General features: G+C 46.4%; 1 protein-coding gene across 1 annotated transcript; it reads left to right on the forward strand.

Moving 5' to 3' along the window:
* The first annotated feature begins 34,813 nt into the window (after positions 1 to 34,813).
* Positions 34,814 to 39,378, forward strand: LOC139256327 (probable G-protein coupled receptor 139). Its single transcript, XM_070874201.1, has 2 exons — positions 34,814 to 34,883; positions 38,474 to 39,378. Exons 1-2 carry the CDS (start codon positions 34,814 to 34,816, stop codon positions 39,376 to 39,378), a joined length of 975 nt encoding a protein of 324 aa, XP_070730302.1.
* The last annotated feature ends 32,711 nt before the right edge of the window (positions 39,379 to 72,089 follow it).

Here is a 72,089-nt window from a genome sequence, read left to right on the forward strand (position 1 = left end):
TATTATTGCACGACAAGGTCGAGGATATTTGCTTGTAGAATGATTCCTGCAACACGGTCTTGCTTAGTCTGCATTGGTGCAATGATCGGGATTTGACATCCGCGGCCGCACCCAACGGTGTCAGACAGCATCAGAAACAATACTCATCTCTCAGTCAAACTCTCACGTTCTCTTTTTTCAACTGCTGCCAGCGGACTGCAGCAAATCTAGGTACACTCTGTATAACTGCACCATTTCCATGTGTGAATCAAAGCAAACTATATTTACAATTATCACAGAGGCTGTAGCTAGTGTTGCATGGTAGTCTACGAGCTAGGGTTAGGTGCTTTCATTGTTGTGGCCCGTGTTGGATTCCCAGTCAGAAACGTAATTTTCATTGAGCAATTGACAAAAATAATTCAACACTGTGAATTACTTAATAATTGTTTCAATCATCATTAATCCACTCACAAAAGTGTTGCACACTGAAGGATAAACGAACGTGTTTGCCGCGAGATTGTCCAATTTTAATAGTTTTTCATTCGACCGTAGAATCAGCAGAAACACAGGGCATTCGTCCCATAGTACCTAACATATAGCACATACTATAAGAGAAAGGAAATCTTGCTACAAATTTAAAGGGCCACGGAGAAAACAACCTGGAATATTGTGCACAGTTTTGGTCTCCTTATCCACGAAATTATATGCTTGCCTACGATGGGATGCAAGGAACTTCACAAAATTGATTCCTGGGATGTGACAACTGTCTTATGATGAGAGTTTTGCAGAATGTGACTATACTCTCTGGATTTAGAAGAATGAAATCTGATCTCATTAATGAATATAAAGGGACTGCAGGAGGAGTCAAAACTAAAAATCATGGTTTAATAGCAAGTATTAAAACACTCTACATAAACGCACGCAGCATTGGAAACAAAGTAAATGAGTTGACTGCACAAATCATTACAAATGGGTATGCTTTGGTGGCCATTACAGAAACGTGGTTGCAGGGTGGCCAAGACTGGGAATTAAAAAGACAGGGGTATCTGACAATTCGGAAAGATAGACAAGAAGGGAAAGGAGGTGGGGTAGCTCTGTTAATAAAGGATGATATCAGAGTAGTTGTGAGAAACGATATCGGCTGTAATGAACAAAGAGTTTAATCATTGTGGGTGGAGATTGGAGATACTAAGCAGAAAAAGTCACTGGTGGGCGTAGTTTAAGGCCCCCAAATAATAATTTCACAGTGACGCTGACAATAATCAAGGGAATGGTGGAGGCATGTGAAAAAGGAACGGCAATAATCATGGGGGATTTTAACCTACAGATCGATTGGTCAAATCAAATCGCACGGGGTAGCCTTGAGGAGGAATTCATAAAATGCATACGGGATTGTTTCTTAGAAAAGTATGTTACAGAAATTACAAGGGAGCAAGCTATGTTAGATCTGCTCCTGTGTAATGAGAAAGGAATAATAAACGATCTCCTTGTAAAAGATCCTCTCGGAATGTGTGATCACAATGTGGTTGAATTTGTAATACAGATTTAGGATGAGGAAGTAGTGTCTCAAACGAGCATAATATTCTTAAACAAAGGGGACTACAGTGGGATGAGGGCAGCGTTGGCTAATGTAGACTGGGAAGACAGACTAAACGGTGGCACAATTGAGGAACAGTGGAGGACTTTTAAGGCGTTCTTTCATAGTTCGCAACAAAAATATATAACATTGAAAAAGAAGGGCGCTAAGAGAAGTGATAACCAGCCGCGGATAACTAAGGAGGTAAATGAAAGAATCAAATTAAAAACCAATGCCTATAAGGTGGCCAAGGTTAGTGGGAAACTAGAAGATTGGGAACATTTTAAACAACAGCAAAGAATTACTAAGAAAGCAATAAAGAAAGGAAAGATAGAATATGAAAATAAACTTGCGTAAAACATAAAAACATATAGTAAAAGCTTTTACCGATATATAAAACGGAAAAGAGTGACTAAAGTAAATGTTGGTCCCTTAGAAGATGAGAAAGGGGATTTAATAATGGGAAATGTGGAAATGTCTGAGACCTTAAACAATTATTTTGCTTCGGTCTTCACAGCGGAAGACACAAAAACCATGCCAAAAATTGCTGGTCACGGGAATGTGGGAAGGGAGGACCTTGAGATAATCACTATCACTAGGGGGGTAGTGCTGGACAGGCTAATGGGACTCAAGGCAAACAAGTCCCCTGGTCCTGATGAAATGCATCCCAGGGTATTAACAGAGATGGCGGAAGTTACAGCAGATGCATTCGTTTTAATCTACCAAAATTCTCTGTACTCTGGGGAGGTACCAGCGGATTGGAAAACAGCTAATGTAATGCCTCTGTTTAAAAAAGGGAGCAGACAAAAGGCAGGTACCCATAGGCCGGTTAGTTTAACATCTGTATTGGAGAAAATGTTTGAAGCTATCATTAAGGAAGAAATAGTGGGACATCTAGATAGGAATAATGCTATCAAGCAGACGCAACATGGATTCATGAAGGGGAAATCATGTTTAACTAATTTACTGGAATTCGTTGAGGATATAACGAGCATGGTGGATAGAGATGTACCGATGGATGTGTTGTATTTGGATTTACAAAAGGCATTCGATAAGGTGCCACACAAAAGGTTACTGCAGAAGATAAAGGCACGCGGAGTCAAAGGAAATGTATGAGCATGGATAGAGAATTGGCTTACTAACAGAAAGCAGAGAGTCTGGATAAATGGGTCTTTTTCAGGTTGGCAATCGGTGGTTAGTGTTGTGCCACAAGGATCGGTGATGGGACCACAACTGTTTGCAATATGCAAAGATGACCTGGAGGAGGGGGACAGAGTATTGTGTAACAAAATTTGCAGATGACACAAAGATTAGTGGGAAAGCGGGTTATGTAGAGGAAACAGAGAGGCTTCAAAGAGATTTAGATAGATTAAGCGAATTGGGCTAAGGTTTGGCAGATGGAATTCAACATCGGAAAATGTGAGGTGATCCACATTGGAAAAAAAAAACAATAAAAGGGAATATTATTTGAATGGAGAGAAATTACAACATGCTGCGGTGCAGAGGTTCCTGGGGGTCCTTATGCATGAAACTCTTTTGAGTTTTAAACTCTTTTGAGTCCTTATGCATGAATCCCAAAATGTTAGTTTGCAGGTGCAGCAGGTAATCAGGAATGAAAATGGAATGTTGGCCTTCATTGCGAGGGGGATGGAGACCAAAATCAGGGAGGTCCTGCTGCAACTGTACAGGGTATTGGTGAGGCCGCACCTGGAGTACTGCGTGCCGATTTGGTCACCTTACTAAAGGAAGGATATACTAGCTTTGGAGGCGGTACAGAGACGATTCACTCCGCTAATTCCGGAGATGAGGGGGTTTCTTATGATGATCGATTGAGTACACTGGGTCTTTACTCATTGGAGTTCAGAAGGATGAGAGGTGATCTAATAGAAACATTTAAAATAATGAAAGGTACAGACAAAATAGAGGCAGAGACGTTGTTTCCACTGGTCGGGGAGACTAGAACTAGGGGGCACAGCCTCAAAATACGGGAGAGCCAATTTAAAACAGAGATGAGCCGGAATTTCTTCTCCCAGGATGATGTGAATCTGTGGAATTCTCTGCCCAAGGATGCAGTTGAGGCTAGCTCATTAAATGTATTCAAATCTCAGATAGATAGATTTTTAAGCAATAAGGGAATTAAGGGTTATGAGGAGCGGACGGGTAAATGGAGCTGTGTTCACGGCCAGATCAGCCATGATCTTGTTCAGTGGCGGAGCAGGCTCGAGGGGCTAGATGGCCGATTCCTGTTCCGAATTCTTATGTTCTTATATTCTTATGAAACATACTATATTCTGGAGGGTATTCACAGGGTAGATGGTGAGATGTTGATTTCCGTGGCTGGTGTGTCTAGAACTGGGGATCAAAATCTCAGGGTAAGGAGAAGGCAAATTAAGTGAGAGATGAGGACAGATTTTTTCAGTCATTCGGTTATGAATTTTTGGAATTATTTGACCCAGAGAGATGTGGATGCCACATCTCTGAATATATTCAACTTTGAGATGGACAGTTTTTTGAATTAAGGGGAATCATCGGATAGGGAGATCAGTCGAAAAATTGTATTAAACATGTATGTTTCTTTATAGGAAAGAACAATTAATTAACTAATAATCATCGATTGCACAACGAAAGAAATGTTAAAGCAGGCAGAACCCATACTTGAATTATTTGTTCTGTGCTATGCATGTTTATAATATAGGCAAATTTGCTGATGTTACAAAGATAGCTGGGAAAGAACGTTGCAAAGAGGACGCAAACAACCGGCAAAGCAATATAGGTAGGCTATGTGAATAGGCAAAAATTTGGCAGATAGCGGATAATGTGAGAAAATGTGAGGTTGTGCAATTTGGAAGGAAATGTAAAAAAGCAAATTATTATTTAATTGGGGAAAGATTACAAAATATTGCAGTGCAGAGGGATCCGAGGGTCCTTACACATGAAATACAAATATTTAGCATGCAGATACATGAATTAATTAGGAAGACAAATGGAACGTTGGCCTTTATTTCAAGGGGGATGGAGTTTAAACGTACGGAATTCCTGCTACAACTGTACAGGGCGTAGGTGAGTTCACACCTGGAGTATTGCGTACCGTTTTGCTTTCCTTATTTAAGGAGAAATATACTTGCATTGGGGACATTTCAGAGAAGGTTCACAAGGATGTCTAATGAAGAATGGTCGAGCAGAATGGGACTCTACTTATTAGAGTTTAGAAGAGTGAGAGATGATAAGTCTGGAATATATAAGATACTAAGGGGTTTTCCATGGTAGATGAAGAGAGGATGTTTCCCCTCGTGGAGGAATCTGGATCTATGGGACATAGTTTCAGAATAAGGGTGTGCCCATTTAAAACGGGGATGAGGAAGAATTTCTTCTTTCAGAGGGTCGTGAATCTTTGAATTTGTACCTCAGAGAGCTGTGGAGACTGTGTCATTGAATACATTAAAGGTGGAGATAGAGAGATTTGTGAACTTTAGGGGAGTCCAGGATTATGAGGAATGGGCAGGAATGTAGCGTTGAGGCCATAATCAGATCAGCCATGATCTCGTGGAATGGCGAAACAGGCTCGAGGGCTAAATGGCATCCTCCTGCTCATCTATGTTCCACTGGTCATTGTATAGGAAACAAAGGGAGGTGATATGAAGAAACATAATCAAAATGGTTTTGTTTTGAAGGGTATTCAGAAAGAGAGGAACTGGAAGATTTACACAGAAATCGTTGAAGGTGGGTCTACAATTTGATAGTGCTATTAAAAAAGAAGACATGACCCTTGGCTTTATGAATAGATACACCAGCGAGGAAGTTACTCCATATCTTTATAAATCCCTGCTTCGGTCTCACTTGGAGTACTGCTTCCAGTTCTTGGCACCAAAATTTCGGAAGGATATCAAAGGCACTTGGAAGAACATAAGAAATATATAAGAAACATTGTCTGTTTTTATTGAAGACAGAAACACAGGCATTCGTTGAAAAACAAACTGCAGGTGGCTGCACAACAATTGAACAAAGCCAGAGAGACCGATACAATCGTGAAACATCGGGATATATACAATAGATATTGACAAGGACTAAAACCGCTTTAAGATAAAAGAATTGCCAGAAACCCTGTGGTTAATGAAAGGGGTTTGGATGGTTCATTTCCTTATAGATCTTCGAATTCAGGAGAAACTGGTTGGTGGTTTGCAGTTTAAGTTAAAGCGCCTGGCTGCAGTCAGTGACAGATTTTGCGTTATTAATTCAGGCCCATCTAGCTCAGTCAGTACGAGGCTCTTCATGCCAGGATCGGGAAAACATAATTAATTCACAGATAATCTTCTTTTGCACAATGGAAAAATATAAACTGAGGGACAGTTTATATTTTAATATTTTTTTCTGTGATTTGCTTAAGAACATAGGAACCAGGAGCAGCAGTAGTCCATTTGACCATTCGAGCAAGCCTTCTTTTACACGGAAACAAATTATAACCGTGTTTATAAATTGGTCGTGTGAGATTTTTAGATGGCACCTTTCAATGCTTGACAAACCCATTCCTTTCTTTACAGCCACCTGCGAACGATTTCTGATTTGGAAAGTAATTTTGATATCACCGTTTTTAATTGAAGTGATGTAATTTTACTGAGTTGGATGGATGTCCCAAAGCACCTGAGTGGGGTCAAAACAAATGAGTTCGTAATGAGAATAATAATGAACGTCAACAGTGAAATTTGAACTCACCCCTTCAGAACTTACTGCGATCGGAATGCACTAATTTTGACTTCTCAGCCATCCTGACTCTTAAATTCTCAGTGTGCACGTTTTAGTTTAGAACGTTTCAGTCCAGCTTGTTCAATGCCTGTTGAATGCTCAGTTACCAGTGAATCATCGCCCCATGGTTTCCATGAGCCTGTGCTCGGTCGATGAGGAGGTTTGGCCCTGCTCCTTGGTATCTTGCAGGGATGGAAAACAACCGTCTGCGCTCTGGAACTGGAGAAGGGCAAATAATTAATGACTTCTTTCTGGGTTTGAAATGCGGCTTAGATCTGCTGGTATTAACCGATGGACCTGTTTAACTGAATGAAAGAAATGCGAATATGGTCACTGAGGGAAGTCTAAACTTCAAGAACTGAACATTAATAATTTATGAAATTTTAATCTTTGAGGAAGTCTTATCCGCTATCTGACCTTACACACTCTGTATTTTAGGGGACTGGTTTAAAATGTTAATTGCTCGTGCGAAAAGGTACCGAGGGTTGTTTTTATTCAATTATATTGCAAGCAATTTTTTGTTCCAATGTAATGTTTCTGCCAGGGCTCGAAGCAGGGACTTATCGCATCTTATGTGATCACTACAAAAGGAAAGATTCGCATAAACAATGTGCTCATTCGACATTTGTTGAAAAATTAAACACAATGAGATAGGGATAACAGTTCCTCACATGATCACGGCAAAATAATTAATTCCTGTTCTACAAAATAAAGTTAAGGATTAATTAATAATGTTTAAATCAATTATTATTTTTATTACACGCACAAGATGCATATAGATGTGTAACATCGATGCACTTCGGCAGTGAGAATGCTGAATCCGAACCACGAAGGAAACCAACATTGCGGCATTGCGGCATCCTCAAGGTTAATGATATTGTTGTCCATTACAATCCACTTGTTTCACACCGAAACAAATTGTAACCTTCATCATAAATTAACGCCATTTTGAGATCACCTTTAAATGACTTGCTGAATCCACTCCTCATACCAATGCAAAACAGTTTCGATTCTTGGTCAGGGAAATAATATTGACAACACGGTTTTTAATTTAAAACCCGCACAACATTGAGGACGTGCAGCTAATGTTAAAAATAATAAATAATTTAATCACCATTAATTAACAGCTAACTTTATTTTTCAGAATGAAAGAAATGATAATATGATTACTGAGGGACGGTGAAATGTTTCACTCCTTTATTTTCTGTTTGCATATGATAAAGTGTTATCGCCATCTAATTTACTCATTGTATTTTATGAGAATGGTTTAAACTTTAATTTCATATGGCACCAGGAATCCGGTGCAAATTTTGTTAAAATTAACCGGATCCGCTTTTTCACAGCTAATATATTCTCCAATTTAATGCTTTTAGATCATGCAATGGCCGAGCATTTTATTTGAAAAATGGATGAACTTACCCTTCACCTTCACCACATTGAACGCCAACAATCATGCTAAAGGGGCAAATTAATAGTGGTTTCAAAAATTATAGTGAACATATTTCCACTGGCAGGAGTGTCGGTAACCAGAGGACAATGACAGAAGATAATTTGTAAAAGCGATATCCGGGGCGGAGATGTGTGGAGACGAGATGTATTTTTACTCAGCGAGGTATTACAATCTGTAATGCATTATTTTAAACTTTTTGGCCTCGGGTAAGAAGGCAGTGTTCAGAAATAGGGTGAAATGTGGAATCTTCTGCACTGATTCACTTTAGCACTCATTTCAACTTTGGAAACGGCAGAAGTCAGGTGGAGAAAAAATATCCAGTACAAAGTCTTTAAGCTGCCGATGAAAGTCCTGCGTTTCCTTCCAGAACCGGGAAATGTTAGAGATGCAACAAGTTTTAAGCAAGTGCAGAGGCACGGAAATGGAAGTGCAGGGTCGATGGCAGGAGAGATCAAATGGCAAAACGGTTCATGGTGCATTTCGCTTCAACAAATATTGGATACAGGTAAAATATCATTAAATTTATCCAGTGTTTTCTGAATTGCTTCCCCTAATACCATATGTAGAACAGCCAGAAATTAAATATAGTATCACAAGGTGCAATGGCGTGTTCCAATTCTACATATGTATCCATAGAATCAAGTTCCAGCAGTACCTTCAACCATAATGACTTAATTTATTTGCAATGGGTTTGCTACAGGAACATGATTCGTTTATTTTGTTGAATAATTTTACTTGAACTGTGTTCTCATAAACGTATATGAGTGGGAACTCACGGGATAACAGCACAACTGGCAATATATGCGGAATTTATTCGTGCAGCCAAAACGCACATGACAAGAATAAGATGGGATCTCATAGAAACGTATCACATTCTGACGGGTTTAGACAGGTTAGATGCAGGAAGAATGTTCCCAATGTTGGGGCCACAGTCTATGGATAAGGGGTAAGGCATTTATGACCGAGATGAGGAAAAACTTCTTCACCCAGAAAATGGTGAACCTGTGGAATTCTCTTCCAAAGAAAGTTCTTGAGGCCAATATATTCAAAAAGGAGTTAGATGTAGTCCTAACTATTAGAGGGATCAAGGGGTATGGCGAGAAAGCAGGAATGTGGTTCTGAAGTTGCATGTTCAGCCATGAACTCATTGAATGGCAGTGCAGGCTCGACGAGCCGAATGGCCTACTCCTGCACCTATTTTCTATGTTTCGATGACAACCTGGAACTGTGGGGCACTGCATCTTCAGAGGAAGAATTAATTGTTAAATGCTTCGCCACTTGGAGGATTCTAACTTCCAACATTTTGGTGAGCAGCCGAACGCACGAACAGATTGTGCAACAGAGTCTGATGCAGTCACATCTTACGAGACATCTTTAACAAAGCTGTGAGTGAAGTAAAGCTTCTGATTGCTCCGACCAGGAGGGGACGTATCCCCTCTCCGTTTTGCTTTACCAAAAAAAGCGTTGTTCATTGTTGATGCATGTCATCAGTCTGCTTCTGCATCTGCGCCAGATTGATGGTGTGAACTGCGATTTATTTTTTGAACCAGACACCTAAAATACAGTTTGTAAAATGGGATATGTTGTTTCAGTTAACATGCAAAGCATAGAACAAACTATTAAAGTATTTACTCCTCATCAGTGTGCATAACTTGTATTGTGCAAAATGAGCCGATCGGTAAATAAATGCTGTTTTGCGGTGACATAATGTTTATGTGAGTTGGTGCTCGAACCCATGACCTTGAGATTAAGAGTTTAATCAGCTTGTGTTTGGTGTATGAGCAAGTTTAGCCAGGCAGTGGCATGTTACCTCCCAACGAAAGGAAGTAACCCGCTGATTGAGGCTGCTTTCTCCGCTTACCGCTGGCAGCAGCTGATTGGAGAGTGCGGGGCTGGAATGTTGCTCCTGGTCACATCATTACTCTTTTGGAGGTATGGAAGAGCGATTTTTCGAACGATTTGTTTGTGGCTTTGGTCTGCTGTTGTGAAGCAAGATACTTTAATAGTCTTTCACAGTTCAACTGAAAGCAGCCGGACTGTACAGTTTCGAGAGGCGATTTCTGTACCGTCAGGCCTTGAATCGGGAGGGAGTGAGAGACACTGTGTGTGTGTGTATACAGAACTGTACCGATAAATCAGCAAATACAATAACGCTGTGATACACCACACTTTGTTAATATTGAACCACTTCTGTGAATTATTCCATTTTTTCCTCATATTAATTAATCAGGTTTTCAAAATGATCCCTCGCAGTTTCGAACCAGAGACTTTTCGCGTGTAAGATGAGCGTAATCACCGCTGCACTGCGGAAACGCCATTGAAGAGGACATAACGACAGGGTTAGCCTACACAGCTAGCCTATAACAACAGGATTTTGTTTTACGAGAATAGAGTGACGGTGCTATATTTATGAAGGCTGTGAGTGTGACAGAAATTGATCGAGTTTTTCTGAGACTTTACACATCGGAACAGGAGTTGGCCATTTAGCACTGAGTGATTAGAATCTGGAATGCATTGTTTGAAAGGGCGGTGGAGACAGTCTTAATCTCATCCTTCAAAAGAGAATTGGGTAAGAGTCTGAAGGAAAAACGATTGCACGGCTATGGGGATAGGGCGGGGGTGAATGTGACATGCAGAGAGTAGGCAGATGCTCGACGGACCGAATGGCCTACTTCTCTGCTGTTACCATTCCGTGATTTCATAATTCTATAAGTAAGTGCCACATTGAGTAGGGAGGATGGAAGGAGAACATTGCAAAGGAACACTGATTGAGTTGACAGGCCGAGAGTTATCTGATTCAGATGCTTCAGAGCACGCGCACATTCGGGAGTTTAATAACTTTGAAAGTAACATTTTATTTATGTGCCGTTTCGCTCAGATAAATATATGTGAAAGGAATTTTTCGCAGAAAAGCATTCAGCATTTAATCCTCTGCCTTAATACTTCTTTCTGTGCGTCAGGGGCACATTTCATTTAGATTTATTCATCGAGTTGTATATTTCGTTTGCTGTTTCACAATAATCAGTCCCTTGCTCTAAAGTCTATCTCACTGTTTCCCCCGTCTAATGTAGCTGTTATCAACTTGAACATTTTGAACCAGACCACTAGAATACTAAAGCTCAATGTGTAAAATGGTTTATGGCTGAGTTAATTTGCAGAGCACAGAACAAATTATTCAATTATGCACACTCCATCAGTTAGCATTTATTTAATTGTGTAAATGAAGTTCATCGGTTAATTAATTACGTTTTTCCCTTGAAAGCAGGATAACATTCATCGATCAGATAATTTCTAAATTTAGAACGAGACGGGTTAGTCACGAACAGTCAGCACGGATTTGTTCAGGAAAGGTCGTGTCTGAATAATTTAATTGAATTTTTTGAGGAGGTCACCAGGAGTTTCGATGAGTGCAGTGCATATGTTGTAGTGCATAAGGATTTTAGCAAAACTTTCATATGGTCCCACAGGACACACTGGTCATGAAGTAAAAGCCACAGGACAAAATGGCAAATTGGATCCAAAATTAGCTCAGCGAAAGGAAGCAAAGCTGCGGACTGCAGGAATATATAAGTCAACTTCTCTGGTGGGCATAACAGTGGCTAATGGAATTTATTCCAAAGAAGTGTGAGATACTACATTTGGGTCGGGCGAACACGTAACTGAATACATATTAAATAGTAGGACATTGAGAGGTAAAGAGGGACAAAAGGACCAGGGATTGCATATCCACAGATCCCTGAAAGTGGCAGGCCAGGTTAATAAGGCATACAGCCTGCTTGCCTTTATTTGCCGAGGCATGGAATAGAAAAGCAAGTGATTTATGCTTGAAGTGTATAAAACACTGGTTAGGCCACAGTTGGAGTACTGCATGCAGTTCTGCCCAGTACATTACAGGGAGGACATGATTGCACTGGATACGTTGCATTGGATATTTTACGAGGATGTTGCTGGCAATGAGTATCTTAGCTATGAGAACAGATTACATAGGCTGTTTTTTTCCCTTGGGACAGAGTTTGAAGGGGGACAAAATTTGGTGTATACAATTAAGAGAGCGTAGATATAGCCAATATAAATGGCCTATTTCCTTTTGCAGAGGGTTGAACAACAAGGGCGCATGAATTTATAGCAATTGGTAGAAGGTTTAGAGGGGATTTGAAGGGAAAGTTTTTCATGCAGAGGTTGGTGGTGGTCGGGAACTCACTATCTGAAAGACTGGTGAAGAAAGGGACCCGCACCGCATATCAAGAGTACTTGGATGTGCACTTCAGTGCCGTAACGTGCAGGGTTACAGACCTCGAGCTGGAAAGCGGGATTAAGCTTGTTGGCCGGCGTGGACACGATGGGCCGAAATGCTCTCCTTCTGTCCTGTAAAATTCTGATTCTATTGAAAATAATCGATCAACTTGCGGTTCGAAAGCAACATCCTGAGATTAAGAGTCTTATGTTCTACCGATGGAGCTAGCGTTCTTCTGCTAAAGCTACGTTTTTTCACTGATTGCGGCCAGGCGCCTATAGGCTCCGCCCCAGCTGTTTAAATTGCTGTCGAAGAACCTCCAGGACCTTAATGAGTGTTGGGGAGAATGGCCTACTCCTGCTCGTAAGTATTACTTTCTTTTGATCTTATGATCTTTCACAGGAGAACAAATTCACCCCTGAGCATGCATGAGGCTAAAGCTCCAGAAAATATTTCCGACCGGCGTGCTTTCGCCTGTGTGGCGAAAATATTAAAGGCGACACTGCGGAACATCTCCACTTTCAGCACCAGGTCAGATGAAAGTGTTAAGGGAGCAGGTGTACTGCTGAATCCTATTTTAAGGTGTATTCATGGCGCCAAACAGAGGAGTTTCACTTTATGATTAAAAATAGTAAGTGCCAGAAATGAAATTCGAACCCAGGCCTGCAGAGAACATCACAACCGAAATCGAAGACCTTAGACCGCTCGGCCATGCTGCCTACTCACTGACATTTGTGGCCGCCTGCATGTTGATTTTGAACTTTTGTGTCTTGTCAAATCAAACAAATTATTGCATCTGACGTCTCTCTGCCCGAAACAAGGAAAGCAGTGAGAAAGACATTGGAGCAAATGTCTGCTTCGTTCAAAACAGCAAATAAAATAGTCATTCTGGAATTATCCAAAAGACCAGTTACCCAGTCATGATTTGTTCACGCAAGGTTTTGATTTGGAGTCAAACACGCTACCGTTGCGCCTCGACGTCTACACATTAAAAATTAGATGTTTGTCAATATGAACGTTTCTCAATACAAGGGCTTTCAAATCCCCGCTCACTCCCAGCAGGTTTCAGAAGCCGCGCTCACCTGCCAGCCACGAATGTTTTTTTGTTAACCATTTGTGTTATTTAACGGGAAATCATACATAATTTACACCTCGCCTTCTTTTGCACAATAAAAAAAGGTAACTGAGGGAGAGTCGAAACTTCAATCATGTTTCAGTGCTCTGCATGTAAAATGCTAAACGATATCCCAATTTACACATTGTATTTTAGGTGACTGGTTCAAAATCATCATTCCTGATGACACCAGGAATCTGGGGCAACTTTGTCAAATTTATCAGGACCAATTATTCACATCGTGCACAGAAGACAGAATCAGTCGTGCATATAACATCCCCTGGTGCTCATTTTCAGAATCAACGCAGTATTATTTCAAATAGAGTGACAGCGTTTTACACGGAAAAGATTTGTAAGTGTTACTTGTATTTGTGTTTTTAAATAACTTTGCGGCGTTTGACTCGCGTCCGTGTCTCTGCTCAACAAGAAAGTAGGTGTTTGATGTTGAACAGAGTGCACTGCCTTTTTTCCCAGGTGGTTAAACTGGCCTCCGATTGTTCATATACACGCCCGTGGTCCAACTGCTGAACTTTCACTTCTAAACGAACGTGATACACGTTACACTATGGAATACACTGTCACAAGACGTACAACAAAGGTGATCTGACCAGTGTGCTCGCACTGTGCTGATCGGGACCGATTTTTGAAGGAGAAGCAAGTCAGCCTCGATTCCGAGGGATTGTCTCAGAAGAGAGGAGGACACGGAATGTCTTGACACGCCTTGGACAACTTTGGTCCGACAATTAAATCTCTCAGTTCTTTTCCTCCTCTGCCCTTTTCAGCAATGCAATGGGTTACCCCACACCGTGTTCGCTTCCACAAGCTCACCGTTGTGCCGCAGAGGCTGCTTCCATCTCCCCGCGATCAGTGAACTGATATAGGTTATAAAATTAAGCACGGAACATGTGACGGGGAAACGGCAGAAGAAGAAAGAACAGCTCTAAGCTGAGACTATAACAGAACGTCATTGTGTTATTCATGTTATTTACAGCACGTTTTAATCCTCTCACAGACCTCAATTATTTTATTGCAATGAATTGATAGAGAAGCCAAACAGGTTAGTGCGCCGGACTTAACAATATGACCACCAGGAAAAAGCAAGCAATTTGTAGATATATTTATATATATTTATATATGCACGTGTATATAAACGGCTAGCTGCCTATAGCGCAACGGTAGCGTGTCTAACTTTGAGTGAGAGCAAGTGTTCTACAATGATGCCCACTTCATCGTGTGTTCAGTTTTAAACAATAGAAACTGAGACAGTTGGAAGAGATAGTGAAATCAAAGCACAGGGATATAGACAAGAGGAAGAGAGAAGGGGAAATTTACTGTCCAAATCCAGAACTAATGCAGAAACTCCACTGCTGCGCTCGGGGTGCTCACCTGCAGCCTGGATACACTGAGCTCCCAAAAGCTCATTGGCAGTCGCAGTGAGACCGTGCAGCACTCCAGAAGACTGGGCGAAGAGGCAAAGTCATTTATTCAGTCTCAAATGCTCCATCGATCAAGAATAGCTAAACGGAAAATATGCTTTTACAATGGTTACACCTTATCTGCACATTTGTCAATGATTCGGCACGTTGGGGTCGAGGTATGATTCTCGCTGAGGAGTTGTTCATTGAATTTTGTGAGAAGTCCCGGGTTCATAGAGCCCGTGAATTTCGAACAGGTATAGAACTTTGGCGAAGAAGGACTTGCATATCTGCAGCGGCTGATTGGGGAGTGCGGGGCTGGAAATTTGCTGCTTGTTCCAGCCTCACACACTCTGGAGCTGGTGAAGAAGAATAATCCATGGGTTTGTTTTCGGGTTTGATCAGCTGTTGTGAAGTGAGGCGATGCTGCAGAATCACTTAATAATCTCTCACAACTCAACTAAAAGCCGATGGAATGTGTAGCTTTGTGAGCGCATTTCTGCTCCATCAGTGGTGGAAATGGGAGGAACTGATAGATAGTGTCCACGGAACTGTGCAGGGAAATCAGCAAATGTAAGAAGGTTGTGACATTCTGCATTTTGTTAATATTGAAACAGTAATGTGATTTGCTCAATTTTTTCTAATATTTAATTGAACAAGTTTTCAAAAGTTTCTGTCCCGGTCTTGAAACATGGAAGTTTCGCGCGTCAAGCAAACGTGATATCCAGTACATGGCAGAAACATTGTGGCAGCAGTGTTTGGAACATAACCAGAGCTTCACGCTACACAGCTGGCCTATCCTTCAAGCGCTTATTTTAAGAGAACCTTGGAGCGATGGTCTGGTTACTGTGCAACAGCATTAAAAAAATTAATTCCAGAATTATACAAAAGAGCAGTTTCTCCGACATCATTTGGTCAGGCAGCCTTTTCACGCGGAGTCATTCGCGCTACCGTTGCTGCAAGAGGTGCAAAAAGTGATCATGAAATGTTTGTCTATCTGAACGTTCCTCAGTACAAGGGCTTTGAAATCCCCGCCAACTCTCACCGGCTGTCAGAAGCAGCACTCACCTGCCAGTTTGTAAGTTAAACTTTTGTGTTGCTTTTAAGTGAAAACATCATTAATTAATCCATCGACATCTGTTGCACAATGAAAGCATTGCTAACTGAAGGAGAGTCGGTACTTTAATCATTTTTTTCTATGCTTTGCATGTTAACTGCTAAACCACATCGCATTTTACACACTGTATTTTAGGAGTATGGTTCAAAACCTTCATTGCTGATGACACCAGCAATCTTAGGCAATTTGGTCAAATTGAACAGGACCGGTTATTCCTACCGTGCACGTTCAGTATAATTAGTCGTTAAGATAAAGTGCCATGGTAATCACTTTCAGATTCAGCGCAATACGATTTCAAATGAAGTGAAAGCATTTTACAGTGAAAAGATTTAGAAGTAAGTGCTATCTGTATTTGTGTCATTAATTAAACATGTTGTTGTCTGACTCCCGTCCATGCCTCTGCTGAATAAGAAAGAATGGGTTTGAATTTGACCAGACTCCACTGCCCCTGTTATTTGTGAGCTCATCCTTTGTATTTAGTGGCCTCCCGCCCATTAATGGCCTGCAGTGCAACGGATATCACGTTGGCCTCACACGCAAAATCTGTTTCTCTCAAAGAAAGCTAACCAATTATTTAAGTGAATTTAAAAATATTAAGGAATAATGGATCCTTTTTCGCAGCATAATAAATAGCAAATATAATCAGCAGATGCTGGACAGCACAGCAGGTCGAGCAGCCTCTGCTTTTTTGCCAGGACTCTAATCTCGCCTCCGAATGTTCATCCACAGCAAGTTTCAACATAATGTTCCTACCCAAACGTGATAACCACTACACTACGGAAATCACAGACACAGTTGCCACACCAGAGGGGAAACAACCAGTGAGCTCCCACTGTGCAGATCGGGAATGATGTTTGATGTGAAAGCAACGTATCCTTGAATCCAGCGGATTGCCTGAGAAGAGAAGAGAATCGGGAATGTGTTGGCTCTCTTAAATAACTTCGGTCCCACACTGAAAGTTCTCAATACTTCTCCTCTGCTGTCCTTTACTGAAATGTCACTCGTTACCCCAGCCATCGTGTTCACTTCCACATCCTCACACTGGGGCCGCAGAGGCTCCTAACGTCTACTACATATTGTAAAATTGACCCCAGAACAGGTGTCTGGCAAAATGGTAGGAGCAGCAAGAGAATCTGTAATCTCCGCCTGTAACAGAAAATAAAGTGTTTATTCATGGTGATTACAGCAATTATTAATCGGCTAACAGAGCTCAATTATTTTGATGCGATGAATTGATCGAGAATCGAAACCAGGTTAGTGCACCGCACTTAACCATTCGACCACCAAGAAACAGATGTGACACTTGTCGATATGTTTACATATATATAGTTATATCCAAACCTTAATGTCAATGCCTGGCTGTCGAGATTTCATGTCACAACCGTAGTGCATCTAACTTTGAGTGAGATAAATTGTTCTACAGAAAAGCCCCATTGCAGATTTTGTTCCCTTTTCAACACTAGAAACTGAGAGGGGGGACTAAATATAGAAATCAAAGCAGAGGGATATAGACACGAGGAAGAGAGTAAGGGAAAAATATTGTCTCCGCCCAGAAGAAATGCAGAAACTACTCTGCTGCGCTTGGGGTGGCCAACCGCAGCCTGGATGTCAGAGAGGGACCGTGCGGCACTTCAGAAGATAGGTCGAAAAGGGAAAGTCACTGGTTCCGGTCTCAATTGCTCCTCCTCTCAACCATAGCTGCACAACATTTTTTTTTTATAATTGTTATACTTTATCTGAAAAATTATCAAGCAGTCGGCTCCTTGGTCGAGAGGTTGTTTATTTGAAATTTGCGAGTTACCTTATTCAAATCTCAGATGAGCCCATGAATTTTGAATTTGCACAGAATATTTTCAAAGAAGAGCACCTGCATTTCAACAGCGACTGTTTGAAGTGTGTGGGGCTGCAATCTGCTGTGTGTGCCGGCCCCACTCAGTCTAGACTTGGGAAATATTAGTCAATGGTTTGTTTGCGTTAAGCAAATAACCAGACTGTTGTGAGGTGAGGCAGCGCTGCAGGATCATTTAATAGTCGCCCACTACTCACCTGAAAGGAACAAGATTGTACAGCTTTGAGATGGGCATTCTGTACAATCAGGGCTGGAAATGGGAGGATTGAGGGACACAGTGGAGCATCTGAGTGTGTAGAGAACTGTACAGAGAAATGAACAAATGTAACAAGGATTTGAGACACTGCACTTTGTTAATATTGAACCACTAATGTGACTTATACCATTTTTTCTAATATATAATCGAACAAGTTTGCAAAATGCTTCTGCACGGTTTTGAACCAGGGCCCTCCCGCGTGTAGGCGAACGTAACAATCACGAAACTAGAGAAACGCTGCGGTAGAAATAACGTTCGGAAATAACCAGAGATTTAGCCTACAAGGCTAACCTATACTTCAGTAGCTTGTTTTACGAGAATAGCATCACCGTGCTTTATTTCGGAATGCTGTCCGATTAGCAGGAATTGATTTCTTATTGCATAAGAACATAAGAACATAAGAATTAGGAATAGGAGTCGGCCATCTAGCCCCTCGAGCCTGCTCCGCCATTCAACAAGATCATAGCTGATCTGGCCGTGGAGTCAGCTCCACTTACCCGTCCGCTCCCCATAACCCTTTATTCCCTTATTGGTTAAAATTCTATCTATCTGTGCTTTGAATACATTCAATGAGCTAGCCTCAACAGCTTCCTTGGGAAGAGAATTCCACAGATTCACAATCCTCTGGGAGAAGAAATTCCTTCTCAACTCGGTTTTAAATTGGCTCCCCCGTATTTTGAGGCTTTGCCCCCTAGTTCTCGTCTCCCCGACCAGTACAAACAACCTCTCTGCCTCTATCTTGTCTATCCCTTTCATTATTCTAAATGTTTCTATAAGATCACCCCTCATCCTTCTGAACTCCAACGAGTAAAAAGACCCAGTCTACTCTATCTATCTTCATAAAGTAAAGCCCTCATCTCCGGAATCAGCCCAGTGAATCGTCTCTGTACCCCCTTCAAAACTAGTATATCCTTACTAAAGTATGGTGACGAAAACTGCAAACAGTACTCCAGGTGCGGCCTCATCAATACCCTGTACAGTTGCAGCAGGACCTCCCTGCTTTTGTACTCCATCCTTCTCGCAATGAAGGCCAAAATCCATTCGCATTCGTGATTATATGCTGCTTCTGCGAAGTAACTTTTTGGGATTCATGCACAAGGACCTCAGGTCTCTCTGCACCGCAGCATGTTGTAATTTCTCCCCATTCAAATAATATTCCCTTTTATTGTTTTTTTTCCCAAGGTAGATGACCTCACATTTTCAGACATAGTATTCCATCTGCCAAACCTTAGCCCATTCGCTTTACCTATCTAATTCTCGTTGCAGCCTGTCTGGGTCCTCTACACAACCCGCTTTCCCACTAATCTTTGTGTTATCTGCAAATTATGTTACACTACACTTTGTCCCCTCTTCCAGGTCATCGATGTATATTGTAAATAGTTGTTGTCCCAGCACTGATCCCTGCGGCACAGCACTTACCAACGATTTCCAACCAGAAAAGGACACATTTATCCTGACTCTCTGCTTTCTTTTAGCCAGCCAATTCTCGATCCATTCTATTACATTTCCTCCGACTCCGCGTACCTTTATCTTCTGCATTAACCTTTTGTGTGGCACCTTATCGAATGCCTTTTGGAAATCTAAATACACCACATCCATTGGTACATCTCTATCCACCATGCTCGTTATATGCTCAAAGAATTCCAGTAAATTAGTTAAACATGATTTCACCTTCATGAATCCATGTTGCGACTGCTTGATTGCACTATTTTAATTTAGATGTCCCGTTATTTTCCCAGACTTTGCTCATGAGGTGACCATTTCGCAGCGAGTGGTTATAAACTGGAATGCACTGCTTGAAAGGGCTGTGGATGTAGCATCAATGCGATCTGTAAAAAGGGAGATGAATAAGAATCTGAAGGAAAAGCAATTGCACTACTGTTGGTAAATGACGGGGCAAGGTGACTATCTGATAGTTGGCATGGGGTCGACGAGCGGAATTTCCTTTTTCCTTGCGGTAACAATTCCATTATTCTGTGATAATATAAGTTAGTGACACATATAATAGTGTGGATGGAAGCAGAACAATGCAAAGGGAGATGGATTGAGTCGGCACAAGGAGAGGCATCTTGTTTGAAAATTCGAGGGACGCGGAAATTCGAGAGTTAAATGAATTTGCAACGAACATTTTTATTTTGTGCATTTTCGGTCAGAGAAATGTTTGTGAAAGGATTCATTTGCAGAAAGGGATTCAGCATTTAATGTTTTTTCTGAGTGTCGGGGTTACATCCCTTTTCGACCTGATACTTCCAGAATTTATATTTTCTCTGCTGCTTCACGATAACCAGACCCTTGCTCTAAAGTGTGCCTCACACTTTCCCCAGTCTCATGCAGATGTTACCAACAATGAACATTTTGAAAAAGACACCTAAACCACAATTGGTAAAGTGGTTTATGGTTTATCAGTTAAATTGCAGAGCACAGAACAAATTATTCAATTATAGATTCTCCTTTCGTTAGCATTTCTTTAATTGTTCAAATAATGTCCATCAGTTGGAGTGGGTGAGGAAGTTAAAGCACTTTCATGTCAGAAATGCATCACTGACGTGAGGCAGACTGGCCTGTAATTATTCGGTCTATACTTTCCTCGTTTTTTAAACACAGGAACAACATTAGCAGTCCTACAGTCCACTGGCACCACGCTTGTAGCCAGAGAGGGTTGGAAAATGATGATCACAGCCTCTGCTCTTTCATCATTTCCTTCTCGTAACAGCCTGGGATGCATTTCATTCGGGTCTGATGATTTATCCACTTTAATCTGGTAATTCCCTTAATACTTGCTGTTTCGTTCCGTTTTCCGTGTCCATTATTTCACACTCCTACACCATTATTACAAAGTCTGCATTGTTCCTCTCTTTTGTGAATACAGGCGAAGTATTGATGAAGAATCATCCCGAAATCTACCACCTCCACGCACAGATTTAACATATTAACGAAAACAATTCACCCAACGTGGGGCTCGAATCCACGATGCTGAAATTAATGCTACACTGACTGAGCTAGCCTGCTAAATTTGCATTTCCTTGTAATTGATTTATTGATTTCTGCCAGGCGCCTATTGGCTCCACCCCATGGGTTTACCTCCAAATAAATACAACGAACTACTTTCTCCAAATTCCAAGTGTAAGGAAAGCAACCATCGAAAGTCATTTCAATAACCACAGGGATTCAAGCAATTTTATGATAGAAAACCGCTTTAAATCCTTGTCATAGAAAGTTACTGCACAGAAGGAGGCCATTCGGACCAGCATGTGGTTCGCGACCGAAAAGAGTCATCCAGCCTAATACTACTAGGCAGCTCTTGCTCCCAACTCCTGTCGGTTAGTGCACCGCATGTGCATAACCTTGCACCTTTTAAATGTGAACAGGGTTTCTGCCTCGGCCACACTTTCAAGCAGTAATTTCAGCCACGCCCCACACGCTGTGTGAAGAATGTTCTCATTAGCCCCTCTCTAATCCTTCTACCAAATATTTTGAATCAGTTGACCTCTTTGATAGGTGAAATATCAACTTCCTATCCACATTATCTCGGTTCCTCATCCAGAAAACAATACCAGATTTAATCAGTAGTGTAAGATGATTTCAAATATCATTGCCCATACACGTAGATTATAAAAACATTTATTATGATTGTGATTTCCATCTCACACTTTTCATCAACCTCAGCGGATATTTACATTGCAAACTCATTCTTATCTTGAAGATTCCTGTGAACTGCCTTGGGACGCTTTGCAACGTTAAAGGCGCTGGATAATTACAAGTTGTTTTTGTTGTTGAAATCTTAGAAAGATGTTAAAACATGAGACGCCGCTATATCAGCCATTCGCACAACATCAGAAATGTTCAGGTGGCAAACGAGCATTTAGTTCTCTCCCTATTTATCCTATAAATCATCGGGTAAATGCTGCCCTTCCCAAACTCTCCATGACAGAAATGTTAACCTGCCGTTTAAGAATTAATGAAGCAAAATGAGAAATAAATCCTCCCCCCGTCGCCCTCAGGTCTTTTGTTAGTAAAATGCAGAAAATGCTGGGAACCCTCAACACGCCAGGCAACATCTGTGGAGAGAGAAGCCATGTACAGAAAATTGCAGACATGGAAATTTGGAGTTTAATGATTTTAAAGAAACATTTTTGTTCTGTGCCGTTTCGGTCAGAGACAATGTTGTGAAATAAAATTTTCTCAGAAAGGGGATTTAGTATTTCAACTTTCCGTGTAACAATTCTCTCCAGGCGCTGAGCAAAGCAGAGGTTTCTGTAATATCACGTTCACGGTTATCACGTTCGCCTTATATGCAAAAGGACCGTGGTTCGAGCTCGGGCAGAAAGAATATTTTTGAAAAAAAAACTTGCGTGCAATTATGTTGAACAAAAGCAGTCGAGGCTGCATTGTCACATGATAAATGAACCTTTAAAACGAGTCCCCTGCAATACAGAGTGTGTAAATTCAGATCGGTGATAAAACTTCCTCAATGATTAAGTTTTACAAATTATTAAAGTAAAGTTATTGAACTTTCGACTCGCTCTCAGAATCCATGGTAGCATTTATTTTATTCTGAAAAACAACACTATCGGCTAATACCAGCAGATCTAAATCGCATTTCAAACGCCGAAACAACTCGTAAAGGTGAGTAACTGGATTTGCTGCAGTCCGCTGGCAGCAGGTGATGAAAGTGCGCGTGTGATGGTGACTGACAGGTGAGTGCTGTCTCTGAAGCTTTCTGACCGTCGGTGGGAGATGGTGCGTATTTTAAAGCCCTTTCACTGCTGGATGCAGGATAAATCAAACTGTGTTTGAGGAACCTTTATATATGCACACATCCGCGACCTCATGGCGCAATGGTAACGCGCCTGATTACATATCAGAATGCTACATGGTCTCGTCTGGATCGCATTCCTTTTTGATATTGTTCTTCCAGAATTGGTAAGTTATTATGTGTTTCACAATAACCAGAACTTTACTCTACAGTCTGTCCCACTGTTTCCGCACTGGCATGTTCATGTTACAATCAACATGCTGAATCAGATTCCTCAATATTGTGTGTGCAATGGACAATGGTTTGACAGATAATATATTATAAGAACGTAAGAAATAGGAGCAGAAGTCGGCCAATTGGCCCCTGGAGCCTGATCCGTCATCCAAAAAAATTATGTCTGATGTTATCTTGACGGCTACTCCACTTCCCTGCAGGTTCCCCATAATGCTTCCCTCCGTTATTGTTCGAAGTTCTGTCCATCTCCACCTTAATTATATTCAATGACCCAGCCTCTGTGGTAAATAATTCCAAAGATTCATGACCCACTGAGAGGAAATTCCACCTCATTTCCCTATTGAATGCGTGTTCCCTTATTCTGAAACTATGCCCTCTAGTTATAGATTCCCCAACGAGCGGAAAGATCGTATCTGCATCTACCCTGTCAAAACCCCTCAGTATCTTATAAGTTTCAAAAATATCACCTCTCATTCTTCTAAATTCCAATATGTCGAGGAACAATCTGCTCAAACTTTTTGCATCAGCCAACACCGTGAACATTCATTGACATGCCTCCAATGCAAGCATATCCCTCATTTAATATGCCAGTGTGGATTGGAAAATGATGGTCAGAGCCTCTGCTATACCTCTTTCCTTTCTCTTAATAGCCTGGGTACACTTCATCCTTGTTTGAAGATTTATGCGCATTCAAAGCTGCTGAATCCCTTATTACTTGCTCATTCACGATGTTTATCTCGTCGAATATTTCACAGACCTCCTCCCTAAATGCCAAGTCTGCATCGACCCTTTATTTTATGAAAAAAGTCCAAAGTATCCATTAAGAATCATACCCACGTCTTCTGCCTCCACACACAAATTTAAACGTTTAACGAAAATAGTTCCAACCCACGACACAGCGATGAAGAATCTCAAGCTCTACCGATTCAGCTTGGTGAGATTGCTGAATTTCTGTATCCCTGTATTTGATTTCAGCCAGGCGCATGTTAGTTCCACCCCATGGGTTTACCTTGAATTTCAAACCACGAATTAAGGTTCTCCAAAATTCTAAGGTGTGTAAGGAAGTCAATCATTAAAAGCCATTTCATTAACCACAGTGGATCCTGCAAATTTCTGAGCGCAAAGCACTTTCACTCTGTGTATTGTGCAGAAAATTGGAATCGCGGAATTTCGGGAGGTCAACGACTTTGAAAGCAACAGTTTGGTTTTGTGCAGTTTCGGTGAGAGACATGTTTGTGAAAGACATTTTAACCAGAAAGAGGAATTCAGTATTTCAGCTTCTCATGTAACAGTTTTCTCTGGGGCTGACGTTAAGCAGAGGTTTCCATAGTGAAGTGGTTAACACGTTTGCCTCACATGTGAAAAGTCCCTGGTTTGAGTCTGGGTGGAAACTTCATTTTTGAAACAAAAACGATTATGCAATATAATTGAAGAAAAGCAATCCTGGTGACCATGTCATTTTAAAGCAGTCTCCTAAAATACAGTGTGTAAAGGCGGGTAGGTGATAAAATTTCCTCAATGATTACATTTTACAAAACATCCGCAAATTCGTGGCGCAATGTTACCGCTTCTGATACCAGATCAGACAGCTGTGTGTTTAATTCACGTCGGGGTCCCACTGCTTTTCGATATTGTTCTTCCAGTATTGACATTGTATTTGCTGCATCACAATAACGAGACCCTTGCTATAAAATATGTCTCATTGCTTCCCCAGAGTCTGATTGAACAGGCCTAGAGTGACAATCAGAATCGGGAAACAGCTGGAAATGGACAAGAGATACTAACAAGCACTAAAATCGCCTTGCGATCAGTAAATTGTCGGAACTCTTGTGGTTAATGAAAGGATTTTGATGGTTGATTTCCTTACAGAACATGGAATTCAGGAGAAAATGGGTCATGCCTTGTAGAACAAGTTAACTCCATAGAGCGGAGCCAACATATTTCTGACTGCAATCAGCGACAGCGACAGATAAATGGAACATGCTAGGCTAGCTCAGTTGGCAGAGCATAAACTTCTTAATTTCAGGATCCTGAGCTCGAGCACCTTGTTGGGCGAGTCACTTTTGTTGAACATTAAGAGGCACCTGATTCAGAAGATTGAGAGTGATAGCGGAAATTGGACAGTTTAATGACATTGAAAGGAACAATGTTTTATGCAGTTCCAGTCAGAGAAATGTTTGTCAAATTATGCAGTAATCTTTTATGAGGCACCTTGTCGAAGGCCTTCTGGCAGTCCAAATACACCACATGCACTGGTTCCACTTCATCCACCCTGTTGTTATATCCTTAATGAATTCCAGCAAATTTGACATACATGACTTACCTTTCTTAAATGCATGCTGAATCTTCCTGACTGAATTATGTTTTTCCAAATGCCCTGCTCTTGCTCTTTTAATAACGCACTCCAACATTTTCCCAACCACAGATGTTCGGCCAACTGGTTTATAGATGCCTGCTTTTTTTATCTGCCTCATTTTTTAAATTGGGGCGTTACATTTTCAGTATTCCAATCTGATGGACCTGCCCAGAATCTCGTGAATGTTGGTAAATTGCAACCAAAGCATTCAGTATCCTGGCCACGACATCTCTTAAATACCAGGATACAAGCCACCTTTTCCAAGGGATTTATCTGCATTTAGTCCCATTATCTTACTGAGTAACACTTTCTTAGCGATTGTGATTGTGTTAAGTTCCTCCCCCTTAAGCCTCTTGTCTATCCACTGTTGGGATATCGTAAGTGTCTTCGACCTTAAAGACTGATGCAAGAAATTTGTTCAGAGGTTCTGCCATTTCCATGTTCCCCAGTACAAATTCCCCAGTCTCGTCCTCTAAGGGAGCAACATTTATTTCAGCCAACATTTCCCTTTTATATATTTGTATAAAGTCTTGCTATATGTTTATGTATTTCGTGCTAGTTTACTTTCATAGCCAATCTTCGCTTTGTTAATCATTTTTAAAATTATTTTTTGTTGCTTTTTAAATCTTCCCAATCTCCAGATGTATCAGAATTCCAGAAACAGAGGCCAGTTTGTTTGCTCTTCAATTGGACACCGTCCTTTATTTCTTTAGCTCGCCATTGGTGGATATCATTTATTTTAAACCCTTTCCTGCTCACTGGAATATATTTTTCTTGAGAGTTGTGAAATATCTCCGTAATTGTACGCCACTGTTTATCAACCCTCCTGCACTTTAATCTAATTTCCCAGTACACTTTAGCCAACTCTGTTTTCATACCTTTGTATTCCCCAGTATTAATCTTAATAAGCTGTTTTGAGAACCAAATTTCTCACCCTCCATCTGAATTTTAAAAAATGACGGAGAGAAACGACAGGGAATTATAGAGCGGTTAGCCTGACATCGGTAGTGGTGAAAATTCTATAAGCAATTATTAAAGATTTAAAGCAGCGCAGTTAGACAGCAGTCAGTGAGTATTCCAAATCAGCATGCATTTATGAAAGAGGAATGATGCTTGACAAGACTTTTAGAATTTTTTCAGGTTGTAACTTGTGGATGGGATTAGGGAGAACCAATAGAGTAGGTGTATTTGAACTTTCAAAAGGCTTTTGACAAGGTCCCACACGAGAGATTAAGGTGCGAAATGACGTCACATGGGATTGGGGGTAATGTATTGACGTGGATAGAGAACTGGTTGGCAGACAGGAAGCAAAGAGTGGGAATAAACGGATCCTTTTCAGACTGGCAGGCAGTAACTAGTGGGGTACCACAATGATCCCTGCTGGGACACCAGTTATTTACAATATAGATTAATGATTTAAACGAAGGAATTGAATATAAGATCTTCAAGGTTGAAGATGACACTAAGCTGGGTGGCAGTGTGAGCTGTGGGAAGGATGCTAAGAGGCTGCGGGGTGACTTGGACAGGTTAGGTGAGTGAGCAAATGCATGGCAGATGCAGTATAATGTAGATAAATGTCAGGTTATCCACTTTAATTTAAAGAAAACAGAATAGCAGAGCATTATCTGTATGGTGGCAGATTAGCAAACACGGAGCTGCAACGAGACCTGGGTGTCATGGCACATTATCCATTGAAAGTTTGCAGGCAGGTACAGCAGGTGGTGAATAAGGCATATTGCACGTTGGCCTTCACAGCGAGACGATTTCAGTATAGGAACAGGGAGGTCTTACAGCATTTGGACATAGCCTTGGTGAGACCAGACCTTGAGTATTGTGTGCAGTTTTGTAATGCTAATCTGAGGAAGGGCATTCTTGCTATTGACGGACTGCAGAAAAGGTACAGCAGACTGATTTCCGGGATAGTAGGACTGACATATGAAGAAAGAATCGATCGACTAGGCTAATATTCACGGGAATTTAGAAGAATGAATCGGGGATCTGAAAGAAACATACACATTTTGACGGTATTGGACAGGTTCGATGCAGGAAGAATGTTCCCGACGTTGGGGACGCATAGAGCCAGGGGACACAATCTAATGATAAGGGGTAATCCATCTAGGACCGAGTTGGGGAGAAACGGTTTTACCCAGAGAATTGTGAACCTATGGAATTCTCTACCACATAAAGTTGTTGAGTCTAGTTTGTTGGATATATCAAAAGAGTGTTCGATGTGTCCCTTATGGCTAAATGGATCCGGGGGTATGGAGAGAAGGCATGAGTGGTGTACGGAGGTTGCATGATCAGCCATGATCATATAGAATGGTGGTGCAGGCTCGAAGGACCGAATGGCCTACTCGTGCACCAATTTCCTATGTTTCCATGTTCCTGTCCTCCCATTACTTTTGGCCAGTTTGTATGGCCATGGATTGGATATCGTCCTTTATTTCTTTCATTAGTCATGGAGAGCTAACTTTTCTTTTACACCCTCTCCTCCTCACTGGAATATGTTTTTCTTCAGAGTTGTGAAATATCTCCTTAAATGAACGCCACTGTTCATCAACAGTATTACAACTTAATCTATATTCCCAGTGAAATTTAGCCAACTCTACCCTCATACCTTTGTATTCTCCTTTATTTAATCTTGCTGCGGCCTTACCACTGTTCTATACCGTTCCAGCATAAACGCCATGATTTGTATTCCATGCCTCGACTACAAAAGGCAAATATTCCATAAGCCTTCTGAACCTCCTTATCAACCTGGCCTGCTTCATTCAGTGATCTGTGGACCTGTACCCCATGGTCACGTATTTCCTCTACACTTTTCAGTGTCGAAGCATTTAGTTGTATTCCCTTGCCTTGTTGGACCTTTGCAAAACTCATTACCACACACATGTTCAAATTGAATTCCACTTCCCACTGTTCTGCCCTCCTAACCAAAACATTGATATATTCCTGAGGTCCACAGCTTTCTTCTTCATTATCAACCATACAGCTTATTATAGTATAATCTGAAAACTTCTTAATCGTATTCGTAACATTCAAATCCAGGTCATTGATATATAGCACAAAATGAATGGACCCATTACAGTGGGAGCCACTGGATAGAGTCTTCCAGTCACATACATACCCATCAATATTACTATTTACTTTCTGCCTCTGAGACAATTTTGGATCCAACTTGCCAGTTTTCCTTGGATGCCAGGCTGTCCTGTCGTGATCAATCTGTTATGTGGGAGCTTCTCAAAAGCATTGCTAATATCCAATGAAGTACATCATTCGCACTGCACTCATCGACCCTCCTGATTACAAACTGAAAAAGTTCGATCAACTTATTGAGACACGACCTTCGCTGAACAAATGCGTGCTGACTTTACTTGATTATTCCATGCCTTTACAAATGAAGATTTATCCTCTCCCTCAGGTTTCTTTCAAATGAAATTCCCCCCACTGACGTGAGGATTTCTGGACTCTAAATACTCAGTTTATCCCTTTCTCCCGTTTTTAAACAAGGTACAACATGAGGAGTCTACCAGTCAATTGGGATCTAACGTGTAGCCTAAGAGGTTTGGAAAATCTCACCAAGCTCTGTGTCGGCAGCAAAGATGGCAATATTACTTTTAGTTCCCTGGTCCAAATCATTTATATACATTGTGAATAGCTTGGGCCCAAGCACCGATCCCTTTGGTACCACAACAAGTCTCTGCCAGCCACCATGAAAAAGACCCATTTATTCCTACTCCCTATTTCCTGCAAGTTGACCAATTGTCAATCCTTAGCAGATTGTTACCCCTAATCCGATGTTCATTAATATTGCAGAATACCCTCTTATATCGGACTTTACCAAAGACCTTTTGAAAATCCACATACATTACAGCAATTGGTTCTCCTCATCTAGTCGATCAGTTACATCCTCCTAAACTCCAGTAGGTTTGTCAAACTCGATGTTCCTTTCATAAATCCATGTTGAATTTGTCTACATCCGTTAATATTTTCTAAGTGTCCCATTGTCATATATTTTATAATAGAATCTACCATTTTCCGTACTACTAATGTTAGGCGAACCCATTTCTGGTTCCCTGTATTCTCTCTCCCTTCTTTTTTAAATAGTGGGTTTACCTGTGCCACCATACAATCTGCAGGAAATTTTCCATAATCTATAGAATTTTGGAAGATGACAACCAAAGAATTCACTATTTCCATGGCTATGTTTCGATATGCCTTACATGATTTGCTAGTGGTTGCAATCCTCCTGTGATCAATATAGTTTAGACATTTTGGCTCTGTCATTGTATAGTTCATTATTCCAAAATGTTACTCAGCTGGTCTATGTTTAATCATCGTTACATTAATGAGTGTAATAATTAAACGTCGCATATGTACAAACCTATTTGTTTAAAATTATGAAAGTATTGTCGGTCGGGGTGCACTAAAAGTATAGTGTTTTCATCAAAGTTTTGTGATAGAGTTAGAAGAGTCTGGTTGGCAGCGAATAATTTATTCTGGCTCTGTGCTGAACTGTAGCATTGGGGCGGCAAACGTCTCATTGGTGCTCCAGGGCCAGGCATGGGGTGGAACGGGTAGGGCGCACAATCATGATTGTAATCCAATGATTGCTGTTGGAAAGCGTGTCTGCAATGGCCAGCGGGTTTGGAAGGACTGGGTCCGATTGTTATGTTACGCTCTGTCCTCTTGCTTGCTTGACCCGGGGTAATGTACGGCAGATTGCAGTGATTTGAACAGCAGGAGTCAGTGCCTTCAGCATAGAAGGTCAGGGTAGAAACAGACCAAGTAACAGATGTATTTCATTTACATGAAATATGAGCGTGCATTTGCATCACGTGACTATATTTGCTGATATGAAATTATTGCTGCCGATGGAACGTTCCTCAGCCCTTAACCTGAAAGTCCACTCCTCTCTTGAAGGTGCAAACTTGAATTTCTGTCAAATGTTTGTTTCTTTTTAAAATAGTATTTCTGCTAAATGACTTTGTGGGACATCTTTATGAACTTTTTAATTGACATGACTGAACCAGCTAGTTGCATCCACACTTCAGTTGATGGGATTATTTAATTTTTGTGTTTTATTGTTAAGTTGACTATATTGAATTGGCATCCAGATTCCCCCACACGTTGACCAATGAAAACCGTTCGCTATGAAGGGCGGGTAATCGATATCCTGTAATTTCCACCGTCACCCAGTGCTAATGTTACTTAGATGTATGTTTGCTGCAGTGTGTGGAATATGAGGCAAGCCAACTGTTTCTGGCTTACTTCGAAATATTAAATATGGTTGTTAACTAAGCTATTCTACTCAAGAGTTGATATTCTGCAGAAAATCCGCTAACGCACGTTTTACATCCGAAGTAAGAGAGAAAGCACACTTGTGTACTTCTTCCAGGTACACAGTTGCTAAACACACTGACTGGCTATGAAATTGTTTCACTCAAGCCAATACTGAGGCTGGTCTCACTGCGGTGAAGTAGGAGGATTGCGTCGAACAGGAATGGGAAATTGCAGTGATATATTCTTCAACCACACAGGTTTTTGGATCGGTGCCTTATTTCACTGATCCAACTACCGTTTACCTTGCTCACGCTTTGAGCTGAGCAAGATTCAACATGGTTAGAAATTGCGCAAATTTCAGAATGTGAGTCATTCGCAACGATCCACTGTAAAGATAATCTGATTAAATCAGTTTCAGCTAATGATCAGTGGGGTGACACACGCCTGTGGGTCAGACGCTTGTGGTTTCAATTCCCATTCCATGTAGTTGGGCACAAAAAATCTAGGCTGTCACCCCAGTGCAGTGGTGACATATTTCTGCACAGTTTGAGGTGTTCTCTGTCGGAAGACGTTAAACCGATGTCTTGTCTCGTCTCTGAGCGGGAGCTAGACATTATTTTGAAGAAGAGCAGAGGATATCAGCAAAGATTGGATCAACTGGGCTTGTACTCACTGGAGTTCAGAAGAATGAGAAGGGATCTCATAGAAACTTTAAAATTCTGACGGATTTAGACAGATTAGATGCAGGAAGAATGTTCCCAATGTTGGGGAAGTCCAGAAGTAGTGGTCACAGCCTAAGGATAAGGGGTAAGCCATAAAGGTCCGAGATGAGGAGAAACTTCTTCACGCAAGAGAGTGGGGAACCTGTGGAATTCTCTTCCACAGAAGGTTGTTGAGGACAATTCGTTAAATATATTCAAAAAGGAGTTTGATGTCGTCCTTACTACTAGGGGGAGAAAGTGGTATGGCGAGAAAGCAGGAATGGGGGACTGAAGTTGCTTTTTCAGCCATGAGCTCATTGAATGGTGATGCAGGCTCGAAGGGCCGAATGGCCGACTCCTGCACCTATTTTCTATGTTTCTATGTTCCAATGTTTCTTTAGGCAGAAGTTTGTGAGGATCTGGAATTCGCTGCTTGATGAATGGTGGATGAATAGACCCCCACCACTTTTAAGAGATGGTTGGATGGTCACTTAAAAGTACCCTAACCTTCAGGATTATGGACCTACATTTGGTATTAGGATTAGACCAGATGACCTTTTGTTGGTCGGCGCAGATATAATGGTAGGTGCTGCAGGTAATAGAATACGGCCAGGGTGACCTCCTCGAATAGTTTTGATCGTCTGGATGGGTCGGAGTGGAATTTTCCGAGATCTTCTCTCCCCAAATTGGCCGAGGTTTTTACCTGGTTTTTGCCTCTCCCAGGAGATCAGAATGTTCCGGTTGGGATGGAGTGTAGACTTTTCAGTATCAGGAGTGTCGCAGTTGGTGAGGCGGCCTTGGTCGGCTTGGTGCTTTTTGCCTTCCATCATTAATCATAGGTGTATATATAGCCTTTAGGGCTTCTAATCAAGTGCCGTGCAGTTGTTTATCGGCCATCGAGGACACAATGGGCGGAAATGGCCAGCTTCTGCGCTGTAAATGTCTATGTTTCTATGTGACCACCTGACATGTTAGAGTAAGATCAACACCACTAACATTAACAACAAAATGATAGAGTTGAGTTACCATCAGTAATGTTAGAGAAATGTCACTACTAATTATGTTAAATTAGTATCAACACCTGTCATGTTGGTGTTGGATCACCACCATTAATGTTCGAGTAGTGACAAAATCAGTAATGTTTGTTTAGATTAACCCGCAGTACATTAGAGTAGGAAAACCACCAGGAATGTTAGAAAAGCACCACAGCCAGTATGATGGAACAGGGTCACCACCAATCGTGTTAGTGTAGGGACACCAACATTAAATTTGGAATAGTGTCATCAGCAGTAATGTTAAGGTAGAATCATACTCATTAATGTTAGAGTAGGGTCACCTCCAGTAATGTTGCATTAGTCACATCACTACTACTGTTATACAAGTGTCAATATTGTTATATTTGCATTATCACCAGCAATGTTAGAGCACAGTCATCACCTTTAACTTTGGAACAGAGTCACCACCAGCAATGTTAGAGTACGAACAACGTAGGCCAAGGTGCAGCCAATGAGCTTACGGAGCCCAGAGGATCCGAGGGCCCAGGTACAGCACAGGCCTGGCCATAATGCAATATGATTTAGACGAAGGAATTGAATGTAATATCTCCTCGTTTGCAGATGACACTAAGCTGGGTTTCAGTGCGAGCTGCGAGGAGGAAGTTAGGAGGCTGCAGGGGAATTGCACAGGTTAAGTGAATGGGCGAATGCATTGCAGTTGCAGTATAATGTGGAGCAGTGTGAGGGTATCCACTTTTTTGTAGGCAAAAACAGGAAGGCAGATTATTAAAATTGGAGGAGGGTGTCATCGTACATAGTCATTGAAGGTAGGCATGCAGGTACAACAGTAAGTAAAGAAAGCAAATAGCTTGTTGGCCTTCACAGCGAGGGGATTTTAGTATAGGTGCAAGGAGGTTTTACCGCAGTTGAACAGGGCCTTGGTGAGAAATACTTTGAATATGATGTGTAGTTTTGAGGAAGGACATTATTGCTATTGCGACAGTGCAGCGCAGGTTCACCAGACTGATTCCTGGGATGGCAGGTCTGACATATAAAGAAAGATTGGATCGACTGGGATTATATTCGCTGGAATTTAGAAGAATGAGAGGCAATCTCATAGAAACATACAAAATGCAGACGGGATTGGACAGGTTAGATACAGGATGTATGTTGCTAATGTTGGGGAAGTCCAGAACCAGGGGTCACAGTGGAAGCATAAGTGGTAAGCCATTTTGAAACGAGATGAGGAGAAACTTCTCCAATCAGAGAATTGTGAAGCTGTGGAATTTTCTACGACAGAAAGTTGTTGAGGCCAGTTCGTTAGATATATGCAAATGGGAGTTAGATGTGGCCCTTACGGCTAAAGGATCAAGGGGTATGGAGAGATAGCATGAATAGGGACTGAAGTTGCATGATCAGCCATGATCATATTGAAGGATGGTGCAGGCTCGAAGGATGTATGGCTAACTCCTGCACTTACTTGCTATGTTTCTATGCTTCTATGTGAAAGCACTGGGTCCGTGCAGCAGATTAGGTCTCCAGTCGCCCTGGTTAAACCCTTGCTATTGGATAAAGGCCTAGCTCTGTCATGCCCGCGTGGTGGCTGTTGTGCAACGGTCACCACACCTTAAAAAATCCACGCACATGTATCTTCCACCCCGTCAACTGGAGTTGAGGACGGGAACATCGTGTCCTTCACTGAAACATCTGTGAACTCTCGTGAAAGAAAGTCATGCACGTTCGGTGTACCGCCTATGATGAAGATAGCGTAGGGGCAACACCAATAATGCTAGAGTCGGGTCACCACCATGAATGTAATACTTGGTTCACTACCTCTAATGTTGGAGTAGATTCAACACCAGTAATGTCAGAGTAGAGTCAGCATCAATAATGTTGTAGTTGTGTCACCATGAACAATGCTAGACTAGCGTAAATATCACTAATGTTAGATTAGGAGCAATAACTTTCCTGTCAGTGTAGAATCTACACCATTAAAGTTAAAGTAAATCTCCGCCAGTAATGGAAATGAAGAATCATCACCATTAATGTTAGATTAGGGACACCACTAGTAATGTTAGCTTAGAATCATCACGAGTAATGTCAGAGTAGGGTTAACACCAGTAATGTTAGACTAGTTTTATCACCAATAATGTTGTATTAGGTTCAATACCCGTAATGTTAGCGCAGGGTCACTCTCATTAATTTTACAGTTGAGTCACCACCAGTAATGTTAGAGTAAGGTCACAACAAGCAATGTTAGGGTAGCTGCACCTACCAGTGATGTTACAGTACAGTCGCCATCAGTCATATTAGAATCACAACCAGTAATTTTAGAATAGTTTCATCTCCATTAATGTTAGTATAGGCACACACCAGCAATGTTCAAGCCCACTCATGCTCACAATGTTAATTATGTACAACTTTCACTGAAGTAATATGGGGCCGCAAGAACCTAATGCTGAATCCGGGAGGGATCATCCCTTGAGGGGAAGTTCCCTCTGGATTCATTTTCCTTTCATTGATTTAATGGACGGAGTTTCACTTAATGAGTTGTACGATTTCCCGATTAGCATCCAGCTGCGATGGAGTGGAAAATCTAGTTTTGTTTGTTAAGTGACTGAATCTAATGGCAATTATTGTACAAACTGGTTTTCTCAAAGGGGCAGCGATTGTCCTATAAAGGGCGAGCGTTAACGGATCTCAGAGGAACTACAGTCAGAATCGTGAAGCCGGACAGCAGTCATATATTCTTCCAAAAATGGTACGACCAACAATTCTGAAGTTTAGGGACATTTATTATCCTTTCCTCGCAACATTCGGTGTTCCCGGTACGTCAATATGCCCTGTTGCCTCATAGCTTTTGACAACTTCACTGTTAATGAATATAACAGATTCCGAGAATTTCTTCATTGCAGTCATTGATCCACTGGGAGAAGTCGGTGAATATCAGATGGAATTCTCCCCGTCCGCGCGGCCACTGAGTTGCTGTTCTGGCTGCTGGCGTGTTGGTGCCGGGAGCTCAACCTTGCTCCGTACACTGAGGGAGGGCGAGGCTGATGCCGCGGCCACTGTAACAGCACATAGATCGCTACAGCTTAGTAGACATATAATCATGCAATATGTGCCTTTGTTGCCTTTCTGCATTAAGCTGATAATCACTTGTTCTGCAACCAGCACCATGCAGCAAGTGACTGTGAAATATATTTTCAGCAATAATTGCCACTCAGCGAGCTGCTAGTCTTCCCTCGGCTGCCAACAACGTTCGCAGCTCCACGAGCTCCTGCTCTGAGAATTAACAGCCTAGTCTGGGCAATTAGAAACATGAAAAGGGTTGAGTTGTGACCAACATTTTATGTTTATCTCAGCTAGATGTTTTATTTGAAGTGATATATTACTAGTAATTTTTTGGAAATTATATTTAAGACAGCTGACACCCGATGCCACTCCCGGGATCCACTTCGCCAATTAAACTGATGAAATTCAATGTAAAATCCTATCGATTACTCCCTGTGTTAGTACCTTATAAAACTAGCTCCGTGCATCACACGATACCAGCCACATGCTGGGTTGATTTAAGCTCTCCACACTGCATTCAAATATATGTTTCGATGTATGTAAGGCAATCCACTTCTTTATTGTCTCTCGAATATGACTAAGTTGCAGAACCATCCAAGGAACGGCTTTTTGGGGCTTTTACATGTAACTGCACCATCCCTGCGAGGAAGGAAGTTCTTGCTATTGGGAGAGTACAGCGAAAGTTCACCAGATTATTTTCCGGGATGGCACGACCAATATATGAGTAGAGACTTGATCAACTGAGCTTGTATCCACTGGATTCTTGAAGAATGAGAGGGGTTCTCATCGAAACATATAACATTCTGACAGGATTGGACATGTTAGAGGCAAGAAGAATGTTCCCAATGCTGGGAAGTTCCTGAACCAAGGGTCACAATCTAAGAATATAGTGTAAGACATTTAGGACCGAGAGGAGAAGAAACTTCTTCACTCAGTGAATGGTTAACCTGTGGAATTCTCCACCTTAGAAATTAGTTGAGGCCAGTTCGTTAGATATTTTCAAAAGGGTGGTCGAAATGGCCCTTATAGCCGACTGGATCAAGGGATATGGAGAGAAAGCAGGAAACGGGTACTGAGGTTGAATGATCAGCCATGATCTTATTGAATGGCGTTGCAGGCACGAATGGCCGAATGGCTTGCTTCTGCATCTAATCTCCATGTTTCCATTTTTCTATTTTTCTATTTTCTTATGTACTGCCACTTGGCCTGGACCGCAAAGTTAGCATGTGCATAAAGCGTCAAACTGGTGTCAGGGCCAATAGCGACTGGAATAACAATCGGGAGAGATCTTTGACGGAAGGCTGATCCAATGTCGCCCATATTCAGATTTGGCCTCCGACCACACCCCAGCCGTTGATCCATCTGTGCCTGGGTGTTGGCGGTGGTAGGTCATTCTCCATTACAATTTCCCCGATTGATTACAAGTGAGCCACGGCCACAGCCCCGGCAACAGCTGACTGAAGTAAAAACAGAGAATGCTGGAACTCTCAGCAGGTCAGGCAGCATCTGTGGAGAGAGAAAAGGGGTTTAAGTTTTCAGTTCGATAAACCTTGATCAGAACATGCAATAGTTCGAAATGAAAGAGATTCATATGTAATTGCTGGCGCCCTGAAAATGAGTGCAAGGGGTATGTGCAAATAACAAAATGGAAGGTTATATGATAGGGAGGAAAACAGAAGTGATTTGAGTGACAAAGAGGATGATGGGCTGAATTGAGATTGTAAATGCAAAAGATAGGAAACAAAAGTTGAGTCTCGATATGGCGTGAATGGCGGAATTATTGTCATCTACCATGGAAAAAGTAAAACGAAATAAAAATAAAGGATGGGGAAAGGCTTTCTAAAAAAAAAGCGAGGAAAGGGAGCAAAGTGTGTGGAGAGATAATGGTCTGAAATTGTTGAAATCGAAGTTATGTCCACAAGGCTGCAAAGTGCCTGAATGAAAGATGAGGTGCTTTTCCTCGAGCTTGCCTTGAGCTTCATTGGAACAATATAGGAGTCGGAGGACGGAGAAGTCAGAGTGCGAGTGGAACGGATAATTAAAGCGACAGGCGACTGGAATCTCGGGGTCAACCTTGTGGAATGATCAGAGGTGTTCCGAATAGCGGTCACCCAAACTGCGTCTGGTCTCCAGAATGTAGAGGAGAATGTCTAAATGAAGTTTGATGGACTGTGGGTTCTCAGACCCTCGGTATTGAGTGGAAGAATGATGTAATACTTTTCACAAAATGTCACCAGCACTCAACTTTATAAAAATGTAATAGGAATATATCATAGCATCTCTCTAGAATAAGTGCAAGATTTAGCTGAGTTCCCTGTTACTGCCTATATACCTTCGATATTAACAACTTGGAGGAAGGAACCGAGCGTAACCTAGACAGGTTTGCTGACAATACGAAGATGGGAGGAAAAGCAATGTGTAAGGAGGACGCAAAAACCTGCAAAAGGACATAGATAGGCTAAGTGAGTAGGCAAAAATTTGGCAGATGGAATATAATGTTGGAAATTGTGAGGCCATGCACTTTGGCCGAACAAATCAAAGAGCAAGTTATTTTTTAAATGGAGAAAGTTTGCAAAGTGCTGCAGTACAGCGGGACCAAGGAGTACTTGTGCACGAAACACAAAAGGGTAGTATGCAGGAAGAGCAAGTGATCAGGAAGACAAATGGTATATTGGCCTTTATTGCAAAGAGGATGGAGTATAAAAGCAGGGAATTCTTACGACAGCTATATAAGGTACTAGTGAGGCCACACCTGGAATACTGCGTGCAGTTTTGGTTTCCATATTTCCGAACGGATATACTTCTTTCGATGCAGTTCGGAGAAGGTTCATTAGGTTGTTTCCGGGGATGAGGGGGTTTGACTTAGGAGAAAGGTTGAGTATGTTGGGTCTCTACTCATTGGAATTCATAAGAATTAGAGGTGACCTAATCGAAACGTATAAGATTATGAGGGGGCTTGAAAAGGTGGATGCAGAAGGACGTTTCCACTGATGGGAGAGGCTAGAAGTAGAGGGCACAATCTTAGAATAAGGGGTCGCCCATTTAAAACAGAGATGCGGAGAAATGTCTTTTCTCAGCTGGTTCTAAATCTGCGGAATTCGCTTCCTCAGATAGCTGTAGAAGCTGGAATTTTGAATAAATTTGAGAGAGAATTAAACAGTTTCTTCAACCATAAGGGCTAATGGGTTATGGGGAGCGAGAGGGGAAGTGGAGCTGAGTCCATGATCGGATCACCCATAATCTTATTGAATTGCGGAGCAGGCTCGAGGGGCCGTACGGCCGACTCCTGTTCCTATCTCCTATTTTCTATGTTCTTATGACCTCTTTTCCCGCTCTCTTATAGCGAACCTACTGACAATCGTGATCCTCTTCCGAGGAAACTGCGGCCTTTCCAAATCTGTCTCTGTCTACATGGGGGCCATGGCAACAGCAGATCTACTGGTCATGATCTTCAATGTAATAATGCATCACATTTTTGCATATCACTTTCCACATTCCTTCCTTTCCTACACCGCCGTTTGTAAATTTATTATTTACATCAATTCTACCAGCCTGAATCTGTCGGTGTGGTATACAGTCTTGTTCACAGTTGACCGATTTGTATCTATATGTTGTCAAAAGTTTAAAACGAAGTATTGCACCGTGAGAAAGGCAGCCGCGGTTATAACAACGGCCTCTGTCCTGATCTATTTTCAGAGCCTTCCATTTTTGTTTGCATATAAATTTGAACGAATAATTCACAATATTCATTGGGGATGTCTCCCCAGAATTGACTTCTTTACTTCGCCTGCAGGCGTCGGATTCTCATGGCTGCAAAGTGCATTAGCGCCATGGATTCCGTTTGCACTGATATTGCTGTTTAATTGTTTGACAGTCAGATGTATTTTAGTGGCCAGTAGAGACCGCAGTAGACTCCGGGGTCACAGTAGTGAGAATCAGAGTGATCCCGAGATGGAGAACCGCAGAAAATCTATTATTTTATTGTTCAGTGTATCGGGCAGTTTGATGGTGTTGTGGCTAACAGCTATGGTTAGTTTTTTAACGACCGGATTGACAAATACCGCGCATTACCGTGGTGATTATACAGCTCCTGCCTACATCGCCACAGAAACCGGATATATGCTCATATATTTGAGTTCATGTACAAACACGTGTATCTATGCAGTTACTCAAACTAAATTCAGGGACGAGCTGAAAAAGGTGGTGAAATCTCCTTGTACATTGATTCTGATACTGGTTAAAAAATAAAGAATGAAAACAAAGTATCCTATCTAAACTAGAACCAAATTGTAATCTGTTTTCCAGTTGAGAATGGCCTTCTTTCTGTTAGGATGAAAATAGTTTGTTTTTGTGATAATGATCATGTATCAGAAAACATTTCACCCATGTTGCGCCGTATGTGTGTTGCCTGCTGCTTTCCCCGGCTGAACATTATCGATTCCCGCTGAAGCAGCTTTCTTTCCGTTCGAGATTCAAAGAGATTTTGTATAAATGCAAGCTGATGTTTTAGACTAAGTGATAAGATGGTGCTTTCTATGACTCGTCAAAAGATGCTTTATCAGCTATAACAAGATTCACAAATTGCTTAATTATCAAAGCCACATAAAACAAACTAAACACTGGGGTTCATTTCTAAGGGTGATAGAATGGAAAACAGAGCAGTTGTCTTGAAATGCACGAAACGTGTTTAGACCATACTTGGATTACTGTGCCGAGCAATGGTCTCCATCTTTAAAAAAGGGTATACAAGCATTCTACAAGGTTCGAAAACGACTGATGGAGAAGGTAGGAACCTGACTCCTCAATGTAGCCTTAGACATCTTTGTACACAGCAATTTGCTAACATCTCAACTGGTCATCACAATGTTGAAATTTCGAACAGAGGAATTAACCATTCACCCAACAAGTTCTCGTCGGCGTTTACCAAACACAGTAAAAATATGTTCAATCACTTTATCGGCTCTGTCTCAACATCCCTTAAACCTACATTTCTTTATCGATATTCTCAATTTAATCTTGAATATTGATATATTTTCTGACTCTGTTAATGCCACTATGCCACAACTCTCCCTGTGAAGAGAGTTCTCCTACTATCAGCTTTCACTTACTTACAATGATTCTGTAATGTATGGAATATGTTTACAGATGGCACAACGAATGGAAGCATACTGCTTGTACCTGCCCTGTCCATTCCTGTCTTAAATTAAATCACATTCGTACTACGGGAAAAAAATATATCAGCCTGGTATCAACACACAATCTAGTCAAAGTTAGAAAAGTGCAGCCAAAATTGTTTATTCATACTTTCCTTTTTGGAGATGGTTGTGTCCTTGCTTATCCTGAACAATGAGAAGAATGTATTTGGTAGCTTCATCCCCCCCAAAAAATCAGGACATTCAAGGTCAGATTCCAGTCAAACACGCCCAGACCCCGGATCCATTGATAGGTCGCCAAAAAGGTCTGCTTTGGCTTCTATGAGAACTTTGGTGCTTCCTGATCTTATGATATTGGGGCGCGGGGGGGGGGGGGGGGGAGTATTGCGGTCCGAGGCTTCCTTCGGACGAACACATCCAACCCGAAACAAATCTACAAAACTGTTGCTCCAGGAGAAACATATGACACCTTTCTATGGCATTCATTCACTGTGTATGCAGATATGACTGTCACGTACATATATGTATGTCGCTATGACGTGGGCATGCACCAAAATAACTATCTTGTATTCTCATTGAAAAACATGCGAGTTCCCATTATTATCAATGAGAATAACCCCTAAAATAAGAAACACAGCACGACATTTTTTTTTAAATTCACATACTTAACATTCATTGCAATTAAATGTAATTAAATGTTTTAAAAACATTTTTTGATTTTTAACGTGGTTTAATAAGGTTAAAATAAATTTACCTTGATGGATAGGGATTTTAACATAAAAATGAATGATTAAATTATCTATGTTTTAAAATTGTTACGCTGGTAAAAGTAAGTTGTGCACCTGCTTTTACCAGACGTAAAAGTTTGAAGGAGATTCGCTGGGCATGAATTGTGCAAACAGCCTAACATCCGGCGCGTAGATATCGTTCTCCCTGGATGCGTTCCCTCTGTTAGAGAAATTTTGACAGATCGAAAAAGCCGGTTTTCGGCGCATGCACATTGCACCCCGAAATATGACTTTTGCGAGGCCGCTTCGGGTCCATGCAAAATTCGCATGGACCCCACGAGACCGAAATTATCGGTCCATTGCTGTATGTGCAGAAATAATGTGTGGTGCTTGAAGCAACCAGCATGTGATATTCATGAAGAATCTGTCCTGAGGAACGGTTCCAATACATGTTCAGTCACGCTGATAACATCACTGCAGGAAATGGTTAAAGCCTCTCGAGAGAGTGAGGAATGTGTAAAAGCCAAAGGTGAAGATCTGCGTAAATGTCGAGAGAGATATATGATAAGGATGAGAAGTTGTTTCGTGATAGCCTAAAGTATTCCAATGTCAACAGAGGAGGCACAGACTACCCTGAACTGTGATAATGTTTTATTGTATTGGTTTCTCTTTATCTTGCAGCGATGTCAATCTTTAGCCTTTGCATGTTAAGTGTAATTACCTCTAACATGCCACGAGGCTGATGGGTCGAGGCTGACTGCAGGATGAAGGACTAAGAGATTGTAAAAAAGACATGTCTTTGAAAGCAGATTCATAAATCTCAGAGAAAGGTAATCATTTGAGAAAGTGTGGGAAGGAGTTGGTCTGCAAGCGAAAACATCTGGGCAAACATCATCATTTTAATAGATATTAATGATACATAAACAAAACAAGATTCATAGTTCAATGTTTTACTTGGTAGGATTGTAATTATATTGATCAAGAGTGAAACTATCGATACCCTAACGAGCTAAGATTATAGAGAAACTAAAGAAATAAAGGACGGTGTCCGATTAAAAGTAAATGCATACAAAGCGGCCAAAATATTGCGAGGACAGAAGATTTGGAAGCTTTTAAAAGTGAGCAAAGAATGATTAAAAATGATTAAGTAAGTGAATATAGAATATGAATGTAAACTAGGACAACATATAAAAACAGATAGCAAGAGTTTCCGTTGGTATATAAAAAGAAAAAGAATGGCTAAGGTAAATGTTCATCCCTTAGAGGGCAAGAGAGGTGAATTAGTAACGGGGAATATGGAGATGGCAGAATCATTAAACAAGTATTTTGTAGCAGTTTTTACGGTAGGCAACAATAACAATATTCCATCAGTGGATATTCAAGCGTCTATAGGGCGAGGGTCTGAGTGTGGGGAGAAACTTAACACAATCATAATCACAAAAGTGGTGGTAATCAGTAAGATCATGGAACGAAAGACAGGAAAATCCCCTGGACCTGATGGCTTGCATCCTAGGTTTTTAAGAGAAGTAGCGGCAGGGAATGTGGATGCATTGATTGTAATTTAGCAAAATTCCCTGGATTCTGGGGAAGTTCCAGCAGATTGGATAACTGCAAATGGAACGCCCCTATTCAAAAAAGGAGGCAGCCAAAAAGCAGGAAGCCATACACGAGTTAGCTTAACAATTGTGGTTGGGAACATTTTGGAATACATTAATAAAGAAGCAGTAGCAACACATTTGGAGAAGTATAATTTGGTCAGGCTGAGTCAGCATGGATTTATGGAGGGGAAGTCATGTTTGACAAATTTGCTGGAATTTTTGAGGATGTAAGGAACAAAGTGGATAAAGGGGAACCAGTGGATGTGATGCATTTGGACTTCCAGAAGGCATTTGACAAGGTGCCACACAAAAGATTACTGCACAGGATAAAAGCTGACAGTGTTGGGGGTAATATTTTAGCATGATTGAAGATTGACTCACAACAGAAAACAGAGAGTCGGGAAAAATTGTTAATTCTCTGGTTGGCAATCAGTTAGGAGTTGGATGACGCAGGGATCAGTGCTGGTACACCAACTATTATAAATCTATATTAATGACTTGCAAGAAGAGACTGAGAGTAACTTAGCCAAGTTTGCTGACGATACAAAAATGGGCGGAATAGCAACATTAAAACATATAAACGGACATAGACCGGCTAAGTGAGTGGGCAAACATTTGCAGATGCCGTATAATGTTGGAAAGTGTGAGCTCATGCAATTTGGCAGAAAAAAAACAAAGAGCAAGTTATTTTTTAAATGGAGAAAGATTGCAAAATGCTAAAGTACAGCGGGAACTGGGGGTACTAGTGCATTAAACACAAAAGGATAATATGCATGTATAGCAATTGATAAGGAAGTCCAATGGAATCTTGGCATTTATTGCAAAGGGGATGGTGTATAAAAGCGGGGAAGTCTTGTTACAGCTGTACAGGGTATTGGTGAGGTCACATCTCGAATACTGCGTGCATATTTGGTTTCCATATTTACGAAAGGATATACTTGCTGTGGAGGAAGTTCAGAGAAGTTCACTCGGTTGATCCCGGGGATGCTTTTGTTGACTTATGAGGAAAGTTTGAGTAGCTTGGGCCTCGACTCATTGGAATTCGAAAAGAATGAGAGGTGATCTTATCGAAACGTATAAAATTATGAGGGGGCCTGACAAGGTGTATCCAGCGAGGATGTTTCCACTCGTGCGGGATACTCGAACTAGAGGGCATGATCTTAGAATAAGGATCCGCCCATTTAGAACTGAGATGAGGAGACATTTCTTCTCCCAGAGGGTTGTGAATCTGTGGAATTCGGTACATCAGAGAGCTATGGAAGCTAGAACATTAAATGTACTTAATACAGAAATAGACAGTTTATTAAATGATAAGGAGGTAAGGGGTTATTAGGAGTGGGCAGGGAAGTGGAGCTGAGTCCATGATCAGATCAGCCATGATCTTATTGAATGGCACAGTAGGCTCGTGGGGCTTTATGGCCTACCTCTGCTCCTATTTCTTATGTTCTAATAATGTTGCTCTGCCAATGGGGAAAAACAGCTTTTTTAGCAAGAAAACTATTTTGATTGATAACAGATATGTAAATTAATTCTCTTTACGTTGCGTTGAATTTTAACGATTATATAATTATGTAATAAAGAATTGTGTGGTGGGAAAGTGAGCGCAATTTAAAGAAAATAGCTGTTTGTAATGAGTATTAGACATTTTAAAAGTATAAGATATTCAGCTCAGAACGGTGACACATTTCAGTCATCAAGCAACAATCATCAAAAGTGGATGTTCTGTGCACCTTTTAAGTCTGTGTTTAAGTACCATTGTATGTACTGCCTGCTCAACATACCGATACCACCTCACTTCAACCTTGTTGCAAACCTTCCTCTAACAATAGCCTTCGTACTTTAAATGTCAATCGGGTTCATTGAATAATTGTGATTACGTGGACACTTGACCCGTCGCACTTTAACGTCCCACTTGATCCTGAGATTCTCCAAAAGTCAAAATCCACATGGTTGCAGGCCTCCGTGAATCTAAGGCTCTGCCAGTCCGGCTGGCATCCAGCTCCGGGGAAAAGTGCAATTGCGTTCAGGGCAGTTTTGTGCTATAGGTACATTCTCATTGAACGTGCAACAATAATTAACCCCAACTGGCTGCAGGCAGTTTTAATTCCGTCGGGCAGCGATGCATCTGCACACAGCTGCCATCATGAGAAGCCGAGGTACAATTGATAATATCATCCAATGTGTACAGTTATAATATAAATCTAAATTTACCTTTACATTATCATGTCACACTGCGTCCCATACATTCATTAGCCCTCTTTGTACTTAAAAGTTTACGTGTTGCCTTGACTTCCTCTATTTCTACTGAATGAATTAATGTCGTGCCCTGACAGTCCCGTTTCCTCGATTTGTTATTAAACAGTGAAATTCTTTCCAAGTCCTCTATTTCTAAATAAATGGTTTATCTGCCACACCATGTCCCTATTGCTAACAAACCAGCTGCAGCATTCCTCTAATGCCCCTCCTTATTTCTACTTAAACTTTTGCTGCGTTCCAAGAATTTTCCCATTCTTTATTTTTATTTAAACAATCACTGTGTTCCCCTTATCGCACCTGACTTCTGCCTGAAATTAAACAGTCACTCTGTTCCCCCGGCTACCCCCACTCTCTATTTCTATTTAAGTACTCACTTTGCTCCCCTTACCTTCCCAGCTCTCACCAACACCCTGTACAGTTGTAGCAGGACGTCTGTACATTTAAACTCTATCCCTCTTGCAATAAAGGACAATATTCAATTTGCCTTCCTAATCACTTGTTGTACATGCATACTATCTTTTTGTGTTTCATGCACAAGGACCTCCTTGTCCCTTTGTACTACAGCACTTTGTAATTTTTCTCGATTTAAAATATAATTTGCTTTTGTATGTGTTTTTGCTAATGTGGATAATCTCACTTTTTCCGACTTTATAATCCATCTGCAAAATTCTTGCCCATTCGCTTAGCATGTCTATCGCTTTGCAGCTTTTTTGTGTCCTCCACACAATTTGCTTTCCCAACCATCTTTGTATCATCAGCAAACTTGGCTACATTACACTCGGTCCCTTCATTGAAATCATTAATATAGATTTTGAATAGTTGAGGCCCCAGCAACAATCGATGCAGCAGCCCACTAGTTACTGTTTGCCAACCGGATAATGACTCATTTATCCCGACCCTCTTTTTTCTGTTAGTTAGCCAATCCTCTATCCATGTTAATATATTAGCCATAATCCCGTGAACTTTTATCGTGTGCAGCAACCTTTTATGTAGCACTTTGTCAAATGCCTTCTGGAAGTTCAATTACAATGCACCCACTGGTCCCCCTTTATCCACCCTGCTTGTTACATCCTCAAAAAACTCCAGCAAGTTTGCCAAACATGAGTTCCCTTTCATAAAACCATGCTTTCTCTGCTTGATTGATTCTTGATTTTCAAAATGTCCAGCTACTGCTTCCTTAATAGAATTCTCAAGAATTTTCCCAACGACAGATGTTAGGCCAACTGGTCTATAGTTTCCTGCTTTCGATCTGCCTCCTTTTGTAAATAGGGGTGCATTACATTTGCGATATTCCAATCCGCTTGGACCTCCACAGAATCCAGGGAATTTTTGTAAATTACAAACAATCCATCAACTATCTCTGCATCCTCTTTTTTTTAGGACACTAGGATGCAAGCATCAGTTCCAGGGGACTTGTCTACCTTTAGACACATCATTTTACCGAGTGCTACTTCTTTAGTGACAGTGATTGTATTAAGTTCCTCCCTACCTATAGACCCTTCATTATTCACTAATGCAATATTTTAGTGTCTTCGACCGTGAAGAAAATTTGGCAGATGGACTATAATGCTGGAAAGTATGAGCTCATGCACTTTGGCAGAAAAAAGAATCAAAGACCAAGTTATTATTGAAATGGAGAAAGATTGCAAGCGGGATCTGCGGGCACTTGTGCATGACACAGAAAAGGATAGTATGCAGGTGCAGGAAATGATCAGGAATGCAACAGACTTCTTGGCTTTTGTTGCAAACGGGATGCAGTATAACAGCAGGGAAGTCTTGCTAAACCTATAGAAGGTATTGGTGAGGCAACACCTGTAATAGTGCGTGAAGTTTTTGTGTCCATATTTAGGAAAGGATATACTTGCTTTGTAGCCAGCTGAGAGAAGGTTCACTGGTTTGAATCCGCGGATGTCGGGTTTGAATTATAAGGAAACCTTGAGTTGGCTGGGCCTTTACTCATTGGAATTCAGTTTAGTAAAAACAAACGTCGGTCCCCTGCAGTCAAAATCAGGGAAAGTCATAACTGGGAACAAACAAAATGCAGACCAATTGAACAAATACTTTGCTTCGCTATTCACTAAGGAGGACACAACAACCTTCCAGATATAAAACGGGTCAGAAGCTCTAGTAAGAAGGAGGAAATGAGGGAAATCATTATTAGTCGGGAAATTGTGTTGGGTAAATTGATGGGAGTGAAGGTACTCTAATACGGCCTGATTTCACTGCCGACGAGAATGGCTATCAGACAGCAGAATATCTGTTCCACTGAAGCGTTGTGAGAGTTTGTAGAAAACCACATGGTGCTTGGCCTGTTGAAGGGGAGGTTCAGCGTAGATGTGACAGACTACATCAGATCAGATATTATTCTCAGATCAAGAAATGGCAGAAGCATCGCAAAATCAAACGCCGAATGCTGTGGTGTGTGAATGATGAAATCTGTTGACCAGTTATTAACTACCAGCTAACTAATTCATGCAAAACTGATTTGTGCTTAATAATTTGCATTTTAATGAGCTCAAAATTTATTTAACACTGAAGGCGAAAAATTTGCGGGCTTTACGCCACCCATGACCATCAGAAAATGGCAATAAAGTGGCCACCAACTGGTGGCAGATTCCACGGTGCCCTCTATTGTCGTTGTTCCCGTAGCATATTAGCAATACTTGTATTAATATTTGTATTAATACTTTGCAGTATTAGGGCCATTGCTTTTCTTTATATATCTATAAATGACATGGACTTGGATATGGGTGTACAATTTCAATGTTTATTGATTATACAGTACTTGGCAATGTATTAATAGTGAGCAGGAATGCAGCAGATTATGGAGGATGTGGACAGTCTGTGAAATGAGCAGACACATAGCAAATGCAGTTTAGTATAGAGTAGTGTGAGATGATGCACTTTGGGAGTAACAATATAGAGAGGCCGTTTAATCTAAATTGTACTATTTTGAGCGGGAGTGAAAGAGCAGAGGGACCTGTGGATGCATTTCACAAATCTTTGATAGTATCATGGCAAATTGATAAAGCGGTTCAGGAGATGGAATCCTTGGCTTTGTAAATAGGGCCATGCAATACAACAACAAGCAAGTTATGACAAAACATTTACAAATCACTGGTTAGGCCTTGGCTTGTGCATTGTGTATATTTCTGGGCATCATACTTTGGGGAAGGATGTAACAGCCTTGGAGAGTTTGCAAAGGAGGTTTACCAGGGATGAGGAACTTCAGTTATGTGCAGAGATTGGAGAAGCTGGGAATGTTTTTCTTAGAGCTGAGAAGTTTAAAGGGAGAACTAATAGAGGTATTAAAAATTATGACGGGTCGTGTTGGAGCAAGTAATGAGAATCTGTTTCCTCTGGCAAATGGGCCAATAATCAGAGAACATATTTAAAATAATTGCTAAAAGAATTAGAGGAAAATGAGAATTGCTTTCACATAGAGGTGTGTTAAGGTCTGTAACGCAATATCTGAAAGGGTCGTAGAATCAGGTTCCATAGGAACTTTCAAAAGGCTATAGGACATGTACTTGAAGAGGACTAATTTGCAGGTTTATAGGAATAAAGCTGGGCTGAAGGACTAAATAGGACTGCTCAGTCAAAGAGCCAGCGCAGTCACGATGAATTGAATCACGTCCTCTGATTCTAAAGAATCACAGAACAGTGTGCACAGGCTCGAGTCTCTGCAGGCTATTACAGGTTTTGAAGATCTTCCCATAGTGAGAAAGTTTGAAGGCACTCTCATCAATGTGAGTTCCCTGGTGGGTCCGCAGGAGGGATGGATAAACAAAACGATCTTACACACGGTGCAGTTGAACGGCCACTCCCCACTATGAAGTTGCTGGTGTGTGGTCAGATTCCCCAGTGCGTTTAAAGTGCTTCCCACAGTCAGAATAAGTAAATGGTCTCTTATCAGCATGAACAAGCTGGCGGTGCTTCAGTTCCCCAGAGCATATAAATCTCTTCCCAAAGTCGGAACGTGTAAGTGCTCTCTCATCAGTGGGAACTCGTTGGTGGATCAGCAGGGTAGAAGACAGAGTGAATCCCTTCGCACACAGGGAAAAGTATGAACTGTCTGTAGTGTTGTTAGGTTCCTCAAGTGTTGAAAGCTCTTCCCACTGTCAGAACAGTTAAACGGTCTCTCATCAGTGCGAACTCGCTGGTCTCTCATCAAATGGGATGGATAACCAAAGCCCCTTCCACACCTGGAGCAGGAAAACGGACTGTCCCTGATGTGACTGCGCGGATGATGCTCCGACACAGACGAGAACCTGATTCCCTTCCCACCGTGCCCAGTGTGCCGGTGCACTGGTGTCACCAGTTCAGGCGATCGGCTGAAGCCACGTACACACAGGAACACGTGTGCAGTTTGTTCATGCTGCAATCGCTGCTGTCCCCTTCCATGTGCAAAGGCTGGTCATAATTAGGTCCTGATGGATCGAGCACGTCTGTAAGATCTTAACCTGATTTTTGGTTCTGAGCTTTCCATCTGCAAATGTTCCACTGCTAAAACCCTGACACCCAGGTCTCGTTGCACCTCCCCTTTTCCTAATCTGTCGCCATTCAGATAATAGTCTGTCTCTCTGTTTTTACCACCAAAGTGGATAACCTCACATTTATCCACATTATACTGCATCTGCCATGTATTTGCCCACTCACCTAACCTATCCAAGTCACTCCGCAGCCTCATATCATCCTCCTCGCAGCTCACACTGTCACCCGCAAATTTGGAGTTACTACATTTAATCCCCTCTTCGAAATCTTTAATGTGCAATGTAAACAGCTGGTGCCCCAGCACTGATCCCTGCGTTAACCAACTAGTCACTGCCTGCCATTCTGAAAAATACCCATTTACACCTACTCTTTGCTTCCTGTCTGACAACCAGTTCTCAATCCACGTCAGCACACTATCCCCCAATCCCATGTGCTTTAACTTTGCACATTAATCGTATCACAGTATCAGGTCACATTTATCTCACTCCCACTGCTGGTGTGTCTCTGTATCACAGTAACAGTCTCATCTTTATCTCACTTCCCCTGTTGGTTTCTCACTGCCATCATCATAGGCAGTCCCTCGGATTCGAGGAAAACTTTCTTCCACTCCAAAAATGAGTCCTTAGCTGACGGAACAGTCCATTACGAGATCCACAGCCTGTGTCACAGGTAGGACTGAGAGTCGGTGAGGGAAGGAGTGGCTGAGACTGGTTTACCATATGATCTTTCCGCTGCCTGCGCTTGATTTCTGAATGCTCTCGGCGACGAGACTCGAGGTGCTCAGTACCCTCCCGGATGCACTTTCTCCATTTCGGGTGGTCTTTGTCCAGGGACTCCCACTTGTCAGTGAGGATGTTACATTTTTCATGGAGCCGTTGAAAGTGCCCTTGCAACGTTTCCTCTGCCCACCGTTGGCTCGTTTGCCATGAAGGAGCTCCGAGTAGAGCGCTTGCATTGGGAGTCTTGTTTCTGGCATGCGAACTTTGTGGCCTGCCCAGTGAAGTGGATTAAGTGTGGTCAGTGCTTCAATGCTGGGGATGTTGTCCTGATCGGGAAAGGTGATATTGGTGGGCCTGTCCTCCGAGTCGATTGTAGGATCTTGCGGAGACAGTGTTGGTAGTATTTCTCCTGCGAATTATGGTGTGTGCTGTACATGGTCCTTGTTTCTGATCCAAACAGGAGGGCGGAAATTAAAACAGCCCTTTAGACCACGAGCTTGGTGGCAGGTTTGAGGGTCTGGTCTTCAAAAGCTCTTTTCGTCAGGCGGCCGAAGGCTGCACTCGCGCACTGGAGCCAGCATTGAATCTCGTCGTCAATGCCTATTCTGGTTTATAGCAGCTCCCGAGGTATGGGAAATGGTCCAAGTTTTCCAGGGCCGCGCCGTGGAACTTAATAATTGTGGGCAGTGCTGTGTGGCGAGGAGAGGTTGGTGGAGGACCGCTGTCTAATGAATTTTTAGAGCAAGGCCCATGCATTCACACGTCTCAGTCATGTATTTGGGGGTGGGGCTTACAAGGAAAGGTAATACACATTAAATGGTCGGACTCTGAGTAACATAGAAAACATAGATACATAGAAAACAGGTGCAGGATGAGGCCATTCCGCCCTTCGAGCCTGCACCGCCATTCAATTAGTGCATGGCGGAACATGCAACACCATTCTTGTTTTCTAGCCATACCCCTTGATCCCCCTAGTAGTAAGGAGTACATCGAACTCCTTTTTGAATATATTTAGTGTATTGGTCTCAACAACATTCTGTGGTAGAGAATTCCACAGGTTCCCCACTATCTGGGTGAAGAAGTTTCTACTAATCTCGGTCCGAAATGGCTTACCCCTTATCCTTAGACTGTGACCCCTGGTTCTGGACTTCCCCAACATCGGGAACATTCTTCCTGCATCTAACCTGTTTCAACCCATCAGAATTTGAAACATTTCTGTGAGATCCCCTCTCATTCTTCAGAACTCCAGTGAATACAAGCCCAGTTGATCCAGTCTTTCTTGATATCTCAGTCCCGCCATCCCGGGAATCAGTCTGGTGAATCTTCGGTGCACTACCTCCATAGCAAGAATGTCCTTCCTCAAGTTAGAAGACCAAAACAGTACACAAAATTCCAGGTGTGGCCTCACCAAGGACCTGTACAACTGTAGCAATACCTCCCTGCCCCTGTACTCAAATCCCCTCGCTATGAAGGCCAACATGCCATTCGCTTTCTTAACCGCCTGCTGTACCTGCATGCCAACCTTCAATGACTGATGTACCATGATACCCAGGTCTCGTTGCACCTCCCCTTTTCCTAATCTGTCAGCATTCATATAATAGTCTGTCTCTCTGTTTTTACCACCAAAGTGGACAACTCACATTTATCCACATTATACTTCATCTGCCATGCATTTGCCCACTCACCTAACCTATCCAAGTCGCTCTGCAGCCTCATAGCATCCTCCTCGCAGCTCACACTGCCAACCAGCTTAGTGTCATCAGCAAATTTGGAGATACTACATTTAATCCCCTCGTCTAAATCATGAATATACAGTGTAAACAGTTGGGGCCCCAGCACAGAACCTTGCTGTACGCCACTAGTCACCTCCTGCCATTCTGAAAATTCCGCATATACTCCTACTGTTTGCTTCCTGTCTGACAACCAGTTCTCAATCCATGTCAGCACACTACCCCCAATCCCATGTGCTTTAACTTTGCACATTATTCTCTTGTGTGGGACCTTGTCGAAAGCCTTCTGAAAGTCCAAATATACCAAATCAACTGGTTCTTTCTTGTCCACACTACTGGAAACATCCTCAAAAAATTCCAGAAGATTTGTCAAGCATGATTTCCCTTTCACAATTCCATGTTGACTTGGACCTATCATATCACCTCTTTCCAAATGAACTGCGATGACATCCTTAATAATTGATTCCATCATTTTACCCAATACCGATGTCAGGCTGACTGGTCTATAATTCCCTGTTATCTCTCTCCCTCCTTTTTTTAAAAGTGGGGTTACATTGCCTAACCGCCACTCCATAGGAACTGATCCAGAGTCAGTGGAATGTTGGAAAATGACGGTCAATGCATCCACTATTTCCAAGGCCACCTCCTTAATTACTCTGGGATGCAGTCCATCAGACCCTGGAGATTTATCGGCCTTAAATCCCATCAATTTCTCCAACAGAATTTCCCGACTAATAATGATTTCCCTCAGTTCCTCCTCTTTACTCGACCCTCCGACCCCTTTTATATCCAAAAGGTTGTTTGTGTCCTCCTCAGTGACTACCGAACCAAAGTACGTGTTCAATTGGTCCGCCATTTCTTTGTTCCCCGTTATGACGTCCCCTGATTCTGACTGTAGGGGACCTACGTTTGTCTTTACTAACCTTTTACTCTTTACATATCTATAGAAACATTTGCAATCCGTCTTAATGTTCCCTGCAAGCTTCTTCTCGTACTCCATTTTCCCTGCCATAATCAAACCCTTTATTCTCCTCTGCTGAGTTCTAAATTTCTCCCAGTCCCCGGGTTCGCTGCTATTTCTGCCCAATTTATATGCCACTTCCTTGGCTTTAATACTATCCCTGATTTCCCTTGATAGCCACGGTTGAGCCACCTTCCCTTTTTTATTTTTACACCAGACAGGAATGTACAATTGTTGTAGTTCATCCATGCGGTCTCTAAATGTCTGCCATTGCCCATCCACAGTCAACCCCTTCAGTATCATTCGCCAATCTATCCTAGCCAATTCACGCCTCATACCTACAAAGTTACCCTTCTTTAAGTTCTGGATCATGGTCTCTGAATTAACTGTTTCATTCTCCATCCTAATGCAGAATTCCACCATATTATGGTCACTTTTCCCCAAGGGGTCTCGCACAACGAGATTGCTAATTAATCCTCTCTCATTACACAACACCCAGTCTAACATGGCCTCCCCCCTAGTTGGTTCCTCGACATATTGGTCTAAAAAACCATCCCTTGTGCACTCCAGGAAATCCTCCTCCACGGTATTGCTTCCAGTTTGGTTAACCCAATCTATGTGCCTATTAATGTCACCCATTATAACTGCTGCACCTTTATTGCACGCACCTCTAATTTCATGCTTGATGCCCTCCCCAACATCGCTACTACTGTTTGGAGGTCTGTACACGACTCCCACTAACGTTTTTTACCCTTTAATATTCTGCAGCTCTACCCATATAGATCCAAGCTAATGTCCTTCCGAACTATTGCCTTAATTTCCTCCTTAACCAGCAATGCTCCCCCACCTCCTTTTCCTTTTATTCTATCTTTCCTGAACGTTGAATACCACTGGATGTTGAGTTCCCAGCCCTGATCATCCTGGAGCCACGTCTCCGTAATCCCAATCACATCATATTTGTTAACCTCTATTTGCACAGTTAATTCATCCACCTTATAGCGGATACTCCTTGCATTGAGGCACGAAGCCTTTTTCCTTTTAGAATTTTGCTGTACAGTGGCCCTTTTCGTTCTTTGCCTTGGGTTTCTCTGCCCTCACTTTTCCTCATCTACTTTCTGTCTTTTGCTTTTGCCTCCTTTTTGTTTCCCTCTGTCTCCCTGCATTGGTTCCCATCCCCCTGCCATATTAGTTTAAATCTTTCCCAACAGCGCTAGCAAACACTCCCCCGAGGACATTGGTTCCGGTCCTGCCCAGGTGCAGACCGTCCGGTTTGTTCTGGTCCCACCTCCCCCAGAACCGGTTCCAATGCCCCAGGAATTTGAATCCATCCCTGCTGCACCACTGCTCAAGCCACGTATTCATCTGCGCTATCCTGTGATTCCTACTCTGACTATCACGTGATCCTTCCAACAACTCCCAGCTCCAGTGTGGCGGTATCGGACACAAAGGAACCTCGCTAAAAGGCAACCCCGTTTGTCCGCTGGCCGGCAGCAACCAGGCACAGGTCTCGAACACCAGCGACAGATGAGAATGGAGAGATGGTAAGCTTGTCCAGGATGACTGTAGACCATAGGTGACCAGCTCCTCGAGGCATTGGGGGCATATCCCAACAGCTGGCCAGAGTCTCCGGTACATCAATTGGATGACGGAGGTCCTGGACCCGGAACGCGACACTCCACTCCTAGTTTCGGCAGCTCGCCCCAATCCCAATGACACATGCGCATCAGTAGAAAGATCGTGTTCCTGGATACGAGAATGTTCCCACTTTGTTTCCCTCGGCTCTTCCTTCATCCCTCCAATTGAGGCATCGCCTGAGGTGCTCCTGGAAAAGGCGGCTTGGAGCGAGGAGGGGAAGGGTTAGAGATGGGGAGAAACATAGAAACATAGAAAATAGATGCAGGATTAGGCCATTTGGCACTTCGAGCCTGCACCGCCATTCAATGAGTTCATGGCTGAACATGTAACTTCAGTACCCCATTCCTGCTTTCTCACCATACCCCTTGATTCCCCGAGTAGTAAGGACTACATCTAATTCCTTGTTGAATATATTTAGTGAATTGACCTCAACAAATTCCTGTGGTAGAGAATTCCACAGGTTCACCACTCTCTGGGTGAAGAAGTTTCTCCTCATCTCGGTCCTAAATGGCTTACCCCTAATCCTTAGACTGTGACCCCTGGTTCTAGACATCCCCAACATCGGGACATTCTTGCTGCATCTAACCTGTCTAGAACCGTCAGAATTTAATATTATTCTCTGAGATCTCCTCTCATTCTTCTGAACTCCAGTGAATACAAGCCCAGTTGATCCAGTCTTTCTTGATATCACAGTCCCGCCATCACGGGAATCAGTCAGGTGAACCTTCGCTGCACTCCCTCAATAGCAAGAATGTCCTTCCTCAAGTTAGGAGACCAAAACTGTAAACAATACTCCGGGTGTGGCCACACTAAGGCCCTGTACAACTGTAGTAACACATCCCTGTCCCTGTACTCAAATCCCCTCGCTATGAAGGCCAACATGCCATTTGCCTTCTTAACCGACTGCTGTACCTGCAAGCCAACCTTCAATGACTGATGTACCATGACACCCAGATCTCGTTGCACCTCCCCTTTTCCTAATCTGTCTCCATTCAGATAATAGGCTGTCTCGCTGTTTTTACCACCAAATTGGATAACCTCACATTTATCCACATTATATTTGGTGATAAAAACAGAGAGACAGACTATTATCTGAATGGTGACAGATTAGGAAAAGGGAAGGTGCAACGAGAATTGGGTGTCATGGTACATCAGTCATTGAAGATTGGCATGCAGGTACAGCAGACGGTTGAGAAAGCAAATGGCTTGTTGACTTTCATAGCGAGGTGATTTGAGTACAGGGGCCGGGAGGTTTTGCTACAGTTGTACAGAACCTTGGTGAGGCCACACCTGGAGTATTGTGTAAAGTTTTGGTCTCCTAACTTGAGGAAGGACATTCTTGCTATTGAGGGAGTCCAGCGAAGATTCACCAGACTGATTCCCGGGATGGTGGGACTGACCTATCAAGAAAGACTGGATCAACTGGGCTTGTATTCACTGGAGTTCAGAAGAATGAGAGGGGACCTCATAGAACGTTTAAAATTCTGACGGGGTTAGACAGGTTAGATGCAAGAAGAATGTTCCCAATATTGGGGAAATTCAGAACCAGGGGTCACAGTCTGAGGATAAGGGGTAAGCCATTTAGGACCGAGATGAGGAGAAACGTCTTCACCCAGAGAGTGGTTAACCTGTGGAATTTTCTACCACAGAAAGTAATTGAGGCCAATTCACTAAATATATTCAAAAGGGAGTTAGATGAAGTCCTTACTACTCGGGGGATCAAGGGGTATGGCGAGAAAGCAGGAAGGGGGTACTGAAGTTTCCTGTTCAGCCATGAACTTATTGAATGGCGCTGCAGGCTAGAAGGGCTGAATGTCCTGCTCCTGCACCTATTTTCTATGTTTCTATGTTTGTATGTTTCTATGTAACTGCATCTGCCATGCATTTGCCTGCTCACCTAACCTATCGAAGTCACTCTGCAGCCTCATAGCATCCTCCTCACAACTCACACTGCCACCCAGCTTAGTGTCATCCGCAAATTTGGAGATACTACTTTTAATCCCCCCATCCAAATCATTAATGTACAATGTAAATAGCTGGGGCCCCAGCACAGAACCTTGCGGTACCCAACTAGTCATCTCCTGCCATTCTGAAAAGTTCCCATTTACTCCTACTCTTTGCTTCCTGTCTGACAACCAGTTCTCAATCCACGTCAGCACACTAATCCCATGTGTTTAAACTTTGCACATTAATCTCTTGTGTGGGACCTTGTCGAAAGCCTTCTGAAAGTCCAAATATACCACATCAACTGTTTTTCCTCTTGTCCACTCTACTGGAAACATCCTCAAAAAATTCCAGAATATTTGTCAAGCATGATTTCCCTTTCACAAATCGATGCTGACTTGGACCTATCATGTCACCTCTTTCCAAATGCGCTGCTGTGACATCTTTAATAATTGATTCCATCATTTTACCCACTACCGATATCAGGCTGACCGATCAATAATTCCCTGTTTTCTCTCTCCCTCCTTTTTTAAAAAGTGCGGTTACATTGGCTACCCTCCACTCGATAGGAACTGATGCAGTCAATGGAATGTTGGAAAATAACTGTCAATGCATCCATTATTTCGAAGGTCACCTCCTTAAGAAGTCTGGAATGCAGTACATCAGGCCCTGCTGATTTATCGGCCTTCAACCCCATCAATTTCCCCAACACAATTTCCCGACTAATAAGGATTTCCCTCAGTACCTCCTTCTTACTAGACCCTCTGCCCCTTTTATATCCGGAAGGATGTTTGTATCCTCCTTAGTGAATACCAAACCAAAGTACTTATTCAATTGGTCTGTCCGCACACCCTCACTCCATCCCTGTCCTGGCCGTTCTGAGGCCCACACTCCCTCCCTCCCTCCCGGTCCTGGGGGTATTGAGGCCCACGCTCCCTCCCTCCCTAGCCTGGAGGTACTGAGGCCCGCACTCACTCCCTCACTGCCCTGCATGTACTGAGGCCCACACACCCTCCCTCCCTCCCTGCTCTGAATGTACTGAAGACCACACCGTCAACCTCTCTGCCCTGGGGTTACTGAGGCAATCACTCCCTCCCTGCCCTCGAGGTCCTGAAGCACACACTCCCTCCTGCCCTGCCCTCGGGGTCTTAAGGCCCACTCTCCCTCCCTCCTCATTGCTGTGGGGGTACTGAGGTCCACACTGGCTCCCTCTCTCCGGGTACTGAGGCCCACACTCATTCCCTCCCTGCCCTGGAGGTACTGAGGCCCACACACCCTCCCACCATGCCCTGGGGGTACTGAGGCCCACACTCCCACTTTCCCTCCCTGTCCTGGGTGTGCTGAGGCCGACACTCTCTCCCTGCCCCGCGGGTATTGAGGACCACATCCCTCCCTCCCCGCCCTGGTGATACTGAGGTCCAAACTCTCTCCCTCCCTGCTCTAGGGGTACTAGTCCCACACTCCCTCTGTGCACTCAGGGTACTGAGGCCCAATCAGCCTCCCTCCCATCCCTGGGGGTCCAGAGGCCCACACACACTGCCGCCCCCACTGCCCTGGGGGTACAGAGGCGCCTACTCCCTCCCTCACAGCCCTGGGGTTCAAGAGGACCAGTCTCACTCGCTCACTGCACTTGGGGTCCTGAGGCCCACTCTCACTCCTACCCTGCCGTATAGCTACTGAGGCCCACACTCACTCTCTCTCTGCACTGGGGGTCCTGAGGCACACGATTACTCCCTCCCTCCCTGCACTGGGGATACTGAGGCCCACACTCCCTCCCTCACCGCCCTGGAGTACTGAGGCCCATACTCCCTCACACTCTGACCTGGGGCTACGGAGCCCCTCACTCCCTCTCTGCCCTGGGGGTCCTGAGGCCCACACTCCATCCCTCACTGCCCTGGGGTACTGAGGCCCATACTCTCTCACACTCTGACCAAGGGCTACTGAGGCCTGCACTCCCTGTCTCCCTGTCCTGGTGGAACTGAGGCCCACACTCCATCTCTCCCTACGCTGAGAGTTCTGAGGCCCACGCTCACTCACTGCCCTGGGGGACCTGAGGCCCACACTCCCACCCTCCTTCACTCTCATGGAGGTACTGATGCCCGCACACCCTCCCTGCCCTCAGCGTGCTGAGACCCACACACCATCCCTCCCTCCTTCGCTGTCCTGGGAGTACTGAGACCCACACTCATTCCTTCCCTTTCCTGGGGGTACTGAGTACAAACTCCCTCCCTCCCTGCCCTCGGGGTACTGAGGCCCACACTCCCTCCCTCAATGTCCTGGTGTTGCTGAGGCAGACACACCCTCACTTCCTGCACTGGTGGTACTGAGACCCAAACTCCCTCCCACCTTGCCCTCGGGGTACTGAGGCCCACACTCCCTCCTTCGCTGCCGTGGGGGTACTGAGGCCCACATTCACTGCCTCCCTCCCTGTCCTGGGGGTACTGAGGCCCACACTCACTCCCTCCCTCCCTGTCCTGGGGGTACTGATGCCCACACACCCTCACTCCCTGCCCTGGGGGTACTGAGGCCCACTCTCCCTCCCTCCCTGACCTGGGGGACTGAGGCCCATGCTCACTCCCTCACTCCCTGCCCTGGGGGTACTAAGGCCCACACTCCCTCCCTATATACCCTGGGGGTACTGAGGCCCAAGCTCCTTCACTCCCTACCCTGGGAGGACTGAGGCCCACGCTCCCTCCCTCCCTGGACTTGTGGTACTGAGGCCAGCACACCCTCCCTCCCTCACTGCCCTGTGGGTACAGAGGCCCACACTCCCTCTCTCCCTGCCTTGGGGGTATTGAGGCCCACAATCCCTACCGCTGGGGACTGTGGCCCACATTCCCTCCCTCCCTGCCCGAAGGCTATTGAGGTCCACTCTCCCTGCCCTGTGGGTACTGAAGCCCACACTTCCCCACTCCCTCCCTGCCCTGAGTGTACTGAGGCCCACACTCGCTCCGTCCCTGCCTTGGGGGAACTGAGGCCCACGCTCCCTGCCCTGGGGGAACTGAGGACCACTCTCCCTCCTTCCCTGCCCTGGGAGAACTGAGGCCCACACTCCCTCCTTCCCTGCCCTGGGGGTACTGAGGACACCACACCCACTCTCTCCCCTGCCCTGGAGGTACTGAGGCCCATATTCGTTCCGTCCCAGTACTGGAGGTGCTGAGGCTCACATTCGCTCCCTCCCTGCCCTGGAGGTACTGAGACCCAAACTCCGTTGCTCCCTGCCCTCGGTGTACTGAATCCCACACATCCTCCTTGCTGCCCTCGTGGTACTGAGGCCCAAATTACCTCCCTGCTTGCCCTGGGGGTTCTGAGGCCCACAATCCCACCCTCCTTCCTCGGGAAACTAAGGCCCACACTCCCTCCCTCCCTGCACTGGGGGTCCTGAGGCCCACGCTCACTGCCTCCCTGCCCTGGAGGTACTGAGGCCCACACTCCCTCCCACCCTCCCTGCCCTGGGGGTACTGAGGCACACACTCTCCAACTCACTGCCCTGGGGGTACTGAGGTCCACACTCCCTCCCTGCCCTCAGGGTATTGAGTCCCAAACTCTCTCACTCGCTGCCCTGGTGGTACTGAGGCCCATTCTCCCACCCTCCCTGCCCTGCGGGTAGTGAGGCCTAGACTTCCTCCCTCACTGCCCTGGGGGTACTGAGGCCCATACTCCCTCCCTGCCCTGTGGGTATTGAGGCTCACACTCTCTCTCTCCCTACCTGGGGGAACATAGGCCCACACCACCTCCCTATCTGGGCATACTGAGGCCCATACTCCCTTTCTCCCTCCCTGGCGATACTGTGGACCACACTCCCTCCCTCCCTGCCTTGGTGGTACTGAGGCCAACTCTCTCGCTCTGCCCTTGGGGTACTGAGGCCCACACTCTCTCCCTCCATCCCTGCCCTGAGGGTACGGAGGGCCACACTCCCTCCCTCCCTCCCTCCCTGGATGTACTGTGGCCCTAACTCCCTCTCTGGAGGTACTGAAGCCCTCACTCCCTCCCGACGCTGAGGGAGCGGAGGCCCACACTCACTCCCTCCCTCCTGGAGGTACTGATGCCCGCACACCCTCCCTGCCCTCAGCGTGCTGAGGCCCACACACCATCCCTCCCTCCTTCGCTGTCCTGGGAGTACTGAGACCCACACTCATTCCTTCCCTTTCCTGTGGGTGCTGAGTACAAACTCCCTCCCTCCCTGCCCTCGGGGTACTGAGGCCCACACTCCCTCCCTCAATGTCCTGGTGTTGCTGAGGCAGACACACCCTCACTTCCTGCACTGGTGGTACTGAGACCCAAACTCCCTCCCACCATGCCCTCGGGGTACTGAGGCCCACACTCCCTCCTTCGCTGCCGTGGGGGTACTGAGGCCCACATTCACTGCCTCCCTCCCTGTCCTGGGGGTACTGCGGCCCACACTCACTCCCTCCCTCCCTGTCCTGGGGGTACTGATGCCCACACACCCTCACTCCCTGCCCTGGGGGTACTGAGGCCCACTCTCCCTCCCTCCCTGACCTGGGGGACTGAGGCCTATGCTCACTCCCTCACTCCCTGCCCTGGGGGTACTAAGGCCCACACTCCCTCCCTATATACCCTGGGGGTACTGAGGCCCAAGCTCCTTCACTCCCTACCCTGGGAGGACTGAGGTCCACGCTCCCTCCCTCCCTGGAATTGTGGTACTGAGGCCAACACACCCTCCCTCCCTCACTGCCCTGTGGGTACAGAGGCCCACACTCCCTCTCTCCCTGCCTTGGGGGTATTGAGGCCCACAATCCCTACCGTTGGGGACTGTGGCCCACATTCCCTCCCTCCCTGCCCGAAGGCTATTGAGGTCCACTCTCCCTGCCCTGTGGGTACTGAAGCCCACACTTCCCCACTCCCTCCCTGCCCTGAGTGTACTGAGGCCCACTCTCCCTCCTTCCCTGCCCTGGGAGAACTGAGGCCCACACTCCCTACTTCCCTGCCCTGGAGGTACTGAGGACCACACACCCACTCTCTCCCCTGCCCTGGAGGTACTGAGGCCCATATTCGTTCCGTCCCAGTACTGGAGGTGCTGAGGCACACATTCGCTCCCTCCCTGCCCTGGAGGTACTGAGACCCAAACTCCGTTGCTCCCTGCCCTCGGGGTACTGAATCCCACACATCCTCCCTGCTGCCCTCGTGGTACTGAGGCCCAAATTACCTCCCTGCTTGCCCTGGGGGTTCTGAGGCCCACAATCCCACCCTCCCTATCCTCGGGAAACTGAGGTCCACACTCCCTCCCTCCCTGCACTGGGGGTCCTGAGGCCCACGCTCACTGCCTCCCTGCCCTGGAGGTACTGAGGCCCACACTCCCTCCCACCCTCCCTGCACTGGGGGTACTGAGGCACACACTCTCCAACTCACTGCCCTGGGGTTACTGAGGTCCACACTCCCTCCCTGCCCTCAGGGTATTGAGTCCCAAACTCTCTCACTCGCTGCCCTGGTGGTACTGAGGCCCATTCTCCCACCCTCCCTGCCCTGCGGGTAGTGAGGCTTAGACTTCCTCCCTCACTGCCCTGGGGGTACTGAGGCCCACACTCCCTCTCTGCCCTGTGGGTATTGAGGCTCACACTCTCTCTCTCCCTCCCTGGCGATACTGTGGACCACACTCCCTCACTCCCTGCCTTGGTGGTACTGAGGCCAACTCTCTCGCTCTGCCCTTGGGGTACTGAGGCCCACACTCTCTCCCTCCATCTCTGCCCTGAGGGTACGGAGGGCCACACTCCCTCCCTCCCTCCCTCCTGGAGGTACTGATGCCCTCACTCCCTCCCTGGAGGTACTGAGGCCCACACTCACTCCCTCCCTGCCCTGGTGGTACTGAGGCCCACACTGCCTGCCCTGGTAGTACTGAGGCCTCATGCCCTCTCTTCCTCCCTGCCTTGGGGATAATGAGGCACACAAAACCTCCCTCCTTGTCTTGGGTATACTGAGGCCCACGCTCTCTCCCTCCCTCCCAGCCGTGGGTGTACTGAGGCCCACACTCGCTTCCTACACAGGAGGTACTGAGGCCCAGACGCCCTTCCTCCCTGCCCTGGGGGTATGAGGCCCGCACTCCATCCCTCCCTCCCTGCCCTGGGGGTACTGAGTCCCCCACTCCCTACCTCCCTGCCCTGGGGTTACTGAGGCCCACTCTCCCTCCCTACCTCCCTATCCTTGGAGTAATGAGGCCCACACTCCCTCCATCCCTCCCTTCCCTGGGGGTATTGAGGCCCACACTCACTCCCCCCAGCCCTGGGAGTACTGAGGCCCACACTCGCTCACTCACTGCCCTGGAGGTGCTGAGGCCCACACACCCTCCCTCCCTGCCATGGGGGTACTGAAGCCCACAGACTCTCCCTCCCTGCCATGGAGGTACTGAGGCCATGTCTCCCAGCCTCCCCGCCCTGGGGATACTGAGGCCCACACTCCCTCGCTCCTTGCCCTGCGGGTCCTGAAGCCCACAATCCCTCACTACATGCCCTGGGTGTCCAGAGGTCCACACTCCCTCCCTGCATGCCCTAGGTGTACTGAGGCCCACATCCCTCGTTCCCTGCCCTGGAGGGACTGAGGCCCACACTCCCTCCCTCACTGCCCTGGAGATACTGAGGCCCACACTCCATCCCTCCATGCACTGGGTGCATTGAGGCCCACACTCCCTCCCTCCTTGCCCTTGGAGTATTGAGGCCCACACTCCCTCCCTCCCTGCCCTCGGAGTACTGAGGCCCACACTCCCTCCCTCCATGCCCTCGGTGTACTTAGGCCCACATTCCCTCCCTCCATGCGCTGGGTGTAGTGAGACACCCATCCCTCGCTCCCTGCCCTGGAGTTACTGAGGCTCACACTCACTCCCTCCATGCACTGGGTGCACTGATGCCCACAGTCCCTCACTCCCTGCCCTTGGGGTATTGAGGCACACACTCCCTCCCTCCCTGCCCTGGGGGTACTGAGGACCACACTCCTTCCCTGCCTTGGGTGTATTGAGGCGCATCCTCCCTCCTTGCCCTGGGTGTATTGAGGCCCACACTCCCTCCCTCACTGCCCCGGGGGTACTGAGGACCACACTCCTTCCCTGCCCTGGATGTATTGAGGCGCACCCTCCCTCCCTGCCTTGGGAGTACTGAGGTCCACACTCACTCCCTCCATGCCTTGGTGCTCCTGAAGCTCACGCTCCATCATACTCTCCCTGGAGGTACTGAGGCCCTCACTTCCTCCCTGTCCTCGAACCCCCCTCTGGCTACTGAGGCCAACACTCCCACCTTCCTCCCTGCCCTGGGGTACTGAGGCCCACACTCCCTCACTCCTGGTGGTGTTGGGTCCCATACTTACTCCGTCCCTGTCCTCGTGGATCTGAGGCCCACAATACCTCCGTCTCTGCCCTAAGGGCACTGAGCCCCACACTCGAACCCCCCTCTCTGTACTGAGGCCCACACTCCCTCCGTCCTCCTTGCCCTGGGTGTTCTGAGGCCCACACTCCCTCCCTGCATGCCCTGGGTATACTGAGGCCCACATCCCTCCCTCACTGCACTGGAGGTATTGAGGCCCGCACTCCCTCCCTCACTGCCCTGGAGATACTGCGGCCCACACTCCCTCCCTCCATGCACTAGGTGCACTGAGGCCCACACTCCCTCCCTCCCTGCCCTGGGGGTACTGAGGCCCACACTACCTCCCTGCCCTGGGAGTACTGAGGCCCACCCTCGCTCCCTGCCCTGGGGATAGTGAGGCCCACACTCCCACCCTCCCACCTTGTCCAGAAGGTAATGAGGCCCACACTCCCACGCTCTAAGCACTGGTGTACTGAGGACCATATCCCTCACACTCTGACCTGGGGGTATTGTGGCTCACACTCCCTCCCTCTCTGCCATGAGTACTGAGGCCCGCACTCTCTCCCTCCCTGCCATGGAGGTACTCAGGCCGAGTCTCCCACCCTCCCTGCCCTGGAGCTACTGTGGCCCATACTCCCTCCCTCCCTGCCCTGGGGGTACTGAGGACCACACTCCTTCCCTGCCTTGGGTGTATTGAGGTGCACCCTCCCTCCTTGCCCTGGGGGTAGTGAGGCCCACACTCCCTCCCTCACTGCCCCTGGGGTACTGAGGACCACACTCCTTCCCTGCCCTGGATGTATTGAGGCGCACCCTCCCTCCCTGCCCTGGGGGTAGTGAGGCCCACTCTCCCTCCCTCCCTGCCCTGGGAGTACTGAGGTCCACACTCACTCCCTCCATGCCTTGGTGCTCCTGAGGCTCACGCTCCATCATACTCTCCCTGGAGCTACTGAGGGCCTCACTTCCTCCCTGTCCTCGAACCCCCCTCTGGCTACTGAGGCCAACACTCCCACCTTCCTCCCTGCCCTGGGGTACTGAGGCCCACACTCCCTCACTCCTGGTGGTGTTGGGTCCCATACTTACTCCGTCCCTGTCCATGTTGATCTGAGGCCCACAATACCTCCGTCTCTGCCCTTCGGGCACTGAGGCCCACACTCGAACCCCCCTCTCTGTACTGAGGCCCACACTCCCTCCGTCCTCCTTGCCCTGGGTGTTCTGAGGCCCACACTCCCTCCCTGCATGCCCTGGGTGTACTGAGGCCCACATCCCTCCCTCACTGCACTGGAGGTATTGAGGCCCGCACTCCCTCCCTCACTGCCCTGGAGATACTGAGGCCCACACTCCCTCCCTCCATGCACTGGGTGCACTGAGGCCCACACTCCCTCCCTCCCTGCCCTTGGGGTATTGAGGCCAACACTCCCTCCCTCCCTGCCCTGGGGGTACTGAGGCCCACACTCCCTCCCTGCCCTGGGTGTACTGAGGCCCACCCTCGCTCCCTGCCCTGGGGATAGTGAGGCCCACACTCCCATCCTCCCACCTTGTCCAGAAGGTAATGAGGCCCACACTCCCACGCTCTAAGCACTGGTGTACTGAGGACCATATCCCTCACACTCTGACCTGGGGGTATTGTGGCTCACACTCCCTCCCTCTCTGCCATGAGTACTGAGGCCCGCACTCTCTCCCTCCCTGCCATGGAGGTACTCAGGCCGAGTCTCCCACCCTCCCTGCCCTGGAGCTACTGAGGCCCATACTCCCACCCTCCCTGCCCTCGGAGAACTGAGGCCTACACTCCCCCCCTCCATGCCCTCGGTGTACTGAGATCCACATTCCCTCCCTCGATGCCCTGGGTGTACTGAGGCCCAAATCCCTCACTCCCTGCCCTGGAGGTACTGAGGCCCACACTCCCTCCCTCCATGCACTGGGTGCACTGATGCCCACAGTCCCTCACTCCCTGCCCTTGGGGTATTGAGGCCCACACTTCCTCCCTCCCTGCCCTGGGGGTACTGAGGACCACACTCCCTCCCTGCCCTGGGTGTACTGAGGCGCACCCTCCCTCCATGCCCTGGAGGTAATGAGGCCCACACTCCCCCCCTCCCTGCCCTAGGAGTACTGAGGTCCACACACCCTCCCTCCATGCCTTGGGGCTCCTGAGGCTCACACTCCATTATACCCTCCCTTGAGGGACTGAGGACCGCACTCCCTCCCTGTCCTCGAACCCCGCTCTGGGTACTGAGGCCCACGCTCCCACCTTCCTCCTTGCCCTGGGGTACTGAGGCCCACACTCCCTCACTCCTGGTGGTGTTGGGGCCCACACTTCCTCCGTCCCTGTCCTCGTGGATCTGAGGCCCACAATCCCTCAGTTTCTGTGCTTCGGGTACTGAGGCACACACTCCCTCCTTCCTCCTTGCCCTGAGGATCTGAGGCCCACACTCCCTCCCTCCCAGCACTGGAGGTACTGAGGCCGAGTCTCCCAGCTTCCCCGCCCTGGGTATACTGAGGCCCACACTCCCTCGCTCATTGCCCTGCGGGTCCTGAAGCCCACAATCCCTCACTCTAAGCCGTGGGTGTCCTGAGGGCCACACTCTCTCCCTGCAAGCCCTGGGTGTACTGAGGCCAACATCCCTCCCTCCCTGCCCTGGAGGTACTGAAGCCCACAATCCCTCCCTCCCTGCCCTGGAGATACTGAGGCAGTCACTCCCTCCCTCCATGCTCTGGGTGCACTGAGGTCCACACTCCCTCCCTCCCTGCCCTTGGGGTATTGAGGCCCACACTCCCTCCCTCCCTGCCCTGGGGGTACTAAAGCCCACACTCCCTCCCTGCCCTGGGTGTACTGAGGCCCACCCTCCCTCCCTGCCCTGGAGATAGTGAGGCCCACACTCCCACCCTACCACCCTGTCCTGAAGGTCATGAGACCCACACTCCCACGCTCTAAGCACTGGGGTACTGAGGACCATAACCCTCACACTCTGACCTGGGGGTACTGTGGCTCACTCTCCCTCCCTCTCTGCCATGGGGGTACTGAAGCCCACACTCCCTCCATCCTCCTTGCCCTGGTGTACTGAGCCCACACTCCCTCCCTCCCAGCACTGGAGGTGCTGAGACCCAAACTCCCTCCCTCCCAGCCCTGGGGGTACGGAGGCACTTACTCCCTCGCTCCCAGCCCTCAGTGTACAGAGGCTCACACTCCCTCCCTCCATGTCGTCGGAATACTGAGGCCCACACACCCTCCCTCCTTGCCCTGGAGGTATTGAGGCCCACACTCATTCCATCCTCGCCCTGGGGGTACTGTGGCCCACACTCCCTCACTCTCTGCCCTGGGTTACTGAGGCCCACACACTCTCTCTCTCTCGCTGCCCTCGGGGTCCTGAGGCCCACACTCATTCCGTCCCTGCACTGGAGGTACTGCGGCCGACACTCCCCCCCTCCCTGCCGTCGTGGTCCTGAGGCCCTTTCTCACTTCCTCCCTCCCTGTTCTCGGGCTACTGAGGTTCACACTCCCTCCCTACCCTGGGAGTACTGAGGACCAGACTCCCTCCCTCCCTGCCATGGGGGTAGTGAGGCCCACATTCCCTCCCTCCCTCCCTGCCCTCGGGTACTGAGGCCCAAACTCTCTCCCTCCCTCCCAGCCCTCGGGTACTGAGGCCTACTGTCCCTTCCTCGCTCACTGCCCTGGAGGTACTGAGGCCCACACCCGCTCTCTCTCTGCCCTGGGGTTTCTGAGGACCACACTCCCTCCCTCCCTGCCCTGCGGGTACTGAGGCCCACACTCCCTTCCTATCTGGGGGTTCTGACGCCCACACTCCCTCGCTCCCTGACTTGGGGTTACTGAGGCCCGCACTAACTCTCTCCCTGTCCTGGGGGTACTGAGGCCCACATTCCCTCCATCCCTGCCCTGGGAGTACTGAGGCCCAAACTGCCACACTCCCTGCACTGAGTCCTGAGGCCAATACTCCCTCTCTCCCTGCCCTGGTGGTACTGAGGCCCATACTCACTCCCTCCCTGCCGGAGGGGTCCTGAGGATCACACTCACGACCTCCATCCCTGCCCTGGGAGTACTGATGCCCGCACTCACTCCCTCACAGTCCTGGGGGTACCGAGGCCCACATTCCCTCCATCCCTGTCCTGGGAGTATTGAGGCCCACACTGCCACCCTCCCTGCACTGTGAGTCCTGAGGCCAATACTCCCTCTCTCCCTGCCCTGGTGGTACTGAGGCCCACACTCACTCCTTCCCTGCCGGAGGGGTCTTGAGGCTCACACTCACGACCTCCATCCCTGCCCTGGGAGTACTGAGGCTCGCAATCACTCCCTCACTGCCCTGGGGTACTAAGGACCACACCCACACCCTCTCTCCCTGGGGATACTGAGACCCACACTCCCTCACTCGCTCCCTGCCCCGTGGGCACTGAGTCCCACACTCTCTCCCTCCCTGCCCAGGAAGTACTGAGGCCCAAACTCCCTCCCTACCTGGCCAGAGGTGCTAAGGCCCACACTCACTCCCTCCATGCCCTGACGCTCCTGATGTCCAATCTCACTCCCTGTCCTGAGGGCCCTGAGGCTGGCATTCCCTCGTTATCTGCCCTTCGGTTACTGAGGCCCACATTCCCTCCCTGTCTTTTGGGGGAGAGAGGGTCTCACTCCCTCCCTGCCCTGGTGGTACTGCGGCTCACACCCCCTCCCTCTGGGTATGGAGGCCTACACTCCTTGACTCCCTGCCCTGGGTGTACTGAGGCCCATATGCCCTCCCTCCCTGCCCTACGGGTACTATGGCCCTCACTCCCTCACACTCTGACCTGGGTTAATGAGGCTCACACTCACTCCCTCCCTCGCTGCACTGTGGGTACTGAGGCCCAGACTCGCTCACTCAATACCCAGGGGATACTGACGCCCAATCTCAATCCCTCCCTGGGGGAAGTGAGGTGCAAACTTCCTCCTACCTACACTGGATGCACTGAGGCCCAAACTCCCTCCCTCCCTGCCCCAGTAGTCCTGAGACCCACACACTTTCACTTACTGCGGTGGGGGTACTGAGGACCACACTCCCTCGCTATCTGCACTGGGGATACTGAGGACCACACTCTTTCCCTCACTGCCCTGGGGATACTGAGGCCCACATTCCCTCCCTCCCTGCCCTGGGGGTTCTGAGGCTCACACACCCTCTTCCTCTCCGGGTACTGACGCCCACACTCCCTCCTTCCCGGTCCTCGGGATACTGAGGCCCACACTCCCTCCCTCACTGCCCCAGGGGTCCTGAGGTCCACTCCCAATCATTCCCTGCCATGGGCGTACTGATGCCCAAACCTCCTCGCACCCTGCCTGCCCTGGATGTACTTAGGCCCACACTGCCTCCCTCCCTGCCCTGGGGGAACTGAGGCCCTCACTCGCTCACTGTCTGAGGCCAAAACTCCCGACCTACCTGCTTTGGAAGTACTGAGAATCACAATATATCGCTCCCTGCCCTCCGGCTACTGAGGCACACATTCCCTAACCCCAGCCCTTGGATAACTGGACGCCCACACTTCCTCCCTCCCTGCCCTTGGGTACTGAGGCCCACACTCCCTCCCTCACTGCCCTGAGGGTACTGAAGCCCACACTCCCTCCCTCCCTGTCCTGGGCTACTGAGGCCCACACACCCTCCATCTATCCGAGTACTGAGGCCCATACTCCCTCCCTGCCTGCCCTGGATGTAATGAGGACCACAGTCCCTCCCTCCCTGCCCAGGTTTACTGAGGCCCAATTTCTCTCCCTGCCCTGGGGGTACTGAGGCCCACACTCCCTCCCTCCCTCCCTCTCTGGAGGTACTGTGGCCCTAACACGCTCTCTTCACTGGGGGAACGGACATCCACACGCCCCCATCCCTCCTTGGAGGTACTGAGTCACTCAATCCCTCCCTGGAGGAACTGAGGCACTCACTCCCTCTGTGCCCTGGAGGTACAGAGGTCCAGACTCCCTCACTCGCTCCTTGGAGGTACTGAGGGCCACACTCACTCACTCCCTGCCCTGGGGGTCCTGATTCCCACTCGCATTCCCTCCCTACCTTTCCTCGGGGCACTGCTGCAAACAATGCCTCCCTCCCTCCCTGCCCTGGAGGTACTGAGGCCCACTCCCTCCCTACATGCCCTGGGGTCCTGAGGCCCACATTCCATCTCTCCCTCCCTTTCCTGGGGGTACAGAGGTCCAATCTCACTCCCTCCCTGCCCTGGAGGTACTGAGGCCAACATTCCCTTCATCACTGCCCTGGGGATTCTGAGGCAAACAAATCCCTCACTCCCTCCCTCCCTGCCCTTGAGGTACTGAGGCCTACACTCCCCCCCTACCTGCACAGGGTGTACTGAGGCCCACACTCTCTCCATCCCTGCCCTGGGCGAACAGAGGCAAACCCATTCCTCACTCACTCCCTGCCTGTCCTGGAGGTGCTGAGACCCACCCTCCCTCCATCCCTCCCTCCCTGCCCTGGGGGTACTGAGGCCCACACTCCCTGCCTCCCTGCCATGGGGGTACTGAGGCTCACACTCCCTGCTATGGGGTACTGAGGCCCGCAGGCATTCCAATCCTCTCTGCCATCAGTATATTGAGGCCCAGACACCCACAATTTCAGCCCTGCGGGTAATGAGGCTCACACTCCCTCCCTCCATGGCCTTGTTGTACTGAGGCCCACACTCGGTCCCTCCATGCCCTGGGGCTACTGAGGCCCACAATGCCTCTCTGCCCTGGAGGTACTGAGGCCCACACTCCCACCCTACCTGCCCTGGATGTAATGAGGACCAAACTCCCTCCCTCTCTGCCCAGGTTTACTGAGGCCCACTTTCTCTCCCTGGCCTGGGCGTACTGAGGCCCACACTCCCTCCCTCCCTCCCTCTCTGGAGGTACTTTGGCCCTAACTCCCTCTCTGCACTGAGGGTACGGAGACCCACACTCCCCCTTCCCTCCCTGGAGGTACAGCGTCTCTCAATCCCTTCCCGGATGAACTGAGGCCCTCACTCCCTCTGTGTCGTGGAAGTACAGAGGCCCAGACTCCCTCACTCTCTCCTTGGAGGTACTGAGGGCCGCACTCACTCACTCTCTGCCCTGGAGGTACTGAGGCCCACTCCCTCCCTACATGCCCTGTGGTCCTGAGGCCCAGACTCCCCACTCCCTCCCTTTCCTGGGGGTACAGAGGCCCAATCTCCCTCCCTTCCTGCCCTTGAGGTACTGAGGCCCACACTCCCTCCATCCCTGCCCTAGGGGTACTGAGGCAAACACATCCCTCACTCCCTCCCTCGCTGCCCTTGAGGTACTGAGGCCTACATTCCCTCCCTACCTGCACAGGGCGTACTGAGGCCCACTCTCTCTCCCTGCCCTGGGGGTATTGAGGCCCACACTCCCTCCATCCCTGCCCTGGGCGTACAGAGGCAAACACATTCCTCACTCCCACCCTCCCTGTCCTGGAGGTATTGAGGCCCACACTCCCTCCATCCCTGCCCTGGGCGTACAGAGGCAAACACATTCCTCATTCACCCCCTCCCTGTCCTGGAGGTATTGAGGCCCACACTCCCTCCATCCCTGCCCTGGGGGTACTGAGGCAAACACATCCCTCTCTCCCTCGCTCCCTGCACTGGGGGTACTGAGGCCCACACTTCCTGCCTCCCTGCCATGGGGGTACTGAGGCCCACACTCCCTGCTATGGGGTACTGAGACCCAAACTCCCTTCCTCCGCCCTCAGGGTCCTGAGGCCCACTCTAACATCTCTCTCCTCCCTCCCTGGGGAAACTGAGGCCCACACTCCCTCCGTCTTTCCGGGTACTGACGCCCACACTCCGTACATCTCGGTTCGAGGGTTACTGACGCCCACACTCCCTGCCTCACTGCCCTGGGGCGTCTGAGGTCCACTCCCACTCCCTCCCTGCCATGGTGGTATTGAGGCCCAAATTAACTCGCACCCTGCCTGCCCTGGGTGTATTAAGGCCCAAACTGCATCCCTCCCTGCCCTGGGGGAATTGAGGCCCTCACTCGCTCACAGTCTGCCCTGTGGGTACTGAGGCCCACACTCACTCCCTCCCTGCCCTGGGGGAACTGAGGCCCAAACTCCCCACCTACCTGCCTTGGAAGTACTGAGGATCACAATGCATCGCTCCCTGCCCTCCGGGTACTGAGGCCCACATTCCCTAATCCCAGCCCTTGGATTACTGGACGCCCACACTTCCTCCCTCCCTGCCCTGGGGAACTGAGGGCCACACTCCCGCCCTCACTACCCTGGTGGTACTGAAGCCCACATTCTCTCGCTCCCTGTCCTGGGCTACTGAGGCCCACACTCCCTCCATCACTCCGAGCACTGAGGCCCATATTCCCTTTCTCCTGCCCTGGGGGTCCTGAGGCCCACACTCCTTACCTGCCTCCCTGCCCTGGGGATACTGAGGCCCACACTGCCTCCTTCCCGGCCCTGGGGGTACTGAGGCCCAA

This window comes from Pristiophorus japonicus, unplaced genomic scaffold, assembly GCF_044704955.1.
Source record: "Pristiophorus japonicus isolate sPriJap1 unplaced genomic scaffold, sPriJap1.hap1 HAP1_SCAFFOLD_71, whole genome shotgun sequence".
In the NCBI taxonomy this organism is placed as follows: domain Eukaryota; kingdom Metazoa; phylum Chordata; class Chondrichthyes; family Pristiophoridae; genus Pristiophorus; species Pristiophorus japonicus.

Excerpts from the sequence above, each read along its gene's own strand:
- LOC139256327 (XM_070874201.1), top strand. The coding sequence starts at position 34,814 with ATGGTACGACCAACAATTCTGAAGTTTAGGGACATTTATTATCCTTTC. Across the intron at positions 34,884-38,473 it reads CGCAACATTCGGTGTTCCCG|CGAACCTACTGACAATCGTG; the intron begins GTACGTCAATAT and ends GCTCTCTTATAG.